Source organism: Molossus molossus, unplaced genomic scaffold (genome assembly GCF_014108415.1).
Source record: "Molossus molossus isolate mMolMol1 unplaced genomic scaffold, mMolMol1.p scaffold_m16_p_10, whole genome shotgun sequence".
Lineage (NCBI taxonomy): Eukaryota > Metazoa > Chordata > Mammalia > Chiroptera > Molossidae > Molossus > Molossus molossus.
This window is the reverse complement of record NW_023425345.1, coordinates 44,591,455-44,652,402: the sequence shown is the minus strand read 5'-3', so window position 1 is coordinate 44,652,402 and position 60,948 is coordinate 44,591,455. Positions and strand designations below refer to the sequence as shown.

The following is a 60,948-nucleotide window of genomic DNA, read 5'->3' as shown; positions in this document are numbered from 1 at the left end:
GGAGAATAATAAATTATTTTGGACATGCAAATGAGTTGTGAGGAGGGTCAAAAAGAAGTAAAGGGGAGGACCTCAGCTTTATGGGCACTTACAGCCTCCTTGGGAGGCAAAATAAGCGTTCCCAACAGTATTACAAGGCAATTGGATATCTGGGTGAAGTGGCTCTAACAGTATTACGCAAACTTAGAGGCTGGGGGAAGTCCCTTCTGAGGATGTTGGAGCTGAAAAATGGCTTTATTATGTGCTAAGTGAAAGGCATTTTGTGTGCGTTAAGCAATTCAATCTTTACAGCCATCCCACGATGAAGATAGTCTCTCCATTTAGAGACGAAGAAACATGCTCAGAGACTTTAGGTTGCTCAACGTAACAAACTACCAATTAGAAGAGCCGTCATTTGAATTTGGGTCAGCTACTTCCAACATCTATTCATTTCGCTACAAGTCTGTGCAATGCAGAGCCCGGGACTCCGGGGTGAGCGTCCCCGCCGAGACCCCGCGGGACCCACGTCCCTCACGCCGGGAGCCGAGCCCGGCGCGCCCAGCCCTCTCGCGCTCAGTGCGCCGGCGCGTCCAGCCGCGACCCGCCCTCCGTCAGGGGTGCGCGCGGCGGTGGCGGCGGCAGAGCGGGCGGGCTCGGGGCCCCGGCGGAGGAGGGACTTGTAGCGCCCGCGGCTGCGCGGTGCTGCTCCCTCTCCTGTAGTTCGCCTGGGCGGGCGCGGCGGCGGCGGTGGGGCCGGCACGATGCGGCGCTACCTGCGCATCGTGGTGCTGTGCCTGGCCTGCGGCTTCTGCTCGCTCCTCTACGCCTTCAGCCAGCTCGCCGTGTCCCTGGAGGAAGGAGCGGGCGGCGGTGGTAGGAAGCCGCAGGCCGGAGTGGCTTCCTGGATCGCGGGCGGCGGACGCGGCGCCGCAAGAGGGGCGGGCAGCGCGGCCACCGCGGCCACCGCAGCGCATCCCGGCGGGGCGGACAGGTACGGCCGTTTCCTGTGTGGCCGGAGCCCGGGCGGGGGCGGGGGGCGAGCGGGCGCGGGGACGCGGGGACGCGGGGCTCGGCCTGCCGGGCTGCTCGCCGCTCTGCCCCGCGCCTCCCGCTTCTGTGCTGTGGTCTCTGACCCCGTCCCTCTTTCCCTCCTTCCCCTCCACCCGGGGGGAGCCCGGCGCTGCTCCCGCCGCAGAGCGCCCCGCGCTTTTGTGTTTGCCTTCTGACCCATGCCTTATTCGCGCTTTGAAGTAGAAGAAATTAATTTTCAACTTTTAATTGGCAGTAGATTTTTTTTTAAAGGATTCTCTGAAAAATCAGAGGTGCCGCACAAAAGCTTTCTTGCTGTCTGACTAGTCGGAATTCCCTCTTGTTTCCATGTTGAGATATTTAAACATTAGACTGGCGCCCTCGTTCAATCTTTTTTTTTTTAACCTCCTCCTGAATGGGACATCTAATTGTAGTGTGTTAACGCTTACATATGTCATTATTCGTTGTTTGGTTAAACCTGGACAGAGCATTTTTGCCGATTGTGAATTTTTCTTTAGGAAACAATCTGTTCAGAAACTTACAGCAAGTTAAGGAAGATTAGCAATACTTAACATGCTCACGTCTTTTGTGAGATGGGATAGAGGGACCCCGCTTTTGAAATTGATGTTTAAAAAGCACCAGAATGACTTAAGTGGATTTACACAAATCACTGCCAGAGTTGGGATCGACTTGCTATGTAAATGGACAAAAGAATGCAACGCGTTATGAATGCTTAACAAAATCCGAGCGTTTCCACTTCCTTGCGATAGATTCTTCTCTTTGGGGGCACCTCTCCGGGAACGACCAGAGTGTTCCCTTTGTGAGAGGCAAGGGATATCGAAAGTATGGGTTTGGAAGCAGGAGTGAGCCCAGTGAGATGTGGGCTGTTTCACATTCTTTTGAGAGTTGATGGTCATTCCCAAAATGAAAGGGGATGTTTGGGCAGAGGAACATGGAAATTGTCATATTTTTACCCTGTGAATTGATTACAGTCAGGCGAATTCCTAGGACATCAGCACTCTGTTCATAAAAGCAGAACTATTTCCTGAGCCAGGTTTGTAAACTCTCAGTTATCTGTCCTAGAAGAGGCCTTGACTTGAAGACCAGGATGAGCTCATGAAAAATACTTAATGAAAAGCAGCAGTTTATGTTACTGTGAAGCATTGTAAATCGTGGGAAAGAAATTAGTTTTGTATTGGCTAGAACTATAAAGAAGCAACATTTTAATCAAAACATTGAATGAAATTGTACTATGGTATTAGCATTTTAGTTTGATAGAGTAACATTCATTTTTAGCGCTTTGTCTCACATACTTTATTTTGTGACATTTTTATAAATTGTATTTGCTTGATCAGTTCATTTGAATAAAACATCTTTATTTGCCATTTAGAAAGTAAGCACCTTCGTTTCATTTATTTATTTTTTGCATTTATCTTTTTAGATAGAGTGGGAGGGAGAGAGGAAGGAAGAGAGAAAGAGAAACATCAACATGAGAGAGACACATCGACTAGTTGCCACCCACACAACCCCATAAGGGGCTGGGGACAAACTGTAACCGAGGTATGTGCCCTTAGTGGGAACCGAACCCGGGACTCTCTGGTCTGAGGGCTGACGCTCTAACCACTGAGCAAAACTGGCCAGGGCAGCACCTTTATTTTAATAAATATTTAATAGAGCCATTACTGAAATCTTAAGTTTGATGTGTCAGAATAGAGTCAACTAAGTCAACACGTAAGACTATACTTTCAGGGATCATTTCTGTGGTTCGTTAAAAGTCAACACATTACAGGTCCTCTGAGCAACATAACTCCTTGTTTTATTTTTTGTTCCTTTGTTGATTTTCGAGAGAGAGAAACATCGATGAGAGAACATGGATTGGCCGCCTCCTGCATGCCCCCCACTGGGAATTGGGCCCACAACCTGGGCATGTGTCCTGACCAGGAATCGAACTGGCGACCTCTTGGTGCATGGGTGGACTGTCCACCAGTGAGCCACACTGGCCGGGCATAACTCCTCATTTTAAATGGGGCAGACATCTAAGTTAAAACTAAAGGTGTAACTTTAAAAAACTAAAGTCTTTGTAAAACTCGTGAAGTACATTTCACTAATGTGCCTGTACAAGAAATTTGGGTGGAGGAACAACATGGGAAAGCTGTATTGTCATGTTTTTACCCTATGATTTGATTAAGGTCAGGAGAATTCCTAAGACATCAGGACTCTTTTAATTTTAGAAGTTATCATTTATAACATCTTTTTAGATTTCTCATAGACTTCAGGCAACATTTTTGGCTACCGTGGGATATGGAGTAGGTATCCTTAACTTCTCTTCCTGTGTTTAAATCATTTGACCAAGGTTTATAGGACATCACCAGGATTAAAAACTGTTTATCCTTTGCTTGCTCTTCAAGTGCTCTTTCTATAAAGCTGCTGTGATAAGAATCTAGTCTGGAGTATGGGCCTTTGAGGCAAACAGCATCTTCCTTTTTTCTGTAGAACCTGATTATCAGTGCATTCTTACTTTTTTTTTTTTTTTTGAGGCCGTCTTACTTAGAAGATTAAGACTATTTTTCTTTTAATGCATGGGATTTAGGATTATACCCAGCAATTTCCATTAGTCAGCTCTTACAGAAAATATTAGTTGCATGGAATTCCATGGCCAGAAAAATTTGGAAAGGTCCTTCCAAGTTTTCAGAGTAAAAACTCTAAAATGATAGGGACAGTTTTTGTGTGAAATCTATTACTAATTAGTTCATTCTGTTTGATTTCATTATTTTGGTATTTAGAAAATGCACAGGTCTTAGAGTCAGAGAAGATTGTGCTCTCATCCTGGCTCTGTTTGCTGTGAAACCTTGACCACCTCTCTGCTTCAGTTTTCTCACCTGAGCAAAACATATTTATAGGCTTATATGGATTCCTGAAAGGAACAACATTAAAGGAAAAATGCCCAGGCATCTCCAGAAACCTCAAGGACTAGGGACACTCATTCTCTTCCACGGTAGACAGGCCTGGTTCATGGAGTGCTCCTTGCAATGTCTCTTCTCTAATCTCAAACAGAAAATTCCAGGGAAAGGCATTCATTGGTCTTGCTTTCATCACATGTCCTTCGTGGAGTAAGTCATTATGGCCTGGAATGAAGACCTCTGCCTGGCTCTGTCATTTGCACATCCCTGTGGTGGAGATAATAACAGGATTGGTGTTGGAGAGGAGTAGTGCCTCAAAGGAGGGGAATGCTGGTATGCAGTGGTTCTTCCTCATAGAGAAATTTTTAAGTTATTCAGCATGAGACAAAATGCCAGTATTAAGGTATTCGATCTAAAACAGTTATTATTGCCAGGACTCAGCAGTTCTACAAAGGAGTTATATATCATTTTGTGACTTTAGCTACTCAGAGTGATTAAATTCTCACATTTCATTGATGAATTTTGACAGTGATTACCAGGCTCTCATCTTGTTGTGGCCACATAGCATATTGGTCATGGGGAATCAACAAACACTAAGCATTTCAGTGATCCTATTTCTGGACTGTCCATGCCCTTTTGTGTACTGATTTTCACACAGGGAAGTCGTCACTTTGTGCTCCTTTTCAGACCTGGTTAGGCCATCAAGTTGTTATTTCTGCTGGATCCTGTGAACACTAGTAGGTTACACTGAGAACATAGAGTGGAAAGAATAAGGGTTTGGAAGACACAGATTTCAGCTTTGCCACTTACTGGCCATACTAACCTTGAACACATTTCCTCATGAGATAAAAGTACCTATGATATTGGGTTGTTTGTGAGAATTGAAATGAAATAGCTTATATAGACTACTAAGTATGGTGCTTGGCATAATAACATTATAGCTAATATGGTGATGATTTTGATCATTTAAATTCTGAGGGACCCCCCCCCCCTTCGCCAATTTTGAACTTTGGGAAAAATTCTGTGCTCAGGCCCCAGTCCAGACCTGCTAAACCTGAATGCCTGGCAGTGAGGTTCAGGTTATTGTTATAAAACCAACGACTGACAACCACTGTTTTAACTGAGAATGGTTTCACCACTATTTTCACCCTACTGTTTTTAGTGGTGAACCAGTGAAGAAGGTTGAATTACTGAAGTCACCTTAATCTCTGCTTTTTAAAAAAATGTTTTTATTGATTTAAATTTTTTTTTCTTCATTGATTTTTAGAGAGAAAGGAAGGGAAGAGGGAGAGAGAGAGAGAGAAACATTGATAAGAGAGAACATCGATTGGCTGCCTCCTGCATGCCCCCAACTGGTGATTGAGCCTACAACCTGGGCATGTGCCCTGACCAGGAATCAAACTAGTGACCTCTTGGTGCATGGGTCACACTAGCCGGGCTGTTTTTATTGATTTTAGAGAGAGAGGAAGGGAGAGGAGGAGAGAGAAACATCGATGTGAGAGAGAAACATTAATCGGCTGCCTCCTGCCTTGACTGGGAATTAAATCCATGACTGGCCAGAGTAATCTCTGCTTAAAAAAATTATTTTTTTTCAATTACAGTTGACATATATTATTATTTTACATTAGTTTCAGGTCTACCACATAATGGTTAGACACTTATATAATTTATGAAGTGATGCCCTGATAAGTCTGTTACTCTCCTGGCACCATACATAGTTATTACAATATTTTGACTATAGTTCTTCGCTTTGTTAATACAGAGGCATCTTATATAAAACCAGTTCTCTGCACCTTGTTATTTCAGTTCAGTGAAGATCATACTTCACATAGATGTAAAGTGCTTAGCACAAACCTGGCTAATAATTAATTAAAATATTGTCTGTGCTTTTGGAGTGGAAAGTGATTAGGTTAATGAGAAAAAGTGTGCTTTTGATTTAGAAATCCTATTTTAAAACAGTAAGATTATTATTATCAGTCATACATGTTGGAAGTACTTCCCCCTATGTTAGATTACATTTTTTTAGTTTGTATTCTAATGTGGAGCTTAAAATTCTTATGTATTCAGATAGGCATTTTTTCCCTTTATTATAGTTTTTACTTTTGTCATTCATAGAAGTTTCTAACCTTAGGGTTTTTTTGCCCCCCGTTTTTTAACATTTAAATCTTTAATCCAGTTTCTTTGTGTGTATATTTGTTTTTGTTTTTGTTTTTTATGGTGGGGTGTGTATATAGTGTGATGCTAACCTATTTTTGAAATGATTATATAATATTAATATAATATGTTTAGTGTCATTTGTCTGCAAGTCCTTTTCCCACTTCCTAAATAGTCATGAGATTAGATATTTAAGAAAAAAGAAGCTAGAAATTAATTGAAGTTGTCTGGAGACAATTTTTAGTTGAAAATGTGTGACCCAGCTCTGATCTTCAAATAATGGTGCTGTGTCAGTGTCATGGGCATGGTCACCTTCTCTGGGGCCGGAAGCACCTTGGTTTCTCTCGCACAGCCACAGTGCAGGTATCCTCATGCAGCTGCACTGTCGGCTGTGGCACTTCCTCAGGCTTCCAAGTTCTGCTGGATATGCCTGAACTTATCCCTGGCGCTGTAAGTTGTGCATGGTTTTCACTAAAGCCTCATGGACATTTTGATATGAAAAATACCTTTTTTCAGTTTAATTTAAAAGTATATAAAAGACCTTATCAGATTTTAAACTTTAAGTTTGAGAACTGATATTATGGTGGGCAGTGTGTTAAATGTTCACTTTAATCTAGAGCATGAAATGTCTCAATTTTTGAAACATTTTTCAAGTACTGAAATTTTAGGGAATATAATTTTGGCCAGTTTTAAAAAAAACTTTTGAAATATAAGTTCACAGGAAGTTGCTGAGATACCCCATGTTCACTCAGTCTCCCTCAGTAGTAAAATCTTACATGAGCATAGTGCAATATCACTATATCCGGAATACATATGTATCAATATAGTACAATATTATAACCCCAGAATTTGACAACATGCAACCCAGAGATCAGTTTTCAGATATTGCCAGTTTTGTAGTGCACTCATTTGTGTAGTGTTATGCAATTTTATGACAGATGTGAATTCATGTAACTACACCACAATCAGGATACAGAACTGCTTTATTACCACAAAAATCCTTTGTGTTACCCCTGCTGTAACACAAAGCCATCTAGAGCTAGAAACTTTAAACCATATGAAAATTGAGGATGAGCCACAGTCAAGTTTTATTTCAGTTTGATCCAGAATGAAAAAACTGCGTTTATGGACTTGTCTGATTTTGGATGTCACTATTTATTAAAGACATATTCACTTAGCTTAGCTTACAATTTTACCTTATTAAAAGTATTTAATAGAGTTCCTACCTCTTTGAATGCTATATATCTAACATTCTATTTCTAATTGTTTTAAGGAATAAAAGCAAAAACAATTAATAACCAGAACTTGGATAACTACCTTTACTTTTCCAGTATTTTTAAACTTTATTATTTTTTCTGGCCTGAAAGTACAAGTGTTATCTGTCTTCAGGTTAGTTGCTTTTCCTGATTTATTGCTTATGGTAACAGTTAACTGTAGGTAATGAGTTTCTATTCTGTATCTTAATGGCTTTCTATATTTTTATTGGTTTTTTAAAGAGAGGAAAGGAGAGAGAGAGAGAGAAAGAGAAACATCGATGTGAAGAGAGAAACACTGATTGGTTGCTTTCTGTATGCATCCCAACTGGGGATTGAACCCACAATCTGGGCATGTGCCCTGACCAGGAATAGAACTGCCTTCCTTTCAGTATATGGGAAGACACTCAACCAGCTGGGCCACACCAGCCAGGGTTGTATCTTAATTTTTAAAATCAAATTTTCAAGAGAATTTAAAATTTGGAGATAAGAAACTTTAAATTATTCTACCTTTTGCCAGCAGCACCTCAGTGTTTTATGATAAAAAAAAAGTAAGTAGCATGTGTATTCACTAGTGCTTATGTTTTATATTTCCATTAAAGGAAGACAGAAAAACATCCTTATGTAAACTGTGTTTTCAGACATTAAGTTATAGTCAAGAAACTTACCTAAAACTTGACTTTTTCTCTGCAGTTTTATCTGCATTAATCACTTTACAATGATTACATGATCTAGCAATTCCTCTTATAGGTATACACTCAAGAGAATTGCAAACATTTGTTCACAAGAAAATTGTGCGTGAATAGTCATAACAGCATTATATATAATAGTCCAAAACTGGAAAACAGCCCAAATATCTATCACCTGATGAATGGATAAACAAAATGTATATATCTGTTCATAAAAATTGAATTTTATTTGGCCACAAAAAGGAGTGAAGTATACTGATAAATGCTACAGTGGATGAACATTAAAAATATTATGCTAAGTGAAAGAAATCAGACTCAAAAGGCCACATATTTATGATTCCATTTATGTGAAATGCTCATAACAGGCGAAATCTATGGAGACAAAGTAGATCCATGGTTGCCTAGGGCTAAGGGATTGAGGATTCCAAGTTGAAGCAGGAAATGGTATTGTTACATAATTTCAAGCAATAATTTTCATAGAAAAATTTAATTAGGGAGTAATTTTCTTTGAGAGTTTATTGTCCATTTCCATTTTCTACCATTGTAAGGTTTGACATGGGGACATGGAATAACCAGATTAGTTATTTCCTTCCTGGAACAAAGGTGTACCGTAGGATTGATTATAAATAAATTGTGGATTTGTTGAAAGAAAGAGGTGATAATGTCTGAATTTGAAAGATGGGGATATCTGTTTGAACAGGTTTGTTGTGAGGCTTAAGTGGATGTGAAAGCACTTGAATCTGAAAATAACTCTGTGTTAATTGTTACCACTACCACTGAGTCTGTCTCTAGTATGAAATGCAAGACAAAAAAACAAAACCATGCCTGGGAAGGGACAAACAAATTTCCTGATCAAGTTGCATGTTTTACTGGTCTACACAGTTTCTTTTCTTACTCTGATTTATCTCATTTATGGAACATCATGAACCAAATAAGCTGTCAATCAAAATAGATTCAGAGTCATGGAAGTAGGAAACAGATTGACAAGCCTCAGAGGGATGGGGAGTGGAAGGGGTGGGAAGAGATAAACCAAAGAATTTATATGCATATATGCACAACTAGTGGACACAGACATTAGGTTGGGGAAAGCAGGAGGGGTGGGAGTGGGGAGGAGGGGAGTCAATGCGGGGGGGAAAAAGAGGGACATCTGGAATACTTTCAATTAAATAAATAAATAAATGAATATATGTAACATTTTATGTTGTGTTTGAAAATGGTGTGCCTTTAAAGGAAAATCAGATTACAATGTCACTTTTTCTTATTGATTTTAAAATTCCGAATTTGTAGTTTATTATATAGAAGTGTGCAGAATTAGGCAGCACTTTAAAGACCAGCAGTGCCTGACCCTGTTCTCAGAGATTGATTTAATAGGTCTGGTGTGGGGCGTTGACATTTGTGAGAGGTATGATCAGAGATCTTTGGGAATCTGAAATTACATAGACCTTTCATTGTAAGAATAGTAACTTATAATTGAATCCATAGAGAGAAAACAAAGCTGTATAGTGAGGGGATGTGAGGTGACCTGGTTTAGTGCCTCACCCTGAGTTCATACTTGCTTAATTTAATACCCAGGCCTCCACTGTAGTGAATATCAAACTGGACTGTTTTGAAAAGGAATAACAATGAAAAACATACTTTTTGTAACATGAGGCATTGTTTTGTTTTTTGCTGCAGCCTGCAATGGAAGAAGAAAGAACACGTTTGAACCTCCATTTTAGCTTGTGCAATATAGCAAAACTGACATAATTTAGATAATGAAACTGAGCCATGAATATAAGTGTGATTCCTTATTTTTTCAATTTGAAACACCATACAGGTAGATTTGACTGAGGATTAATTTGAAAACATTTAAAGTTCATCTCTTGCCTTATATCAGCATTTGTGGCATTTTTATTTTGCTTATGGATAAGCAAATATTTTGGCTGAAATGGATTTTATTCTAAGGGGAAAATGTTTAGTCCATGAAGGGAAATTTTAGATGTACTTTTGTATTTTCTGTATCATCTAAGGAAGGGATCTTAATATATTAGGAGAGTTCCTGACCAGGAAACTGGTTTCCAGTCTGTAGCATATGCTACCCTAAGGTTTTAAAGTTCCATTTAAAATAATGGTATCCGAAGTGATGGCGAAATCAATTTTCAAAAATCCTCAAGTTACATAGCAAAATTGAATTTGCAAAATTGGATTTGCAGTTTTATTGCTGTAAAACAGAATAGTAAGTTATTATGTTATTGAGTAAATTCCTTGTTAGTTTTAAACTGAAATACTCACATAGGACTTTCTGTCTTACTCTGTTAGGTGTAAAGATTTCTCTGTGTGTTACTGGAATCCCTATTGGATGCTGCCCTCTGATGTTTGTGGAATGAACTGCTTTTGGGAAGCGGCTTTTAGGTAGGCAATTAATATTTAATTGGTAGATCAGTCAGTGTAGGTAAGATTAGATAGTCGATATATTTTTTATAGTACATAGGATGTAAAAATGTTTTTTTCTTATAATAATATCATACAAGTAAATGATTGATTTTCTGATTTTTCTATTTTTTTCCCCACTTTGGAGTTATCACTGATTTTTAGAATGTACTGCATATAAAATGCCTTTTTTTTTTAGATGTTATTATGATAAATAAACCATTGTCCTTAGGAAATTTATTATCTAATTTTAGGTACCTGGTGATAGAGTGATAAATAAACAGGTGGTTTAAGGTAGACATCCACTGACATTTACAGACGTGTACACATATATATGTGACATTTATTTAATTTAAAGCTAATATACTGTGAGAAACATTTTGTAGGTGGGTAGGGACAACTGGGCAAGGATTATGTTGATTATTAGCAGAGGGATTAAATATTGGGAAATGGGAGGATAAAGGTAAGGGTTTAATGAAGAAGCAAATTATATGGCATTGTTTATTGACCACTTAAGTTACTGAATAGTTTGGCTTTGTTCACGTCTCTGGATAAGGAAGGCAGTGGATTGGCTGATCTCTCAGGTCCCCTTCGTACTCTAACTTTCAATGAAAGAAACAAGTATTGATAGGAATAGGACATCAGCCTCTATCCCTGAGATAGTGGCAAGGGAGAGTGAGGCAGTAGCCTGAAATGCCCTTCCCAAAAGTAAAATTTGTTTGAGAGTCACCTACTTTTACTGTGTCTTGTGATTCATTTAAATTTTAATTTTACTCATTCAATTTCCCAGGCACAGTGCTATGTGCTAAGAACCAGACTGTGAGTCTGGTTAATATGGCCCCATCCTTTGGAGCTTACATTCTGACTGGAGCTTCACACTAGCAAACCTGAAATTGCAATAGAGAGTGATGTATTGTAGCTCTAATGATGGGAGAAACAGATGAGTCATCAGGTGGGATCATCTTAAAGGCATCAGGGAAGGCTTCCTACAGGGACCATCTGCATGATGAACAGGCTCGAGGACAGGAGGTGAAGTTATCTAGGTGGGAACAACTAATATATAATATGTATTAGTAGTATATATTTTAAAATTCTTTTATTCTCAATACATTATGCATTTTATTAACTAATGTAAGAAAATTGTTGAAATGAGATATTTTAATTTTATCTTGTTGCTATGGAAAAGATGGAGTGATTGAAATTCTAATAGGGATCAATCAAATAAGATTATTCAGACTTTTAAAAATGATCTTATCCTTTTAAAAGGTAATCTTACTCTTAAGCTTGTTCATAATTTTGGAGAATTGGGGCTCCATATTTTTCTTTTTTTTTAAGTCCTCACCCGAGGATATTTTTCCATTTATCGTCAGATAGCGTGGTAGGGAGAAAGAGAGAGAGAGAGAAAAAAAAACACATTGATGTGAAAGAGACACATCGATTGGTTGCCTCCCACATGATCCCGACCAGGGCCGGGGAACCAAACCGCAACCGAGGTATGTACCCTTGACTGGAATTGAACCCTTGACTCTTTGGTCTGCGGGTCGACGCTCTAACTGCTGAGCCAAACTGGCCAGGGCAGGGCTCCATATTTTTCATTCTTAGAAAAGTTTGCTGATGAATTGACAAAGGCCACCTTGCTGTCTTCAGCCTTGTGTCATAAATCTCACTGTGGAATCTGGGTAAGTTTGAAAACTTTTATGTACTCCAATTTATACCACCCAGATCCTTTTGTAAATTATGGCATGAATAATAATCTTCCCTCCTCCTCAACTGCAAGAGTAGCCCATGGAAGTCGACTTAGTCTGAATCCCGGAGCCTCTGCTTATTATTCCTTTTGTTTTGGCTCCTCCAGTTTATTATTTTCTTAATGCTCCCGTTTCTTAATTAGAACTTAGGATCCCTCACATTTATTCACTCTTTTCAAATGTGCAGCCAAGCCAAAATGCCATGTGATTGCCATGTCATTTTCTCCCTTCATTTCAGTATTTTCTGTAAGTAATACCTCATTTTTCCCTGACTCTAAGAGCATGTCTTATCTGCCCCACCTCCTTACTTCAAAGGAGTAAAGCTGTTTTGAAATTCCCTTTACTGTCTCCTTAGTCTCACGTTTTGCCTGACAACAGTGGACACTGAGCTGGCCTGTCCCAGCTTTCCCAGTTTGAATTCTTTATATTTTATTTTGATCAAAGTTTATCTGGGGGGATTATTTTCTCCCAATTAATTTATTATACAATGAATATAAAATAATATAAAAAAAATTACCTCAACACCATCAACAGTGCTTTCACTGTTGATGAGCAAATATATCCTTTTAGTTATTGTTTCTACATCTACTACTGAGTCATCTGTTTGACCAGTTGCTTCCCAGCAGCCTGTCAGAACACTCACACCTCTTCTGTTTCTTCTGTCCTTGAAACAAAACCAAACATACAATTTTTACAACGGCTTGCCTTAAACCCTTTTTTCTTCAAGCATTCTTGTTTACTCTTTCCCTTCACCAGCAAACTTCTTATAAGAGTATCTACTGGTTCTACTTCCGTAAACAAACCCACCAACCCTTCACACCTCAGTCCACTAGGAGCATCTCCTACCAACTGACTAAAACCACTCTCATTGAAGTCACCCTTGGCCTCTGTATTGTTCTTTTGGGCCTAATCATACTTTTCTTGTCCGCTTGACACTGGTTACCACTTCCCCTTTCTTTCTTTCAACTTTACCAGTCTCTGGAGACCAGTGTCCTCAGCTCTTTGATCTCTCTGCTCCTGGATACTTTTCTCTATTCCTTCCTCTATTCCTGCTCTTTTCCCTCCCCACTGAAGATACTCTGTTTAACTGGTATCTCTAGTTCAGATCTCTTTTCTGAGCTCCAGAACTGTATTTCCAGCTGCACATTGGTCATTTTACCTGGCTGATTCAGATGCCTGACACTCTTGTTCAAACCTGAATTCATGCTCTAGCTCCCCACACTTTATGTCATCTGTAGTTTGTCTCTTGGTTTATGACTGACTGACCACATGTCAGTCCATAGTGACTCTACTCCCTGTCTCCTTTCACAGTTGCTCCTGAAGGCCTCTTCCTTCCTGTTGCCTGAATTACTGTGACCATCACTTCTTATCCAGCTAGTGTGATCCTTCCCTGCCCACTGCCCCTGCCTTCTCTGTATCCTCTGTATTTTTGTACCTATTGCATCTATTGTGGTTCTGAATCTACTTCTAGACTGTTGACTTTACAGATGGATACCACGTGGTGTTCCTCATGTAAGCCCCATGCCTAGCAAGGTGCTTGGCAACCAGTAAATAACAAACGATTTTTCCCAGCACTGTCAGACTGGCATACATGTATGTCTAGTAACCTTCCTGAGCAGTCCCTTTTTTTTCTGTTTAAATAGTTACCATGATTTCTGATGACATCTTTTAAATTATTTCTTTTCACAATAGGCTATAAATTGTGTGAAGTAAGGATTGTGACTTTCCTGCTTATCCCCAGTGTCTAGCATATGAAAAGAGTTCATATATTCATTAAAAAGAATGACTTATATCATTAAATTGTGTTCTAAAAATTATGTGGATTTAAGCCTGCACCAGCATTGTGTGATCTACTAGTGGCACCATAACCATAGCATCATTGGGAGTTAAAATTTTACTACATATTAAAGTAAAATGATGGCTTATTACTGATTTATATTTTGTTGAGTATTTGTTAAACATATTTCCATATTTATTTAGCTTCCTAATATTTTCTGTATTGATGTTTTAGCCATTGAGTTTTTAATCCTTATTTTATGAACTCTTAGAATTATATATTCTGCTTTTGCCATGGATTACAAATATTTTCTTAATTTGTTTCATCTTTAATTTTAGTTATATTTTCATTGTGCAGTCTCTTAATTTTAGTATTATTATAAATATTGTTTTTTTTGTTTTGTTTTGTTTTTTTTTTCATTTTTTGTTAGAGTGGGAGGGAGAGAGAGAGGGAGAGAGAGAGAAACATCGACGTGAAAGGCACACATCGAGTGGCCGCTACCCGCATGACTAACCAGAGCCGGGGACAAACTGCAACCGAGGTACGTGCCCTTAGCGGAAACCGAACCCAGTTCTCTCTGGACCGCAGGCCGCCTCTCCAACCGCTGAGTCAAACCGGCCAGGGCTAAATATTGTTTTAATATACTACATTTTCTATGACTTGAGCTTTTAAAATATTTAATCTTTCTCTTTACAGTGGGAATTGATTTTTAGTGTATGGAGCCTGTGGTTACAGGTGAATTTAATGTTACCTGTGTTCTCTTGAGTGGTCACATGCTCATTTTAAGAAATATATTTTTACAGGTTATTTTAAATTATATTTTAGCAGTTAATTCTTACATTTAATGTAGAATTTTTAGATTTTCTTTTTTATGCTTGCATAATGTCCCAAAGAGTTTTTTAGGTATTGTATTTTTGTTTCCAGTTGATTTATATACAGCTTTTTAAAGTACCTTTGCCTAGTTTGATAATTCAGCACAACTTTTTTTTGTAGTGAAAAGAACATTTTTTAAGCTATATATTAAGGAAATTATCTGGTTTTGAAGATAGTTTTACGTTTTGTTAACTGAAAGTTTTTTTTTAATATATTTTTTTCTTTATTGATTTTTAGAGAGAGGAAGGGAGAGGGAGCGAGAGATAGAAACATTGATGAGAGAGAACATCGATTGGCTGCCTCCAGCATGCCCCCTGACTGGGGATTTGGCCCACAACCCTGGTATGTGTCCCGACCGGGAATTGAACTGGTGACCTTCTGATGCATTTTTAGACACTCAATCCACTGAGCCACACCAGCCGGGCACATTGTTTTTCTTTATAGCAGAACATTAGTTTAATAAAAGCCTAGGAGAACACATTGGGGGCTTTTCATGCTGTCTAAATGAAAAAAAAAAGGGAAGAAAAATTACATTTGTCTGTTGAACAACATGGGGTGAACTGTGCAGCTCCACTTTTATATAGATTTTTTTTCAGTAAATACATTGCTATACTATAAATGTATTTTCTCTTATGATTTTCTTTCTTTAGCTTAGTTTATTGTAATAATACAGTATGTAATATACATACAAAATATATGTTAGTCAACTGTTACCAGTAAGGCTTCTGGTCAACTAGTTAGGTTTTGGGGGAGTTAAAAGTTATATGCAGATTTTTTTTTTTTTTAAAATCTTTATTGTTGGATGTAAAATGTATTACAGATGTTCCACATTTTCCCCCATTGACCCCCTCCTCCCCACTTCCGCCCCCCTCCCACCTTTTCCCACACTATTGTCTGTGTCCATTGGTTATGCATATAAGTTCTTTGGTTTATTTCTTCCCACCCCCCCAACCCCTTTCCCTTTGAGGTTTGTCAGTCTAGCAATGAATTTGTGCTTCTTAATCCCTTCACCTTTTTCACCCATTCCCCCAACCCCCTTCCCAACTGGCAACCAACAAAATGTTCTCTGTATCTATGAGAATGTTTCTGTTCTTCCTGTTCATTTTGTTTGTAGATTCCATTGTTGATAGATATGTATTCATTGCCATTTTGTTTGTTCATACATTTTATCTTTTTCTTCAAAAAGACCCTTCATCATTTCATATAATAACGGTTTGGTGGTGATGAACTCCTTTAACTTTTTCTTGTCTGGGAAAGTTTTTGTATGTCCATCGATTCTAAATGACAGCTTTGCAGGATAGAGTAATTTTGGTTGTAGGTTCTTGGTTTTCATCATTCTGAATATTTCTTGCCACTCCCTTCTGGCCTGCAAAGTTTCTTTTGAGAAATCAGCTGACAGCCTAATGGGTACTCCCTTGTAGGTAACTAGCTGCCTTTCTCTTGCTGCTTTTAAGATTCTCTCTTTGTCTTGAACCTTTTGCATTGTGATGATGATGTGTCTTGGTGTGTGCCTCTTGGGGTTCATCTTGTTTGCGACTGTCTATGCTTCCTGGACTTGTATGTCTGTTTCCTTCACCAAGTTAGGCAAGTTTTCTGCCATTATTGTTTCAAACAGGTTTTCGATTTCTTGTTCTCTCTCTTCTCCTTCGGGCACCCCCAAGATGCGAATGTTGGCACGCTTGAAGTTGTCCCAGAGGCTCCTTACACTCTCCTCATTTTTTTGGATTCTTTTTTCTTTTTGCTGTTCTGATTGGGGATTTTTTGCTTCCTTATATTCCAAATCGATGGTTTGCTCTTTGGATTTACATACTCTATTATTGAAGCTGTGTAAATTATTCTTTATTTCAGTTAATGCCTCCTTTAATTCTAACTGTGTATCCATGATTTCTAACTGGTCCTTGTTTATGCTCTTGAGGCCCTCCCTAAGTTCACTGAGGTTCTCACTAAGTTCATTGAGCATCCTTATAAGCACTATTTTGAACTCAGTATCTGTTAGGTTGCTTATCTCCCTTTCGCTTAGTTCTTTTCTTGGGGTTTTGTTCTGTTCTTTCATTTGGGACCTGTTTCTTTGTATCCTCATTTTGGCTGCCTCCCTGTGTTTGTTTCTGTGTATTACTTAATGAGAGGTATGGGGCTCGCTGAGACCCGATGCTGCTCGTTTGAAAGAATTTAGGAAAAACCTGAAGCAGGATCGAAGACCTGCCAATCCTATGGTTAAGCAAGTGGCAACAGCTTGGGTGGGCTTGAAAGTTGTGTGGGGCGGGGCCCGGCCTCAGGGAGTCAGCAGGGCGGGGCTACCAGTGTGAGCCAGGTTGCTGGAGTCCCTGGTATGGCCGCTGTCTGCCGCCCCCCGGGAAGGGCTCACCAAAGGAACAAAGGCCTCTTATAGCACGTTTGTCCTGGAGAAAGCCCCCTCTCCAGCCCTCGCTCCAGTGCCAAATAGCTCAGTTCTTACCTGTATGTCTCTGGTGCCCCTCGAGCTGCCTCCCCTCCGAGCTTAGAGGGAGAGAGTCCGATAAGTCCGTGCGCGGGCCCTTTAAGGAGCTGCCTGGGGCTCCAGCCAGGTCAGCTTCCCTGAGCCTCAGTTCCCGCTGGTTTTTCCAGCCAGAAGTTATGAGGACTTCTCTTCCTGGCACTGGAACCCTGAGCGGGGCACCTGGTGTGGGACAGGGACCCCTCAGTCCTCAGGAAGGACCTTCCCAGCTGCGGGAGCCTCCTGATTTTTATCCGCCACACGTGGGTGTGGGACCAGCCCGTCGCGCTGCGCCGCTGCCACCCCTCGCACCTCGCCCCTCCTACCAGTCTGGATGTAGCTGCTTTTTTTTTTTAATTCCGTAGTTATACGACTTCCATTCAGCTTGATTTCAGGCGGTTTTGAATGATGGTTGTTCTGAAGTTTAGTTGTAACTTTGATGTGGTTGTGGGAGCACGCGATACCGCGTTTACCTACCCGCCATCTTGACCGGAAGTCGATTAATCTAAATTTTAAAAGCAAAGTATGTATCTAATATTACGTCTTAATGAAGATCACCACTGCTTCTGGAATAGTAAAAATAATTCTTGCAAGAACACCATTTTAGTCCTGGTTGGGGTGGCTTAGTTGGCTGGGGCTTTGTCCCATACACGGAAAGGTTGCGAGTTTGATTCCTGGTCAGTGCACATACCCAGTTGCGGGTTTGATCCCCCGTCAGCAGTCAGTCAGTATTTCTCTCACACATGGATATTTTTCCTTCCCTCTCTAAAATCAATAAGCATATCCTTGGATGAGGATTAAAAAATAATAAAAAAACAAAACACCATTTTATATGTAACTTCTCCATTTAACACCATTTAAATAATATTTAACTTAATGAATTATATGGGAGAGGTTGTTTTTTCCTTAAAAATATATTTTTAAAGAACATCATCTATAGAATAATTGGCCATTAGCCTAAACAAAAGACTAGTTACCACGGCACTGAGAAGTTCTAAGTTTCAGTCTCCTGTGAAAGGGATCTGGGAAGGAAATGATCCCTGTGTTGTCTAGGAGATGATAATTTGGCTTAAGAGCTTTTCTGTTCCTCTGTAGAATGAAGGTTGAGAGTCAGTTACCAGTAACTGTGTATGTGAGGTATCCCAGTGTCAGAGAAATGAACCAGTTTTCAGGCCTAAGAAACCCAGGCATACCAGAAAAGAAACGCAGCAGTTTTTGTTTTTTTTAATTCTCACCTGAGGATATTTTTCCATTGCTTTTTAGAGAGAGTGGGAGAAAGAAACATCAATGTGAGAGAGACACATTGGTTGGTTGCCTCCCACATGACCCTGACCAGGGCCAGGGATTGAACCTGCAACCCAGGTACAAGCCCTTGACCAGGAATCAAACCCACAACCTTTTGGTCCACAAGCTGATGCTCTAACTGCTGAATCAAACCATCTAGGGCAAAAGCAGCAGTTTTCATTGCTGTGTTAAAGATCTCCAGGCCCTTAGCAAAACAAGCTTGTTAGTAGAAAGGAATAGATCACAATAAAAGCAGGATTCAGACTATTTTACTACTGTGAAAAATTCCAAAATGTTCAATGTCACAACATTAAGATGTGTGCATTTGATATTCAAGTATGTTTTATATAGTCAGTTGTTTGTATTTAATATCATTTAGTATGATTTTCTGTTTTCTGATATCTTGGTCAGCTGAGCGACTATCCATGAGCAAAATCAAGCTTTTCCTCAGAATACAGTTCTGGGACCACTCTAACATGGGGACATATTGAAACCAGACACAAAATGGGTCCTAGGTCACCTGTCACTACTTGAGCCAAATTAAGCACACGTGGTTGAATCATATATGAGTGTTTATTCCAATAAGGCTGGCAGTATGGAGAGAGCAGCAGGTCATCCTGGAAATTCTGCTCTAACATCTATTAGCCTGCTGGTTATATAGCAATAAGGAAGAAGGGCTGCACGCAAGGGGGAAGGAGGGCATGATAAGGGCTGCAGGGTACGTGGTCCGAGTGTTTCCTTTCAGGATCGTGAAGTCTGATAAAAAGGTAGTTAATTTTCTGTGATATTAAAGATAGTTCTGTCCATTCCTGGGACCAGAGAATGGTCAACATTCCCAAGGCAAACTCCTGGAGGGGGCCAGGGTCCAGGCACAGCAACCAAGTCAAAGTGTGTCCTGTCTTTGGTCTGTTCTCAAAATGTATTATTTTTTTTTTCTTTTCTTAGTAATGGACCCATCTGGGCTCCAAGGTGTCTCTTATCTTTTTACAGCTCTGTTTTTCTTTTTGCAACACATCTTCCAGTTTCCCAGGGTCGGTAAGAAAACCTCTTATCTGTAGTTAGTAAGGTGAATAATCATTAAACAGGTTCTGTTCTTACTTCATGCCCTTCCCCTATCAGTATGAATTCTTCAGGATTCTAAAGTCCTATGCTAAGGAATATAACTACAGTAATTTTAGCTTGTAAATGTAAGAGAAATGGTTAATTACCAATCCTCGCTGTAGCAAATCTCAGTTATGTATACATATAACTAGTAATGTTAAATGCTCTAATGTCTAATTCTTTTTTTAAAAAAATATTTTTTCTTTATTGGTTCTAGAGAGAGAGAGGAAGGCGGTGTGGGGGGGGGGACCTCGATAAGAGAGAACATCGAGCCCAAATGGTGTGGCTCAGTGGTTGAACGTTGACCCATTTACCAAGAGTTCACTGGTTCTATTTCTGGTCAGCGCACATGCCCAGGTTGTGGGCCAAATCCCCAGTGGGGGGCATGCAGGGGGCAGCCAATTAGTGTTCTTTCTCATTGATGTTTCTATCTCTGTCTCCCTCTTCCTTCCTCTTTCTCTAAAATCAATAAAGAAAAAACAAATTAAAGCAAAAACATAAAGAGAGAACATCGATTGGCTGCCTCCTGCATTCCCCCAACTGGGGACTGGGCCCACAACCCGGGCATGTGCCCTGACCAGGAATCAAACTGGTGACCTCCTTGGTGCATGGGTCGATGCTCAACCAGTGAGCCACACCGGTGGGGCTGTAATTTCTAACTCTTATACATTTTACAGGCAATATCTCTGTAAGCAAAAATTGAGTTAAAGTCAAATTTGTACATTTTTAGTTTGGAATGTTTGTACTTTAATACTTGAATGTGTTACTTGTTTTGTTTTCTGTTGTCTTCCATTCTTTTTTTCTTTTTTTTAAATACGTTTTTACTGATTTTTTTTTTTTTTTTAGAGAGAGAAACATCAAGCAGGTGCCTCCTGCACGCTCCCTACTGGGGATCGAGCCTGCAATGCAGGCATGAGTCCTGACTGGAATCGAACCGGGACCTCTTAGTCCATGGGGCAATGCTCAATCCACTGAGCCCCACCGTCTGGGCTGTCTTTCATTCTTCTATTACTTTAGCTTTCAGTTTCAAAAGATTGTTTTACATCATAATTACAGATGGGATCTTTATATTATAAATATTTAATAATGGTATAGTTACATGTAATTAGTTCCATTCTTTAGGTACTGGTAGATTATTTCCAGTTCAGTGCTAAGGTGCAGGAGGTTTGAAGTAGGCCTGGCACGGTTTACTGCTGCTCCATGTTCTAAGCAGGGTCTACATAAGCCTATGCCAATAACTTGGGTTTAGGGAATCTTTTCTTCCAAGATATAATACTACTGTTTGACTTGCATACTTTAGACCACCTCAGAAATTTTTACTACTCACTGATTACTTGGTAAATGGGATTGAATGTATGTCAGTGAGAAAAGTTACGTGAAGGAAGGTTTTCTTATAATCAGCATGGTGAAGATTGGATATAATACTAATTTTTTTTTTTAAATTTTCTTTGATTCTAGAGAGAGAAGAAGGGAGAGGGAGAGAGAGATAGAAACAGCGATTGGCCGCCTCCTGCATGCCCCCCACTGGGGATTGGGCCCACAATCTGGGCAAGTGCCCTGCCTGGAAATCGAACTGGTGACCTCTGGTACATGGGTTGACGCTCAGCCAGTGAGCCACACTGGCCGGGCTAATATTGAAATATTTATGGGTGAATTTATGTCTGTGTTTGCCTTAAAATGATTCATTGGTTAGTGAAAGGAGATGTGGGCAGAGGTTTTAGATGAAATAATAATTTTGAATGAATAATTGTTACAGCTGGGAGATGGGTACATTGGGGATCTTTTGTTGTATTCTCTCTACTGTTATGTGTGTTTGAGATTAAAAAATATATAATAATAATAAAGCTTTAAAAATTGAATGGAAGATCTTCAAATTGGTGATGCTCCTTTTCTCGGTTGGGGTTTCCTTGAGAGAATTAAGCAGTAATGCCCTAAGGCATCCAATTTAAGTAATGAATTAACTTCTCTCATGTCCATCTATTTTTTTTTATCCTCACCCGAGGACATTTTTTGATATTTTGTTCAGATAGAGTGAGAGGGAGAGAGAGAGAGAGAAACATCGACGTGAGAGCGACACATCGAGTGGTTGCCACCCACACGACCCAACCAGGGCTGGGGACAAACTGCAACCAAGGTATGTGCCCTTAGCGGGAACCGAACCCGGGTCTCTCCGGACCACAGGCCAACGCTCTAACCGCTGAGCCAAACCGGCCAGGGCTCTCATGTCCATCTAGAATGGTGTTATATACCACTCTTGGGAGATTTGACAAAGTAGTTTTTTATTTTACTTTATGTTTTATGGTTCCTAGTGAGTAACGTTAGCCAAGAAAGGCCGATTGAGGGTATAGAAATATATGATTGATTCAGCATTGTATTGTTTTGTAATTTGATGTTTCTTTGCTTTTTAGTTTTATTTAATTATTTATTTTTTGTTAATCCTCACTCGAAGATATTTTTTACATTAATTTTTAGAGAGAGTGAAAGCGAGAGGGGTGGGTCAGGGAGAGACAGAAATATTGATGTGAAAGAGACACATTGATTGGTTGCCTCCCACATGACCCCAATTGGGGCTGGGGATCGAATCTGCAACCCAGGTATGTGCACCTGACCGGGAATCGAACCCTAGACCCTTTGGCCTGCGGGTGCCGACACTCTGGCCGCAGAGCCAAACCAGCCGAGCTTCTTTGTTTTAAATAGAATTTTCCAACTTCAGTTTTTGAACATGGTCAAAATGCCATGTTGTTAACATGTTAACCCTATACTAAAACTGAAAATGTGGTTTTCTTTTCTCTTAGGTATAGTCTGAAAATACAGCCCGTTGAGAGAATGCACCTAGCTGTAGTTGCCTGTGGTGAAAGACTGGAAGAAACTATAACCATGTTGAAGTCAGCGATCATTTTCAGCATCACACCGCTTCAGTTCCATATTTTTGCTGAAGATCAACTACATGATAGTTTTAAAAGCATAGTAAGTATCTGAGACTTAAGTCTGTAGAGTTGACTATTTAATGGTATACTATGATAGAACGTTGTTTTACTCCTTCAATGAACAAAAATATGTATTCTGTAACTCTGGCTTGCCAGAGAGGGAAATGTTCCCTGCTCCCACTTCCATCTAAGATTCCAGATCTAGGGTGTAAGAGGAAGGTTTGTTTTTGAAAAGGAGTGGGCTACTTAAAGTCCTTTGCCAATCAAGGAAGTTTAATTTACTGAGTATAGTTCCAGGGTGTTTGCCTGAGAAGTCCTGTGATTTAATTTCATTCTTATCCTTGGCTTGGGGAGTGCCTCAGTCATTGTTGCACAAAGGTTTAATTCTGTTTTGAGGAGAGGAAACTCTTGATTGACAGTAGGGAGGGAAGTGGCTTCTTGCTCTGATAAAAATTTTCTTTATTTTGGTTTTGTATTAGTTATAATCAATTTGGCTATAATACCAAAAAAAACCCAAAAAACCCCAAAGTAACAGTGGCTTAAACAAGATGGAGCCCTGGCTGGTGTGACTGAGTGATTAGAGTGTTGTCCTGCGCGCTGAGGGTTGTGGGGTTGATTCTCTGGCAAGGGAGTGTACCTGAGTAGCAGGTTTGATCTCAGGCCCCAGTTGGGGTACCGGCAGGAGGCAGCCACTTGTGTCCCATTCACATTTTGTTTCTCGCCCCACACCCCCTCTTCCTTTTTCTCTAAAATCAATACAAACATAAAAAATAGTAGAATAGCCCTGGCCACTTTGGCTCAGCAGTTAGAGCGTCAGCCTGCAGACCAAAGAGTCATGGGTTTGATTCCAGTTAAGGGGCCTGTACTTTGGTTGCAGTTCGGTCCTTGGCCCTGGTTTGGGTCATGTGGGAGGCACCCAGCTGGTATGTCTCTCTTACATTGATGTTTCTCTCTCTCTTCCCCCCTCCCCCTTCCACTCTGTCTGAAGCTAAATGGAAAAATATCCTTGGGTGAGGATTAAAAAACAAAAAAGTAAAATAAACTTATTGCTTCATTTTATTTATTTTTTAAAATATGTTTTTATTGATTTTTTAGAGAGAAAGGAAGGGAGAGAGAGGTAGAAACAGCTGTGTGAGAAAGAAACATCCATCAGCTGCCTCCTGCATACCCTCTACTGGGGATCAAACCCACTACCCAGGCAGGTGCCCTGGGACCTCTCAGTCCATGGGATGATGTTCAGTCCACTGAGCCACACTGGCCGGGCTATTGCTTCATTTTAGATGTAGCTTTTTCATTGTGTTCAGATCTGAGTTATTGCTTGTGTAACACATACTATATTTAAAATTTAGGTTTTTTTAAATTATTGTAGTCAGATCTTGAGAATATTTGGTTTTGCTTTTGATGAAAACTATCAAATATTTTGTGGAACATGTTTTTACTGCAGAAAAGAAGACTAAATGTTAGAATGTTAAATAAAAAAGACCAAGTTTTCATTTTGAAGTTGGTATTGAAAGGATCCATATAGGTTGCTCAGGGAAAATAAAATGCTAGCATTTTAAACTAATTAAGAGAGACATCAAAGTAGAGTGTTGGAAGTAAAGATATTTCTGTAAAACTATGTTGGAAGGCATTATTTTAAGAAGTTACTTGAGCCCGGCCAGTGTGGCTCAGTGGATTGAGCATCGTGCCATGAATTGAGAGGTCCCAGTTTGATTCCTGGTTAGGGCCAATGCCTGGACTTTGGGCTCAATCCCTGGTGATGGGGCATGCGGGAGGCAGCTGATTGATGTTTCTCTCTTATGTTGATGTTTTTATCTTTCTCCTTCCTGTCTCTCTAAAAAAAAAAAAAAACCAAGAAAACAATAAAAACATATTTTAAAAAAATTACTTGAGCCCTGGCCAGGTGGCTCAGTTGGTTGAGCTTTGTTCTGTACAGCAAAAAGTTTGCAAGTTCGATTCCTGGTCAGGGCACATACCTAGGTTGTGGGTTCAATTTCTGGTCAGGACGTGTACATGAAGCAACCGATTAATGTTTCTCTCTCACATAGATTTTTTTTCTCTCTTTCCCTTCCTCTCTCTCTCTCAAATCAATTAAATAAACAAGTCCTCTGGTGAGCATTTAAAAAAAATATTACTAGAACACAATCATCATTCAAAAAGAGAACATCTTCAGCCTGTTACATAAACTACTTAGTTTCCCCTCCCCTCCTCATAAATTTTGAATGATCTGTAGGAAATTTGAATCAACAATTTTGTTGAAGCAACAATGATAGGTAATACTTAAACTAAATTTGTAACAGTTCAGTGTCTTGAAATGCATTCAGGATGATAAAGAGTAAGTGTGTTCATTATAGATTTTTTAATCTGTTTTGCTTTTTGTAATGATTTTTTAGAAGTTGGCATTGTATATGTATTTATCAGAATATTTTATTATCAGAAATATCTATGCATATTAAAAGCACATAAGTAGACAAATATTTTCTAATTAGTTTCATATAGGTCTGTCTTTGAATGTAAACATTTTTTTTTTCTTTTTTATTGATTTTTAGAGAGAGAGGAAAGTAAAGGGAGAGAGAGATAGGAACATCGATGAGAGAGAACATTGATTGGCCGCCTCCTGCATGCTCCCTACTGGGGTCTGGGCCCACAACCTGGGCATGTGCCCTGACCAGGAATCGAACTGGTGACCTCTTGGTGCATGGGTGGGTGATCAACTATTGAGTCACACTGGCCGGGCTGAATGTAAGCATTTTCTATTATACATACTGTGGTAATAAAATTAGTGCTTAGTTTTTCTGAGTTTAATTGTGTAGGGATTGATAAGATTTATTTATCAGGTAAAGTTGAGGGAGATGAGCAACTTGTAAGGCTCTTTCAACTTTGATTTTGTGATTGATTTATTATAACTTTTATTTATTGTGCCCCTTATCTTTGTGGTGGAGTCTTTGTAGCATATCACTATGATTTTAAGATTTTGAATGAAAACAAAAATGGTGAGAAAGAAGACTCTGACTTTGTCTCAACTGTGTACAACATAAAATGTGTAATACCTTAATTTTTAGCTTTTTAAAAAATAATCAGTTGGTGTGTGAAAATTGAAAGTGAAACAAAATTAAACTGAGTTCTTATTTTTTTAATATTTTTTAGCTCAACAGCTGGTCATTTCTACAAACATTTAATTATTCATTATACCCAATAACTTTTCCAAGTGAGAATGCAGCAGAGTGGAAAAAGCTCTTTAAACCATGTGCTTCCCAGAGATTGTTCTTGCCAGTAAGTTTTTTCCCCAGTGTTGTTTTTTATTTGCTTTTACACACATGAGTTAATGAAGACTTGCATTTAAATAATTTAAAAAAACACACACACACACATATGACTTTCCCTTTGAACAAAAACATAAGAAAAAAAAGTCCCATAGAGCAAATAAAAGCTATATAATAAATACCTCTGTTAAAATGAAAAGTGTAAGTAATTTCTATGAAAATACTATTTCTTACATTTAATTTATTTGGTTCTATAAACTGTTATATCTCTAAGAAGAAATCGAGGTCATCAGATTTTCACGGAGCTCAGGCTGCTCCAGCAGAAGTACAGTGGTAGGATCTGTTTCAGGTTGCAGACTTTATTTATAATTTGGGAAATGAAGTAGATTGAATCATTAAGGAACCACTTTTGTCTTATACCAAGTCACTTTACCTTCTCTAACTCATATTTTAACACACACAGAAATTAAGGTATGTGAACTCAAAGGGACATGGAAACCATTTATTCAGTGGGGCTGTTCTTTGGTGATAAAGCCTGAGTATTATTATTATTTTTTAATCTAAAAATATTCAGAAGCAAGGTTACCTCTTTCATTTTGAATTGGTTTCACCCACAGTTCTAAAATCACAGTAGTTAAATTAGGACCACTATAATGTTTAAAATAGTTATGGCAGTAGAAATACTGAATTTAAGAGGCTCACAAGTTTCTGGAGAGTATATGAGTTATGGGGAAGAAACTTCAGTTAATTGTTACGAAGTGGATTAAGGCAATTCTTAGCATATTAAGAATATAGTTTATGGAATTTAGGATGTCAATAAGCTTTTAAGTTAAGTTATAATTTTGATAGCTAAGTCTGCCTAGCCAGTGTCTTTGTTGCTATGCATAAAAAATTTGAATCCTAGGATCTCTCTCATTTTCACTTCCACTGTAAGAAGCACACAAATAAGGAATTAACATAGGAAAAAAAGCCTAAGAAGTTTTAGATACTTCATGTAGGTTTTATAAATTAAAAACTTTTTAATGTTGAATTATTGCAGTGCCACATTCATAAAATTAATAATTTGAGTGCCTGTTTTTTTTGCCTAACATCTGTAATAAAGTGCTAGGTAGATAGGAATGAATGGAACAGACAGGTTTCTTGTTTTCATACAGATTATTGTCTGATGTAGAAGACAGATATTAAACAAGCAAAATATGATATTAAATAAACACAAATATGTTACTAAAAAATCGTAAGTGATGAAGGCAGCACTGCCATTTATATTCCGTTCTGCATTAAGTTTCATTATTTTTTTTATTTAAAAAATTTTTAATTACATTTAACATACACTGTTATATTAGTTTCAGGTGTACAACCCCATGATTAGATATTTATATAACTTATGAAGTGGTCGCCCAATAAATCTAGTACCCATCTGACACCATAAGTAGTTACTACAATAGTATTAACTATTCACTATGCTGAACTTTATATCCCTTGACTATTCCCTAACTGCCAATTTGTACTTCTGAATCACTTCACCTTTTTTTAGCCATCCCCTAATCCCTCTATCATCTGGCAGGCAACAAAATTTTATCTGTATCTATGAGTCTGTTTCTGTTCTGCTTATTTTATTTTTTAGATTTCACATGTAAGTGAAATCATCTGCATTTGTGTTTATCTAATATATTTCACTTAGCATAATACCCTCTAGATCAGTGCTTCTCAACCTTCCTAATGCCGTGACTGTTTAATACAGTTCCTCATGTTGTGGTGGTGCCCAACCATAAAATTATTTTTGTGGCTACTTCATAACTGTAATTTTGCTACTGTTATATCTTAGGCGACCCCTGTGAAAGGGTCGTTCGACCCACAAAGGGGTCACAACTCACAGGTTGAGAACTGCTGCTCTAGATTTCATCCAATGTAGCACTACTTTATCCATTCATCTATTGATGGATACTTGCAAATTTAATTTTGGATGTTGTGATATAAAATTAGCCACACCATTTGATGTAATCTGTTAAATTCCTGAATGGAATTTGAAATACTAAAAATACTTGAAACCTGTCAAATTGTCCTCATACTCTGTTACTTCTGCATCTTTTAAATTAGAATTTAGTAAGTTGATGTTTTATTTTTCTAAGTGATAAACTTTTTTTATTGAGTTTCTCATCTATTAAAATGGATGAGTCCTGGCCAGTGTGGCTCAATTGATGAGCACTGTCCCGTGCACTGAAAGATCGTGAGGTTCGATTCCCCGTCAGAGCACTTACCCAGGTTGCAGGTGTAATCCCCGATTGGGGTGTGTACGAGGGACAACCAATCGATGTTTCTCTCTCACATTGATATTTCTCTCTCTCCAACCCTCTTCCTCTCTCTCCAACCCTCTTCCTCTCTCTCTCTAAAATCATTACAAACATTTAAATAAATAATAAAAAAAATAGATGTATGAAAAGAACTAATGTAAGCTCTGCCAACTTCTCCCAAAAAGAACCATGGAAAAACACTGATGTGGTTATTATTTAACCTTAAACCTTATGTGTGATCTCCAGCTGGCAGTGGCTCCAACGGTGAACTTGGAGCTTTGTGCAGTGTCTTCCTAGTGTGCAACAATCCAGTAATCTGTAAATGCACATTGTATCATGGTACAGAAGCAGAATGTTTATATAAAAACTATTGTCCTCACCCTGGCCAGTTTGGCTCAGCGGTTGGAGTATTGGCCAGCATACTGGAGAGTCCCGGGTTCGGTTCCCGCTAAGGGCATGTACCTTGGTTGCAGTTTGTCCCTGGCCCCGGTTGGGGTCGTGTGGGTGGCAGTCACTCGATGTGTCTCTCTCACATCAATGTTTCTCTTTCTCTCTTCCTCCCTCTCTCCCTCTTGCTCTATCTGAAGATAAATGCAAAAAAAAAAAAAAAAAAAATGTCCTCAGGTAAGGATAAAAATAAATAAAAAACAAAAAAACTTTTGTCCTCATTCTCCTCCCAAAAGAGAGTTAGATATACAGACACATATAACTATAATCTTAATTGGGGGTTTTATTCAGGTGCTGCAGTCAATCATCAGATTTTTTTCAAACTGGTGGAGGGAAGTGGGTGATTTCAGCCCCCTAGCTGCTCATTAAGGTAATTGGTCAACCTTAGCTGTAGGAGGAGGTAGCATCTTGGAAAAGGAGTAGAATGAATATCAAGCTCTTATTCTCATTATATTCTTAACTAAAAAGGTTTAGCTTAACCTAATTATTGAGTATTACTAATACACTGGGATAGGCAATACATTTAAATTTGCAGGAGTCAGATTCTAAAGTTCATGAGTAAGGCAGAAATAAAAAAAAAAATTACCCTTGAAAATCCCTGTAGAAGACATGTTGGAGATTTTAATATTGCTCAGACAGTAACAGCATAGCTAATCTTTCTTCCAAGACAAGTCTTGTCTTTATTAGTGAAACAAGTTCAGATCTTTTGTATTATTTTATTTCTGTACTTATCTCAAGAAATTAAGATTTGAGATAGAAATTCACCTAAGTTAATGTTTTTTAATTAAGATTTTATCCCTAATTTTGGAGCATATTGCTTTTATTTTATTTATTCTTATTGTTAGTTTTTGTTCTGATTTGTTTTTGTAGCTGTTTGTCTTTAAAAGTTAATCTAAAGATTAGCATAGTATCTACATATATACTGTTGTAAAAAAATGTCAGATTGAGGAAGAATTACTCTATTTTAAAAAGTTAATGTAAATTAGCTTATCTCTTAGGTATTTTTTTTATAATGAAAGCCTCTTTTATATTTTATAGTAAGTAAATAGAATTAAAGTTCATGATTCAAATGTCTCTCCTTATAGTTAATCCTGAAAGAAGTTGACTCACTATTGTATGTCGACACTGATATCCTTTTTTTGCGGCCTGTTGATGACATTTGGTCTTTGCTAAAGAAATTTAATTCCACACAAATTGCTGCAATGGCACCAGAACATGAAGAGCCTCGAATAGGATGGTATAATCGCTTTGCTAGACATCCCTACTATGGAAAAACTGGAGTAAACTCTGGAGTTATGCTGATGAACATGACTAGAATGAGAAGGAAATATTTCAAGGTAAGTTGCTGATTCAAGTAGTAGGTTAACGTCTCTTTATTTTCCCTCCAAATTATTTAGTTTCTGATTTAATTTTGCTTTATTAAAAACTAAATTGAACTACTCAGTGTTTTCCCATTTATCTAAAATATTTGTAGAAATGAGTGTTCTTAGTATTCTGTTTATTAGAGCATTGCAGTAGCTCAAACAAGATGCAATACAGTGAAGTGAACTGACGCACTGTAGCAAACATCTTCCTAGATTTTTATTCCAGGCAGGAGCTGTTATTTTATAGTTGTGCCTCTGCAGAATACTTGAATATAAAGTATGAGCCATCTTGGGGGAACACAGGATTGCAGTTAATAGATTAAGACTGTGGAGCCTGCTGGCTTGGTTCAAACTCTAGGACCTTTGGTAAGTTTTGAACATCTGTGGGGTTTAGTTTTCTCATCTGTGAAATGAGGATGACAAGGTAGACAGTACCTATGTCACAGGCTTTTGTGAGGATGAAATTAGTTAGAAAGTGACTAACACATAGTAAATGTACAGAGCATGCCACACAGTAAGCACTTAAATGTCAGCTAAAAACAGTAACTTCTGAAACACCCATATAGACTAACTGTTTATCCCTTTACATCTAGTTAGGATTGAAGTAAACATTAGAGATAGTAAGTCTTTTTTTTTTTTTATCCTCACCAGAGGACATTTTTCCATTTTTTGTTCAGATAGAGTGGGGGAGAGAGAAACATTGACGTGAAAGGGACACGTCGAGTGGTTGCCACCTGCATGACCCATTCAGGGCTGGGGACGAACTGCAACCGAGGTACATGCCCTTAGTGGGAACTGAACCCGGGCCTCTCTGGACCACAGGCCGATGCTCTAACCACTGAGCCAAACTGGCCAGGGTAAGAGATAGTAAGTCTTATATGATATTACTATATATGTATGTTTGTATATATATATTTGTGAGATAATTCTTCTAGCTTCTGGTGAAACAGAATTTACATCATTTCTTACTCCTTTCTACATGTCTGATTTAAATCTTGCCTCATTTAGAGTTGCTCCTCTTATTTTTGGTATAGAAAGCAGAAATGCTTGTAGCCATCATTACCTATATCCTGACATTTCAATCTTAGTACAGACAATTTATCTTCTATATATCTAGTAAATCTAAGGTTTTTAAAAAAGAAAACTTTACCATTTTCTGAACCTTTCTGCAATCTTGATTTCATTTTACCTTTGTCTCCTACAATTGAATGTATTAATGAGGCTGGTGTGACCTGTGTTCTTGCTTAACAGTAAATATCTTTTTCTTGTTACCCAATTTGTTAATCTATCTTGAATCTTAAAATTTTACGTACTATTAATTTTACTAGGTAAAGTGTAAAACTGAGTTTTCTTCCTTTTCTATGCACAGTAATATTATACCAGAAGATGGTGCTGTAAGATTATCTGCTAAGGAATAACGTGCCTTCTCAGTAACCCTTCATTTGAAATTCACAGAATCATGAGAAATTTAGTGTTGCAAAGAACCTTAGAGATAATGTAGTGTAACACCATTGTTTGATTTTTTAAAAATTTCAAAATACAGTTATATAGTTCAAATCTGTGATTATTTTACTTACATTTTACTTACTTAAATGTCATTCTTAAATATTTTAACAGTGCTCCCCCCCTCCCTTTTTGGTCTGTGGCATATTCCAAATTAGCTAGAGATGTAGACATGGATGTTGAAATAGTTTTTAAACTTTCAAACTTTAGCTTTCTTCTGTGCATTAATGACCGTTTAATGAAGAAAAATATGAGAGGCATGATTGTACTTTAATTCAGTAGGTACAGCCCTGGCCAGTTTGGCTCAGTGGTTAGAGTGTCGGCCCGTGGACCAAAGAGTCTTAGGTTTGATTCTGGTCTAGGGCGTGTACCTCTGTTGTGGTTCGGGAAGCAATTTCTCCCCCCTCCCACTCTATCTGATGACAAAGAGAAAAATATCCTTGGGTGAGGATTAAAAAAAAAAAAGTAATTCAGTAGGTGTAATTTGCTACTATCTTTATGTTCCAGACAACCTTATTCTTTTTTTTTTTACCCTCACCCAAGGACATTTTCCCATTTTTTGTTCAGATAGAGTGGGAGGGAGAGAGAAAGAAACATCGATGTGAAAGGGACACATCGAGTCAGACAACCCTATTCTTGCTCAGTGGGAACAATTGCTTTTTTCCCCCCAATATTATTACATTTACAATTGCTGAGATACTTCTACAAAATTTATTGAGTTTTAAGTCCTTTTTCATAATCTTTTTTTGTTTTCCTGATTGCTTTCCAGGCTATATACCTGTAGCAAATGTTGCCTTGTTTTTTCCCTAATTCTGCAATTTCTGGGACAGATATTAAATTTTAGAGCTCTAGTAATATAACTGAATTACTTGTAATGACAAACTGTTTCATACAGATCTCTGAATGCTGTCAGAGAATAGCTTATCACGTGCAAAGCTATAAGACTACCCACTTAGGATAATGATTTCTCTATCTAAAATCAATAAAAGGGGGAAAAAAAGAATAAATTCTGTGTTTCATGTACTCACAACTGTAAACCTACTTTTGCCAACCTCTGTGTTTTTAATTTAAAAAAATGTTTTATTGATTTTTAGAGAGGGAAAGGGAGAGGGAATAGAAGCATCGATGAGAGAGAAACATCAATCGGCTGCCTCCTGCATGCCCCCTACTGGGGATCGAACCTGCAACCTGGCCATGTGCCCTGACTGAGAATTGAACCTGTGACCTCTTGGTGCATGGGTCAGTGCTCACCCACTGAGCCACACCGGCCAGGTAACTACTGAGTTCTTTTCAATGACAAAACTAAATTATGCTTATAAAACTTTAAACAATTCATTGTATGTAGAGTCAAAAAACAAGTCCCCCCTTTACACACACTGTCCCCAGTTTAATTTCTTTGCCCAAATGACATAAACTTTGCTATGGACCATTTTCTTCAGATCTGTTAAAAAATGTAATTTGAAACTGATACACATGCTGAAAAATATCTCATATGTTTTAATTTGTATTTTTCTGACTCTGCTACTAGTGTGGATAAAAATCTTTTTACATAATTTTTAGCCGTTTCTTTTTCACTTTGTGAATGGCTGTTTCTCCATATCTTTGGACTGTTTTTTAATTGATTATTTTTCTAATTCTGTTGATTTGAACTCCTTTATATATAATGCTTTTATATTAAACTCATTTCTTACTGTTTTTTCATTGTTTGTCTTGAATATTCTAGGTTATGTCAGCAAATAATATTAGTGTTCGTGCTTCTTGTCCAGTATTTTTCTAGTGGGATTTTCCTTTAAGTTATAAAGGTTTTGTTCCCCTCTATGATCTTTATTTTTTTCCTGAAGACTACACTGGATCTTGTAATATATCTTTCATTGAATTTTTTTTTGAATAGATATATTTGTGTGTGTGTGTGTGTGTGTGTGTGTGTGTGTGTGTGTGTATCTGGCTGTATTTGAATTGATTGAACCCAGTGAAGACTTGAACATGGCTTGGTACAGCGGGTCCGCCAGTCCTGTTTATTAAATATGTTGTTGGTCTTTGTCCTCGTGCAATTCATATTTTCCTTTTCAGATCCTAAAAACATCTTGTTAACCTGCTTTGTGACTTATTTCAGAGTAATTGTTTCAGTAAAGTATTTTCTTATTTCCTTAAGTAAAGCTAGTTTCAGTCATTTCCGAGATTTTTTGAGAGGGACTTTTGATTATTGTATAATTACCATGATTACTGCTTTCTGCCAAACTTCACACAAAGGTAATATAATTATAGAAGATCATATTTAGTTTATGTATGTGTATTTTTTCAGGAATTCTAGCTTTTATTTCTCTTTCTTTAAGGATAGATTGTTTATAACTCCACTGAGTTTATATATATCCTAGAATAGCTTACAACGATGTTTTTTAAACTTTTGAGAGATCAATTTTTTAAAAAAAATTTATAGTCTGTCATGAGCCAGCACTTGTCTTAAAATGATGTAAATAATTTACTAAAAATATTAAATTAAGTAGACATAAAATTATTATTAAATTGCTATAAAAGTTTCTAAATCTTTAAATTTCTGTACTCGGTCTAGTAAAGGGCACAAAAATGTCACTGATCGGCACGCTGTAAATTGCACTTGGAGGAACACTGGTTTAAGTCTGGAGAGTTTAAGAAAGTCAAATAGGTATAAGATGCTTACTATTCACTGCATCCCTTCACACCCCATATTCATATGATCTGAAGCCCTCTTGACTTTGGGTTTTAAAATAATGAACTATGCCCTGGCCGGTTTTGCTCAGTGGTTAGAGCATCAGCCCACGGACCGGAGAGTCCCAGGTTCAGTTCCCGCTAAAGGCACGGACCTTGGTTGTGGTTTGTCCCTGGCCCTGGTTGGGGTCGTGTGAGTGGCAGCCACTCAATGTGTCTCTCTCACATCAATGTTTCTCTCTCTCTTCCTTCCTCTTACCCTCCTGCTCTGTCTCAAGATAAAATGCAAAAATGTCCCTGGGTGAGGATAAAAAAAATAAAAAAGATAAAATAATGAGCTATGAGGCTGAAAAAAACTGATGAAATTGATAATATCAATTTTGAATGCTCTCTTCGAAATGCCAATTATAAAAGATTAGCAAATCAGTCTAAGAATAATAGTGATCGTGACAACAGTAGTAATAGCTAACTACATATGTACCATGTGTCAGGTACTGTTCCAAATACTTTTTAATTATATAGTAACAGGTTTAATCCTCAACAACTGTATGACATAAACATAGGTACTAAAATGCTCTGCATTTTAAGATGAGGCCACAGTCATAGGACTTAGACTATTGCCTACTTTCTTTTTTCATTTCTTTCCTAACTTTATTAGTATTATCACTTCTACATGCAGTTTCAGATAGCTTCTTTTGTTATTTCCACACCCTCCAGCTGGACAGCCTTACTCACATAAGGTTTACATTAGATTAGCATCACTGGGTTTTGTAACAAAAGAAGTTTATATTTCTTGTTCTGTAATGATTGCTAAGGGAAGAATGGGGAATTGTCATCATGCTACCATTTTGAACCTGGAAGCCTTAGGATCTTTTTACTGTGTTTACCTACAGAATGATATGACAACTGTACGATTGCGATGGGGAGATATGCTTATGCCATTGCTCAAAAAATACAAACTGAATATCACATGGGGTGATCAAGATCTGTTGAATATCATATTTTTTCATAATCCAGGTAATCATTTAATTTCTTTAATTCTTTGCCTTTGTAAAAATATATACTATTTAGTCAAAATGAAGAAATGCATTTATTTGATTTTGGCTTATATTAATGATTAATCACTATTTATGTTAAAGACAGAATAAAACTTTTCTTGAGTATGGATTTAGTAGGAAGACATCTAAATGCCAAGCATATTTTTTACTATTTTAAATTTTACTCTGTAAGGGCTATATTTTTAAACCAGAAGTTTTGCAAATTGTAATTCTGTGGAATTAGGATTATTTGCTTAATTATTTTGTCTTTCCTCACATAGAAAGCCTTTTTGTTTTTTCGTGTCAATGGAATTATCGACCGGATCATTGTATATATGGAAGCAATTGCCAAGAAGCAGAAGAAGAAGGAATCTTTATTCTTCATGGGAACAGAGGTGTTTACCATGATGATAAGCAACCAGCATTTAGAGCTATTTATGAAGCACTGAGAAATGTAAGTTGTTTTTTTTTTTAAGTTTTTTTATGTGGAAATACTTGTAAGTTTACAGAGAATTTGCAAGAATTGTACAAAGAATTTCCATATCCTTTACTGTAGGATATGGATATGTTGTTAACATTTTACCTCATTTGCTTTTTCATTGGTTCTCTTTGTATACATATTTTTTTTCCTGAACCATTTGAATGAAAATTGAATTCATCATGTGCTTTTACCCCTAAAGACTTACGTGTGTTTTCACTAAGAACAAGGGCATTTTCTTAGTACCCACAAGACAGATGTCAAACTCAGAAAATTTAATACTGATACAACATTTTAATCTACCATATGTGGCTTGACTCTTCTTTGATCTAGAAAGCTTCTCAGACCTTTTTCATCTATTATGGCATTGACATATTGGTGGGGAATAGAGCCCCTTAACCCCTTATATTATTTGAATGTTCTTCATATTGGCTTGTCTGATGCTTCCTTATGATTAGGTTCAGGGTATGCCCTCCTGGTCAGAATACTATATAAGTGAAGCTGTGTCCTTCTCAGGGTAGCACATTCATAGTCACCTTTGTCTGCCTGCCTGTCATTGGTGATGTTGATTTTAATCATTCAGTTAAAATGTTGTTCAGTTTATCCACGGTATAATTATTTTTCCTCTTGTAAGCAGTTTATGGGGAGACTCCTTAAAATCATATAAATAGCCTAACATCAAAATGTCCATACTAAATGTAGTATCCATTGTTGGATCTTCTCAAACCAGTCTTTACTGTGGTAACTGTCCAGCTCTGGCACTCCTTCCACGAACAGCTTTGGCCCTCTGCACTCCCTGTCCCATGTATTGATCTATGCGTAATTAGTATGAAATCAGATTGTATTTTTCTGATGACTTGTAATGCGTTTTTTTTTCCCTTTTATTTAGGTTGTTCCAAATTTGGCCCTTGAGAGCCCCTTTTGGCTACCTCTTGTGCCCTTTTGATATATTCCTGTCATTATTTTGAGTATCTCATTATTTATCCCAAAAAATTATTCCAGATCCTCTTGATGTGATTTCCCTGCTGTAGCCCTGAAGTGAGCTGTCTGTCAAAGGAGCTCTGGTTCCTTTGATGGGCTCTGGGTGCTAGTTATGCTTATTGCTGCAAGAGTGTCTTCACTTCTTAGCCTTTTCAGTAACAGAGCTAGGAAATAAACACACACACACACTTATAATCATGAGCCCACACCAGTGCTTTCAGTTCATTCCCTCCTTTGCCTTTTCCTCCTCTGTGTTACTCTGTCCTATCTTCTACAGTTAGAATCCTGGCTCCTAACAGAAAACATCTCTTCATTTGCTTAATCCTATAATATATCTAAAATAATTTGAAAAATGCCATATTCATACTATTATCTCTGCATCCCTCTTCACAAAAAACAAACAAACAAACCCCAGCCTATTAAGGAGAGTTCAGGATTGTTTCCAGTCCTTTATCTTCCCCTCCCCTGCCCTCGGAAATTACTTGGATTAGTTATTTTATCCTCCCTTTCAGTGAGGTTATTCTATTCATTTCAATTACAGTTGAGTTCATTTGTTTCAGTGTGCTTTTAGTTTTAAGCTTTTCCCCCCATCCTTGTTGATTAACTTTAATTTGATATGTGGAATATTAATATACTTCAAAAAGTCAAACTATATAAGGGTTTAATCAGGACCATCTCTTTCACTCTCACCCCCACCCCATAGGTTACCACTTTCATTGCTTTCTGGTTTGTCCTTCCTGTATACATGAGTAAACATTGTACATGTTATAATTCCCCCATTTTTAAAAAATTAATTAATTTATTTTTTTAATTTTATTTTTGTTACAGATGTTTCTCCTTTTTTACCCCATTGACACTCTCGTCCCCATCCCCCCAACCCGGTCCCCAGCTTTGTTGTCCATGTCCATTGGTTATGCATACATGCATATAAGTTCTGTGGTTTATCTCTTCCCTCCCCCACCACCTTCTCTTCCGAGGTTCGTCAGTCTGTTCCTACTTTCACGTCTCTGGGTCTACCCTATTCCTCAGACTGTTATGTTTATTTTATTCCACAAATAAGTGAGATCATGTGGTATTTGTCTTTTTCTGCTTGGCTTGTCTCGCTTAGGATAGTAGTTTCCAGGTCCCTCCATGTCGTCTCAAAGGATAAGAGATCTTTCTTTCTTACAGCTGCATAGTACTCCATTGTGTATATGTACCACTGCTTTTTTATCCATTCGTGTACTGATGGACACTTGGGCTGTTTCCAGATCTTAGCTATTGTAAATAGTGCTGCTATGAATATGGGGGTACATATATTCTTTCTGATTGGTGTTTCAGGCTTCTTAGGGTATATTCCTAGAAGTGGGATCACTGGGTCAAATGGCAGTTCAATTTTTAATTTTTTGAGGTAACACCATATTGTTTTCCATAGTGGCTGCACCAGTCTGCATTCCCACCAGCAGTGTACTAGAGTCCCCTTTTCTCCACACCCTCACCAACACTTGTTGTTTGATGATTTGTTGATAGTGGCCATTCTGACAGGTATGAGGTGATACCGCATTGTTTTAATTTGCATCTCTCTGATGAGTAGTGATGTTGAGCATTTCTTCATATGTCTGTTGGCCATTTGTATGTCCTGTTTGGAAAGGTGTCTATTCAGCTCCTCTGCCCATTTTTTACTTGGATTCTTTTTCTTCCTTTTGTTGAGTTGTATGAGCACTCTATATATTTTGGAAATTCACCCCTTATCTGATGTATCATTGTCAGTGATGCTCTCCCATACAGTGGGTTGCCTTTTCATTTTGATGGTTGTTTCTTTTGCTGTATAGAAGCTTTTGAGTTTGATGTAGTCCCATGTGTTCATTTTTTCCTTTGTTTCTGTTGCCTTAGGTGATGTATCACTGAAAATTCTGCTGCGTATGATGTCTGGAATTTTGTTGCCTATATTTTTGTCTAGAATTTTTATGGATTCACGGGTCACATTTAAGTCTTTTATTCATTTTGAGTTAATTTTTGTGTGTGGTGTAAGTTGATGATCTAATTTCATTTTTTTTTACATGTAGCTGTCCAATTTTGCCCACACCATTTATTAAAGAGGCTGTCTTTACTCCATTATATGGTCTTGCCTTTTTTGTCAAATATTAATTGAGCATAATGTCTCGGGTCCATTTGTGGGTCATCTGTTCTGTTCCACTGGTCTATATGCCTGTTCTTGTGCCAGTACCAGGCTGTTTTGATTACGGTAGTTTTGTAGTATAATCTGTTATCTGGTATTGTGATCCCACCTACTTTGTCTTTCTTTTCCAAGATGGCTGTGGCTATTCGGGGTCTTTTTTGGTTTCATAGGAACTTTTGAAGTATTTATTCTAGTTCTGTGAAATATATCATTTGTATTTTGATGGGGATTGCATTGAATTTATAGATTACTTTGGGTAATATGGACATTTTAATGATGTTAATTCTTCCAGTCCATGAACAAGGTATGTGCTTCCAATTTTTTATATCTTCCTCTATTTCTTTTTTCAATGTTCTGTAGTTTTCTTCAAATAGGTCCAGTGGTTAAGTTTATTCCTGAGTATCTTAATTTTTTTTTTGCCATGATGGTACATGGGATTGTTTTTTCAGTTTCTCTTTCTGTGAGTTCATCATTGGTGTAGGAATGCCGTTGATTTCTTGACATTAATTTTGTATCCTGCTACTTTTCCAAATTCATTTATTAAGTCTAGTAGATTTTTGATGGAGTCTTTAGGGTTTTCTATGTATAATATCATGTCATCTGCAAATAATGACAGTGTCACTTCCTTTTTTCCAATTTGGATCCCTTTTATTTTTTCTTTCTGTCTGATTGCTGTGGCGAAGACTTCCAGTACTATGTTAAATAAGAGTGGCGAAAGTGGGTATTCCTGTCTTGTTCCTGTTCTTAAGGGAAATGCTTTTAGTTTCTGCCCATTGAGTATGATGTTGGCTATAGAGCTTTCATGTGTGTCCTTTATTATGTCGAGATATGATCCCTCTATTCCCACATTGCTGAGCATTTTTATCAGAAATGGATGCTAGATTTTGTCAAATGCTTTTTCAGCATCTATTGATTTGATCATATGGTTTTTATTCTTTGTTTTATTTATGTGGTGCATCACATTTATTGATTTGCGATTATTGTACCAGCCTTGCATCCCTGGGATGAATCCCACTTGGTCATGGTGAATAATTTTTTTGATGTATTACGGAATTTGATTTCCTAGTATTTTGTTCAGGATTCTAGCATCTGTGTTCATCAGGGATATTGGCATGTAGTTTTCTTTCTTTGTAGTGTCTTTTTCTGGTTTTGGAATTAGAATTATGCTGGCCTCATAAAATGAGTTTGGAAGTCTTCCTTCTTGAATTTTTTGAAATAGTTTGAGGAGAATGGGTGTTAGTTCTTTTTTGAATTTTTGGTAAAACTCCCCCATGAAGCCATCCAGGCCTGGGGTTTTGTTTACTGGGAGAGTCTTGATTATCTCTTCAATTTCCTTAGTTGTTACTGGTCTGTTCAAGTTTTCTATCTCTTCCCAGTCCAGTTTTGGGAGACTGTGTGTTTCTAGAAATTTGTCCATTTCTCTTAGGTTGTCGAATTTGTTGCCATATAAGTGTTCATAGTAGTTGTTAATGATCTTTTGTATACCTGTGGTGTCAGTTGTTACTTCTCCTCTTTCATTTAGAGTCTGTATTTCCTTGTTAATTTTTTGTCTAGTTATATCCGGTGATGTCAGCAGGGTGTTGAAGTCCCCTGCTATGATTGTATTGCTGTTGATTTCTCCTTTGAAGTTCTCCAAAAGATTTTTTTTTTTAATCCTCACCCGAGGACATTTTTCCATTTTTTGTTCAGATAGAGTGGGAGGGAGAGAGAGAGAGAGAGAGAGAGAAACATCAACGTGAAAGGGACACATTGAATAGTTGCTACCCGCACAACCCAACCAGGGCCGGGAACAAACTGCGACTGAGGCATGTGCTCTTAGTGGGAACTGAACCCACGCCTCTTGGGACTGCAGGCCAACGCTCTAACCGCTGAGCCAAACTGGCCAGGGCCAAAAGATTTTTAATATATGTTGGTGCTCCTATATTGGGTGCATATATGTTTACCAAGGTTATATCTTCCTGTTGGATAGATCCTTCCAATATTATGTAGTGGCCTTCTTTGTCTCTAGTTACGGCCTTCATTCTGAAATATATTTAATCAGATATGAGTATTGCTACCCCAGTTTTATTTTCCATTTTGTTTGCTTGGAAGATTTTGTTCCATCCCTTCACTTTCAACCTATGTGAGTCTTTTGTTGTGATGTGAGTCTCTTGTAAACAACATATAGATGAGTCATGCTTTCTTATCCAATCAGCTACTCTGTGTTTTTATCGGAGCATTCAGTCCATTTACATTTAAGGTGATTATTGATATGTACTTATTTATTGCCATTTTTGTTTAGTTTGGTTATATTTTTCTTCCTATTTCTTCTACTAATTACAGCAGTCCTTTTAACATTTCTTGCAGTGCTGGTTTGATGCTAATATATTCTCTTAGTCTTTTTTTGTCTGGAAAGCTCTTTATTTGACCTTCTATTTTGAATGATAGCCTTGCTGGGTAGAGTAGTCTTGGATTCAGATCCTTGTTTTTCTTGACCTTGGTTACTTCATGCCATTCCCTTCTGGCCTGTAGTGTTTCTGTTGAGAAGTCAGCTGAGAGCCTTATGGGGGTTCCTTTGTAGGTAACCTGTTGCTTATCTCTTGCTGCTTTTAGGATTCTCTCCTTGTCTTTAATTTGTGGCATTTTAATTACTATGTGTCTTAGAGTGGGTCTTTTTGGGTTCTTCTTACTTGGGGCTCTCTGTACTTTTTGAACTTGAATGCCTTCTTCCTTCACCAAATTAGGGAAGTTCTCTATCACTATTTCTTCGAATATGTTCTCTAATCCTTGCTCATTTTCTTCTTCTTTGGGGACTCCTATGATGCGAATATTAATACGTTTCCAGTTGTCCCATAGTTCTCTTAAGCTGTCTTCCTGTTTTTTAATTGTTTTTTCCTTTTGGTTTTCTGATTGGTTGATTTTTTTCTACCCTGTCTTTTAATTCACTGACCTGGTTCTCCGCTTCCTCTACTCTATTGTTTGGACCTTCCAATGTGTTCTTCATTTCTGATATATCATTCTTGATTTCTTCTTGGTGGTTTTTAATTTTCAGTTGGTTGATTTTCAACATTTCTATGTCTTTACTCATGGTACTCTTGTCCTTACACATGCTGTTGAGCTTCCTCAAGATCATGGCTCTGAATTTTAGCTCTGTTAACTTGTTTAACTGCTCCACATTTATCTCATCTTCGGTAGAGGTCTCTTGTTCTTTCATTTGGCTTTTCTTTCTTTGTTTCACCATTTTGGCTATCACAGTGGGCTTTGGAGCGTGCCAATTTTTCCCTGTGGGTGTTGGTGTTCTGCTGTTTGTGGCTCCCTCTCCTGGGTTTGAATGAGCGAGGGAGGAGCCTTTTTTTTTTTTTTTTTCCAAATCTTTATTGTTGGATGTAAAATGTATTACAGATGTTCCACATTTTTCCCCCATTGACCCCCTCCTCCCCACTCCCGCCCCCCTCCCACCTTTTCCCACACTATTGTCTGTGTCCATTGGTTATGCATATAAGTTCTTTGGTTTATTTCTTCCCACCCCCCCAACCCCTTTCCCTTTGAGGTTTGTCAGTCTAGCAATGAGTTTGTGCTTCTTAATCCCTTCACCTTTTTCACCCATTCCCCCAACCCCCTTCCCAACTGGCAACCAATAAAATGTTCTCTGTATCTATGAGAATGTTTCTGTTCTTCCTGTTCATTTTGTTTGTAGATTCCATTGTTGATAGATATGTATTCATTGCCATTTTGTTTGTTCATACATTTTATCTTTTTCTTCAAAAAGACCCTTCATCATTTCATATAATAACGGTTTGGTGGTGATGAACTCCTTTAACTTTTTCTTGTCTGGGAAAGTTTTTGTATGTCCATCGATTCTAAATGACAGCTTTGCAGGATAGAGTAATTTTGGTTGTAGGTTCTTGGTTTTCATCACTCTGAATATTTCTTGCCACTCCCTTCTGGCCTGCAAAGTTTCTTTTGAGAAATCAGCTGACAGCCTAATGGGTACTCCCTTGTAGGTAACTAGCTGCCTTTCTCTTGCTGCTTTTAAGATTCTCTCTTTGTCTTGAACCTTTTGCATTGTGATGATGATGTGTCTTGGTGTGGGCCTCTTGGGGTTCATCTTGTTTGGGACTCTCTGTGCTTCCTGGACTTGTATGTCTGTTTCCTTCACCAAGTTAGGCAAGTTTTCTGCCATTATTGTTTCAAACAGGTTTTCGATTTCTTGTTCTCTCTCTTCTCCTTCGGGCACCCCCAAGATGCGAATGTTGGCACGCTTGAAGTTATCCCAGAGGCTCCTTACTCTGTCCTCATTTTTTTGGATTCTTTTTTCTTTTTGCTTTTCTGATTGGGGATTTTTTGCTTCCTTATATTCCAAATCGATGGTTTGCTCCTTGGATCTACATACTCTATTATTGAAGCTGTGTAAATTATTCTTTATTTCAGTTAATGCCTCCTTTAATTCTAACTGTGTATCCATGATTTCTAACTGGTACTTTTTTATGCTCTTGAGGCCCTCCCTAAGTTCACTGAGGTTCTCACTAAGTTCATTGAGCATCCTTATAAGCAGTATTTTGAACTCAGTATCTGTTAGGTTGCTTATCTCCCTTTCGCTTAGTTCTTTTCTTGGGGTTTTATTCTGTTCTTTCATTTGGGACCTGTTTCTTTGTATCCTCATTTTGGCTGCCTCCCTGTGTTTGTTTCTGTGTATTACTTAATGAGAGGTATGGGGCTCGCTGAGACCCGGTGCTGCTCCTTTGAAAGAATTTAGGAAAAACCTGAAGCAGGATCCAAGACCCGCCAACCCTATGGTTAAGCAAGTGGCAACAGCTTGAAAGTTGTGTGGGGCGGGGCGGGGCCTCAGGGAGTGAGCAGGGCGGGGCTACCAGTGTGAGCCAGGTTGCTGGAGTCCCAGATATGGCTTCTGTCTGCCGCCCCCGGGAAGGGCTCACCAAAGGAACAAAGGCCTCTGACAGCACGTTTGTCCCCGAGGAAGCCCCCTCTCCAGCTCTCCCTCCACTGCCAAACAGCTCAGTTCTTCCCTGTGTGTCTCTGGTGCCCCTCGAGCTGCCTCCCCTCTGAGCTTAGAGGGAGAGAGTCCGATAAGTCCATGCGCGGGCCCTTTAAGGAGCTGCCTTGGGGCTCCAGCCACTTCAGCTTCCCTGAGCCTCAGTTCCCACTGGTTTTTCCAGCCAGAAGTTATGAGGACTTATCTTCCTGGCACTGGAACCCTGAACGGGACACCTGGTGTGGGACGGGGACCCATCAGTCCTCAGGAAGGACCTTCCCAGCCGCGGGATCCTCCTGATTTTTATCCACCGCGCTTGGGTGTGGGACCAGCCCGTCTCGCCGCTGCGCGCTCCGCCGCCGCCCCGGGAGGAGCCATTTTAAACACCACTGTTAAGTCTTACTTTCCTGGTTAGAATTGCTAGCCCAGGAATGGTTCAGTTATCCTCTAGCTTTTTGCCTGGAGGCTATCAGTAGCGGTTACTTGAAGAGCCTTGGCTTCTCAGTTGAATGAAAAACTCCCTCAGGTGTTCAGTGTAAGGGGATTTCCCAAGGGTGGGGCAGATGCTGGTTGTTAATGAGCCTCAATTTGCATCTCAATAGCCCACCTGGGTGGGGTTGATCTCTGAGGGAGGGGTGGCCACCTCTCCCCTGAGCCCTGGGAAGGAGTAGGATGGCCACTGTCCTGTGTGGCTGCAACTCAGCAAAATGACATGATATTGTACATAGGAAACCCTAAAGACGCCATCAAAAATCACAGCCAAAGCTGTGAACACCCTCCAAATCCCAAGTGTCCCCACACAGTTCTAGTCCAGTCCGCCCTCCCCCTGCCGGAGCCCAAGATGAGTGGCTGTGGCTATTTTAGTGTCTGTCCTGGCTCTGGACTGTGGAGCCACTTGGGAGTTTAACCTGAGGACGCTGCTCAAAGCTAAGACCACTGCTGTTTGTGGGCTCCCAGTCCCCATCTCTTGCTTCTGCAGTCCTACCAGGATTGAGTCAGTGTCCCTGGTTATATGATCCTCGCAGGCTGCTTTTCTGTTGCTTTTTCACAACGATTTGTCTTTATTTTAGTTGTAATTCCAGTTTGGTGCTGGGAGACAGTCTGTGTAGCTTCCATTCACTCTGCCGCCATTTTGGAATTCCTCTCTAATTCTCCTTTTCTTAAACAAAAGGTAGCATACTGTTTATATTTTTTTGCTCTTCGCCTAGGTTGTCCAATTTGTTGGCGTATAACTGTTCGTGGTATTTTTTAACAATCCTTTGTATTTTTGTGGTGTCAGCTGTTACTTCCCCTCTTTTTTCTGATTTTCTTTATTTGGATCCTCTCTGTTTGCTTCTTGGTGAGTCTGACCAGAGGTTCATTAATCTTGTTTATCTTTGCAAAGAAGCAGCTTTTTTCGCCACTCTTATTTAATGTAATACTGGAAGTCCTAGCCACAGCAATTAGACAAGAAGAAAAAATAAAAGGGATCTAAATCAGAAAGGAGGAAGTGAAACTCATTATTCGCAGATGACATGATATTGTACATAGGAAACCCTAAAGACGCCATCAAAAATCTACTCGATTTAATAAATGAATTTGGCAAAGTAGCAGGATACAAAATTAACATCCAGAAATTAATGGCATTCTTATACACCAGTAATGAACACTCAGGGAAACTAAAAAATCCAATCCCATTTACCATTGCAACAACAACCAAAAAAATACCTAGGGATATACTTAACCAAGGAGGTAAAAGGCCTGTTCTTAGAGAACTACAGGACATTTAAAAAAAGAAATAGAAGAAGATATAAAAACGTGGAAACATATACCATGTTTGTGGATTGGAAAATCAGCATCATTAAAATGTCCATACTACCTAAAACAATCTACAGATTCAATGCAATCCCTATTAAAGTACCAATAGTATATTTCACAGATCTAGAACAAATACTTCAAAAATTTATATGGAACCACAAGAGACCCTGAATAACCACAACAATCTTGAAAAAGAAGGACAAAGTGGGAGGATCACAATACCAGATATCAAGTTTTACTACAAAGCCATCGTAATCAAAATAGCCTGGTACTGGCACAAGAATAGGCATATAGATAAATGGAACAGAACAGAAAACCCAAATATTGACTCAAGACCATTTGCACAATTAATATTTAGCAAAGGAGGCAAGAGCATACAATGGAGACAAGACAGTCTCTTCAATAAATGGTGTTAGGAAAATTGGACAGATAAAAATGAAACTAGACCACCAACTTACACCATACACAAGAATAAACTCAAAGCGGATAAAAGACTTAAGTTTAACCTGTGAAACCATAAAAATCCTAGAAAAAATGTAGGCAGAAAAATCACAGACATCATACCTAGTTGAATTTTCACTGATACATTGCCTAGGGCGGGAGAAACAAAGGAAAAAATTAATAAATGGGACTATATCAAACTAAAAAGCTTCTACACAGCAAAAGAAACCAGCATATAAATGAAAAGGGAACCCATTCTCTGGGAAAACATATTTGCCAACCATACATCAGATAAGTGGTTAATATCCAGAATATAGAGAGCACTCATACAACTCAACAAAAGGAAGACAAACAATCCCATTAAAAAATGGGCAGAGGACCTGAATAAACACTTCTCTAAACAAGGCATAAAGATGACCAGGAAACATGAAAAAGTGCTCAACATGTCTAATCATCAGGGAGAGGCAAATTAAAATGACTATGAGTTATCACATCACACCTGCAAGAATGGCCACCATCAACAAATTCTCAAACAAGAAGTGCTGGTGAGGATGTGGAGAAAAGGATACTCTAGCACCCTGCTGGTGAGAATGCAGACTGGTGCAGCCACTGTGGAAAACAATATGGTGTTTCCTCACAAAATTAAAAATGGAACTGTCATTTGACCCAGTGATCCCACTTGTTGGAATATATCATAAGAAGCCTGAAACACCAGTCAGGAAGAATATATGCATTCCTATGTTCATAGCAGTGCTATTTACAATTGCTAAGATCGGGAAACAGCCCAAGTGTCCATTAGTAGATGAGTGGATAAAAAGCTGTGGTACATGTACACAATGGAATGCTATGGAACTGGAAGAGAGATCTCTAACTCTTTGAGACGACATAGAGGGACCTGGAGAATATTATGCTAAGTGAAATTAAGCCTGTCAGAGAAAGACAAATACCACATGACCTCATGTACTTGTGGAATATCATGAACAAAATAAGCTGATGATCAAAAGAGATCCAGAGACATGGAAGTAGGGAACAGACTGACAAACCTCAGAGGGATGGGATGTGGGAGGGCTGGGAAGAGATAAACCCAAGAACTTACATGCATATATACACAACCAATTGACACAGACTTTAGGTTGGGGAAAGCAGGAGGGGGGTGGAAGCGGAAAGGAGGGGATCAGTGAGGTGAAAAGGGGACATCTGAAATACTTTCAACAATAAAAAAATAAAAAAATAGTCCTGGCTGGTTTGGCTCAATGGTTAGAGGGTTGGCCCATGGACCAATGAGCCTCAGGTTCGGTTTCGGTCAAGGGAACATACCTCGGTTGTGGTTTGGTCTCTGGCCCTAGTCGGGGTCTTATGGGAGGCAACCAATCAGCGTGTCTCTCACATCGATTTCTCTCTTTCCCTTCCTCCCTCCCTCCCTCCCTCCCTCCCGCCCTCCCTCCCTCCCTTCCTGCCACTCTATCTGAAGATAAATGAAAAAATACCCTCAGATGAGGATTAAAAAAAAACAAAACAAAACAAAAATTAATATTTTAAGATGATTTCAGGCACTGAATTATTGATTTTTGTGTGTGTTTATTTTGGATCTGTGGTAAATCCATTTTTCAATTTAATGAAGTTAATCAGCCTTTTATGGTGCCTTTGGTTAGTGTTTTTATCTTCTCTTATCTATAATTCAGTGAAAGTGTTTTTAAAAGGTATTCAGACAAAGGTATTTATGCAAGTTTTAGACAGACACTTAGTCATAGCCATCGAATACAGTGAACAATATGAATTATAAAGGATGTGGATCGTTTTTAAATTGTAAATGCATGGCTATGTCTGCCAGCAAGTCAGTTTTTACAGTCCATACATATTTGTTAAATATTAGTTGTTGAGTGAATAAAAATATTAATATTAAAAATTGCAAATTCAAAATGGGAACAAAACATTTTATTGCTCTGTAAGGTATTTTCTGCTTAATGTATTTCATTCTGAATTATTATATTTCTTGGTATTTCTATGTTAACTTAGATTTACTTCACACTCTGCTTATATTTTGCATAGCTATCTCTGCAAGGGGATGTTGAGTGCATACCTCCTACCCTGCCTTCTTAGTTATGGGTGTACCCAGCATTTGCTGCATTGAACTGCCATTCTGCCATATTTTAAAAACATATTTTGTTCTTTGAAAATGCCTTGAATGATCTATTTATTCACTGCCTTGCATTTGAGTCTTATATACAAAGCATGACCTTCCTAAAAGTTTGTGTACTGGGTGTTGTGTCAGTGGTGAGGGGGAGGGTGTGATAAACTGTGACAGAGAGGCTCCAGGAAGAGCTGACCCTGGAACTGAGTTGTGAGGGTGAGTACCAGGCAGGGAAGGGCCGGTGAAGATGAGTCGGCACAGCAGGCAGTATGGAAAGAGCCTGCAGCCAGGGTAGGGCACATGTGGCCTCTGGGAAAGGGAACAGCTAGATGCAGGTTATATATGGCACACTGTGCGGGCACACTGCATTGTGTGAATGGCAGAATGCAGTGACATCGGGCTATGTTTATGTTGGTGGAAATTTTGGTAATTTATTATATTCTCCCTTAAAGGTCAAATTACTTGTGTTAAATGGTGGGCTAAAGGAACTCTAATTCATGAGATACTATTTTTATTTCAGGAAAATAGTCATCAAAAGACTATTTTTGATGAAAAAAAATTTTAAGCATAAACACTGAGATTTAAATCCCATGAAAATGAATGAACTGAGTCTGAAGCACTTCATATTCCTAGGAATTTTTGCATTCCTGCCACTGTGTGCCTCTGTCTCATTCTTTTTCAGTTCAGCCTTAACACTATCATCAGTGATTTGGGGCTTTTATTAGTTTCTCTCCAAGTTTTTGGTCGTCATCTCATAGCAGTCAGTATCTTTGGGTATTCTCTGCCCTTGAACTTGTAAGAACTCTTGCCTTGGCTTCGAATGCCCTGCCTCCATTATCCTTTCTGGGAAGAACTTTCCCTGACACCCCAGTGATTTACCATTACTTTCTCCCTCTAAAATGTGAGATTATAGTTCTACTTAATTCATTGAAAATATTTGTTGAGCATATGCTTTTGGTGACTTTATTTATTTATTTTTAATCAATTTTTATTGATTTTAGAGGGAGGGAAAGGGTGAGGGAGAGAGAGAGGGAGTGAAACATCAGTTGGTTGCCTCCTGTACACAACCTGACCAGGGACCAGGAATTGAGCGGGTGACCTTTCTGTGCATGAAATGATGCTCAACCAACTGAGTCACACCAGCCAAGGTGTTTTTTGTGAGACTTTAAATGGAGGTTGTCAATATTAAATTGATTGAAGAAGTTATTTGGAACTAATTACGTATTTATATATATATTTGTCTTTTTATTTTCTTCCTTTAGTGTTCTTTTGAAGATGACCACATCCGTTCCTTATTAAAACCTTTAGAACTGGAATTGCAAAAGACAGTGCATACATATTGTGGGAAAATTTACAAAATATTTATCAAACGGCTGGCAAAAAGCATACAAAACCGTTATGATAGACCAACAAAGGAAAGGTGATTCTTGGAGACCACTGTCAAATGAATTAAACCCACAAAATATTGGAGTATTTGTGTGAAGGAATTGTCTTGGATGAAGTGTTCAGGAAGGAATTACTCATCTTCAGAATAATTTTTTTTCCTGAAAAAGTTAAATAAGCAAAATATTCATTTAATGAAGAATAAATGTTTTAGACCCCAAGAAGAAGACATTTTTCATCTCTGATGTTTTGTAATGTTATTTGCTATCATTCCAGTATTGATGAAACTATTGAATTGTTATAGCCTACAGACTTTGGTTGACTCTTATTCTCAAGTAAGAATAGTAGGGTGTATGGATGGAGATGATGTACCTCATACACAGTGGGAACACTCAGACTGTGAGTATAGCAATAATTCTATGTCAGCACTAACCTCACTTTAAATGTGTGAGAAAAGCAGTGTTTACAGGAGCAGAAAAGATTCTGTTTCTAAAAAAATGTGATGTAACCATGACAATCTATGTGTGCCTTCATATATTTCATCTCTGTTTTAAAATCTTTGTGACAATCAAGTTGGAAATTATTTTTAGAGTACAAGTAAACTGCACGTTTAAAATTGAGCTGTATAAGAAAGAGTGAAAATTGTGGAGGTTTAGTCTATGTATATGCTTGTGAAATGTAGTATTTTCATTTGTCTATGTTAAACACTCTTGCCAAACTCAGATCTAAGATCGTTAAACAATATTTTGGAAATTTTTTTATTACTTTAAGTGAAAAATTTCAGCTTTACTGGGCATTCTGGAAGCAAAAAAAGAACTGATGATAATAAAATGAAAACCTAAATAGTATATACCTATATGATGGTGGAAAATGTGATGGACCAAAATGCATAAGCTATATACTTCTGTGAACAGTAATTTTAGTTACAATGGAGCAGGAAGAAGTGGTCATTTAACTTTTTTTTTCTACCTCAAAATAGTTTTACAAGATATTTTTGAAGAAGCAAATATATAGAACCTTACTTTAAACAACTTTCATTGATGGTCTGGATTAAGAACACCATTACCTCTGACTACAGAAAAGTAGTTTTGATTAGGTCGATGTGAATAGCTTCCCTTATTGAACATCATTTAAGACAAATTTAAGACAATTATTTTGTATCTTTTTCTTTTTAATTTTTATTTTATTTTCTTTCTTTTTAGAGAGAGGAAGGGAGAGGGAGAGAGAGAGATAGAAACATCGATGAGAGAGAACATCGATTGGCTGCCTCCTGCATGCCCCATTAATGGGGATCAGGCCCACAAACTGTGCATGTGCCCTGACTGGGAATCGAATCAGCGACCTCTTGGTGCATGGATTGACGCTCAACCACTGAGCCACACCGGCTGGGCAAGACAATTATTTTTTTTTAAATGTTGAAAATACAAAAAAATATTACTTCTTTTAGAGTTCTTGACCGCTGTCTAAATTTGGAGGGTGTATAGAAGGTTGTGGTTAACGGTCCCCAAATAAGACCATTGCCTTCCTGGCTCTATTAGACTCTCAGGGGAAGCTTGTTGAGAAGGGGTTCCCGGGCTTCATCTTTGAAAACTCTGGTCCACTGTGTCTGGGATAGGGTCCGCAAACATTTTTTTAAATGAAGAGATTAAAAAAATTACACAAAAGTAGAGAAAAGAATACAGTGGTGCTGATTGTTCAGATCAAGCACTTACTTTTATCTTACCATATTTGTGTCATTTATCTCTTTCTTCTTTGCTAAAGTATCTTAAAGAAAATCCCAGACAGCATGTTATTTCATCACCCTGAACACTTTGGTACCTACAGTGACATTGTACCTCCTCCATATTAAATGAATCTCTAGTCCTTAAAGCAGGTTCCCCTGATTGTCTCCAGTGTTAGGATCAGGGTACAAAAATAAGTCACATTATAATTCTATTTTTAAGAAGCACCTCAGGTGATTTTGATGTCAGCTAGTTTGGGAACCACTGGAAATCATTTAGCCAACTTGAAGGTTGAAATTAGGATATCACAATTCTGGGCACAGTTGGTGGATTATAATTGTGATTCTGAAATATTAGAGGAAGTACTTGGGTTATTGACAAGATATGAATTTATATTATAAGCAAGTTCCTTAGGTTTAATTTCCTCAGTGAACAGAATCTCAGCCCCATGGGCTCTGATATGATTGATTGAGACTTGTAGAGTATGGTCATAGTTTAATCCAACTGACTGTGTACTGTGGTCTCACACATGTTGTGGCTTAGTTGCACTGTCACACTCCACATTGTTGGTCAGTTGGAAAATTCTTCATCTGGTTTTTTCAGATCTGGCCTAATTAGGCATTTTACCATAAATAGGGATATGGTGAAAACTTTCTACTTAGGGACTATTTTTACCTAAAATTTAGGATATTACAGAAAGTCCATAAATATATTAAAATGAGTTTCCTGAATTTATTGTTAGCTTAGGTAACTTTTTCCTTGAGAATGCTCAAGAAATCCAGCTCTCAGCATTAATGAGGTTAACTTATGGAACAATTTAGAGAATATTATATTTCTTTTCACAAAACAGTATATCTATGCAGTTTATATAAATTACATTGTATATTTTTTGAGTCTATATGTTAGAACAATTCTGACCTCAGAACTATCTCTGGGCTACAGTATTACCAAAGTGGAATGACTAAAATGTAGTCACACTTCATTTGCGTGAAGTAGTCATCTTAAAAGAACATGAAAAACTTAGAAATCTATGTTGTGATTTATATTTTAAGAAAATACCTACTTTTTTATGCCCCTATGAAGAGTGGTTTAGAATGTGTTAGGTGACCCGGTTTATCTTTGGGTGGTTTAGAACCTGAAGCACTGTTACTGCTTGCTGTTGCTGTCTCATCTGACCTCAGTCAGGGGTCACTGGTGTAATGGAAAGAGTCAGACTGTGAATGCTCTTCCTGGTGAAGGGACCCCAGGCATATCGTTTAACCTTCTCTGTGCCTTGGGTGTGTAAGTAATCAATATGCCCTTCTAACCTCATGAGACCCAGCAGCCATGACTTAGGAAGTTATGATGCTTAAAGAGGTAATGGATTTGAAAACATTCTGCGTGGCTATGTCATGCACATCAACATTACTGTGGAAGTTCTGTTTTGCCCTGTTATCTCCTCAGGCTGAATGTTTTCTGACATGTATTAATTTGCTTATTGGTAAGGAAGAGTTTTAAGGAAGGGAAAGCAGAGAAAAGAATGATATAAGTGAATGATCAAAAAATGAAGGAAAAGAGAGGAAGTGAGAAAGCGAGGAAAGAGAAGGGAATAAGAGTGAGTGGCAAAAGGCGAGTAAGAAAAGATGGAATGGAAGTGGAGAATCGATGGGGATGGAGAGAAATGGGGTGGAGACAGTCACTCACTGAGTTGTAGCTCCACCCTGTGCCCCGTGCCGTCTGCCTTCCTCTGGTTCAGAGTGAGGCTCTCCAAGGTGGAAGGGGACTGGCTGTCATGGGAGGGGCAGATGGCTCTCTTTGTTTGATTTGTTGATACTAGCTTTGTTTCCTGGTCACTGTACTCACTTATTTAGTGCTAATGGTTCAACTTTTTTTTCCCCTCTGGATCCCAGTTTATGAGGTAGGACCTAGGGAAATGTGATGACAAGTATCTCCCCTTAACATTGTCCTCTTAGTCATCCCGAATGTTGGATAATGCAAGACCAAGCACAGAGTCACAGGAGAGGTTAGGGTGAGGGCATGGCTTCATTAGGTCTGAAGGAGCCAGGAAGTCCCTGCATCATTTTTCGAAGATGGTGCTGATAGGAAGCCAGGTTTGGGAATCACTGCCCTACCTTGAATGGAAGCTTAAACAATCAGTCACATCTATTGACTCCTCAATAGGCATACTTTCAGTTGAGCCGCTGTGAATGGATTCAAGAGAGCAGGAGACAGCAGAAATACATTAAAGGGAAAAACCTTAAAAGATAGTATTCAGTATCTTTTCCAGAAGTTTATATTGTAAGTAATAAATGCCTTAATAGTAGTCAGAACCTCTTTGAGGTGTTTTTAGAAAGACCACTGATTTGTTTATTTAAAATAACTTTTTTGGTTCCTTACAGTAAATGAAGAAAAGTAGGGAGCAATATGTCAGGTGTGGGTCCGGTTATCCATTTATTAAATGTAATTTCAGGTGTCTTAAAACAATTGCCTTTTAGTACTTAATAAAAGTAGATTAAATGATTTGTACTGTGACAGTTAACTCTTTATATACTGCCAAAGCAACCCATCTTTGTCTATTAAATTCTGGACAGACTGTTTTGATGATTGTTTCTTAATTCATTGACCATGATACTAGATTTTAAAAACTAAGTTATAAAATTAGATAAATTTAAGACAAGTCTAAAAGATGGTACAAGAATGTTCTTTTTTAAAACTAAAAAGGAATATGATGTTGTCAACTCTTAAGCAATAAAGAATCATAAGAAGAACATGGAATAGCATGTTGGACTAGGCAGTTTAAAGTTGATTACAAATCAATGTCAAACTTACTTTTTGTTGTTGTTGTTAATCCTCACCCGAGGATCTTTTTCCTTTGATTTTTAGATAGAATGGGGGTGAGGGGGGAGAAAGAGAAAGAAGCATTATTATGAGGGAGACACATGAGTGGTTGTCTCCTGCACTACCCTGACCTAGCCCGGGGATTGAACCTGCAGCCCAGGTACGTGCCCTAGATGGAGAATCGAACCTGTGACCCTTCGATCCGTGGGCTCTTGCTCTAACCACTACGCAAACCGGCCAGGACTGTCAAACTTATTTTTAAATGGAAAATATGTATTGTCACCATATCTATCAATAATTTCCAATGTGTAATGGGATTTATTTCTCTAGAATTATCTGTAAACTCAGTTTTCAAACAGAGAGCCTTTGAAACGATAGGAAGAAAAATGAAAATTTCTCTCACTAATACTGTGAGTGCTATTTAGAGGATCTGTGGTCAGACATTTTGATGTCAAACTTAACTGATGTGGAGCCTTGATTATGTTTAGTATATGCACAATCTGAATATGTGAGAATATTCTCACACATAACACCGTACCAACTCATTGTAAAAACTGAACAGAATGCAACAGTGTGTGTTACGTAAAAAGTAAATTGACTTTGACTATGATGGAAAATAGCTGTTTTCAACTTTGTATAAAATCTCTTCAGGGAATATTGGAATGTTGTACAAAAATAATTCATGGCTTGTAGTATAGCTATAGAATACATCACTTATTCAAAATTTAGCAGAACATGCATGCTTCATATTCATTATTTGAGAGCTGGACCAATGGTTTTTGATGGGTGCTATAACAGAAGATCTATGAAGGAGATGGTTTGCACCTGTTCCTGAAATCAAAACCTGGGAAAGGTTGCAGATGTTTCCATTTTTTACAAGCATTTTGCATACATATATTGATAATTTGAGTAGAATGGTTGTAAAGCCACTGAAGGCATCTGGTATACTGTGACATGCAGAGATTGCTACCCTTCAACTGCTTATCCTAGAATGTTATTTTTTTAGGATGATTTGGATGTCTTCCTTCAAGTATTTTATGTATCTTGACATTTATTAAAGGGGAATATGAGATTATAGATTTCAACTGTTCCTGAGAATAATCGAAAGTTACTTTGTTTCGTTTGGGGTGAGTTCAGCTCATCTTTTTTTCTTGAGAAACTGTGTTGCTATTACTGAATAAACATCTCAATAAATGTTTAATTTCTTCAAATGATGTGTCTGAATTATTTTAGCAATCATAAACAATTTTGGAACGTTTAGGGTTCGGATGCTTCATAACTAGGCGTCTAAAAACTATATCCTAAGGAACAGCTTTTTCTCAAGTGCTTCATACTGTGGAGTAACTTACTACAGTCATGAATTCAGTATGGTAAACCTCAAAAATAAAATGATAAGACAATTGAATGAGATTTTAAAAGAGATTTGGGCCTAAGAAACAAATTGAGCATCAGAAGGATGCCATTAAAAATCTGGTAAAAAACAGAAAAGATAGTTGAAAATTAAATTGTTGATGTAGGGGAAGGTTTAGCACAATAAGTCAAGTCCCACTCACCAGAGGCAGAATAATCCTAACATATTTGTAAACGCTTACCATGAGAATGGATGAAGAATGTCCCAGGCAGGGTTACTATGCCTTGAAAGAATTAGCCTTCAGAACTCTCAGGTTAACCCTGCAGGACCTAAGCAAAGTGTACGAGGAAAAAGGAAAACAAAGGAATGGGGGGAAAGCATAGAAGAAAAAGCTCCCAAAGAAATAAAATAATATTAGAAAAGGAAAATCAAGATCCAGTTTAAAATGGGACAAAAGTAATATTTTTAAGCAACTTTGTATAGTAGTCTATCAAAATACATAATAATTGTTATATGTCAAGCATGGGAGTTTACATACAGCAAAATCTCCCAGAAATATATTGTTAAAGCCACCATCATTGTGCCAGTCTTTAATAAACTTCTTTTCTGAATTTGCACATCAAGACAAAAAATAAACATGTATTCTGAGTATTTAAATAATGCAATAAATTAAAAAATGGGCAGAGTACCTAAATAGACACCTCACCAAACAGGACATACAAATGGCCAAGAGACTTATGGAAAAATGCTCAACGTCACTAATCATCAGAGAAATGCAAATTAAAACAACTATGAGGTATCACTTCACACCTGTCAGAATGGCCACCATCAACAAATCATCAAACAACAAGTGTTGGCGAGGGTGTGGAGAAAAGGGGACTCTGGTACACTGCTGGTGGGAATGCAGACTGGTGCAGCCACTATGGAAAACAATAGGGTGTTACCTAAAAAAAAAATTAAAAATTGAACTGCCATTTGACCCAGTGATCCCACTTCTAGGAATATACCCTAAGAAGCCTGAAACACCAATCAGAAAGAATATATGTACCCCCATATTCATAGCAGCACTATTTACAATAGCTAAGATCTGGAAACAGCCCAAGTGTCCATTAGATGAGTGGATAAAAAGCTGTGGTACATATACACAATGGAATACTATGCAGCTGTAAGAAAGAAAGTTCTCTTATCCTTTGAGATGACATGGAGGGATCTGGAGAGTATTATGCTAAGCGAAACAAGCCAAACAGAGAAAGACAACTATCACATGATCTCACTTATTTGTGGAATATAATGAACTAAACAAACTGATGAACAAAATTGACCCAGAGACATAGAGGTAGGGTACAGACTGACGAACCTCAGAAGAGGGGGTATTGGGGGGGGGGAGATAAACCACAGAATTTATATGCATGTATGCATAACCAATGGACATAGCCAACGAAGCTGGGAATGGGGTGAAGGGAATGGGGAGAAGGGTGTCAATGGGGGAAAAAGGAGAAACGTACCAAAAACAAAATGAAAATAATTTTAAATAATGCAATAAACACCATGTTATATATCCATATTTATAGAATTTAGTAAGCTGCAAAGAAAACCTTCATAAACTTGTGTAATAGGTAAGATTATCTGGGATGAGAATTGACTACAAGTGACAAAAATCCAAAATAATGGTGACTTGAAGAGAGCAGCTCATTTCTCTCTCACATATACATGGGTTGTCAAGTCTAATTTGGAGGTTCCTCTAGGCTCAGGGATCCAGTCTCCCTCTTGCCCGTTCCTTTGTCATTTCTAGTAAATGGCTTCTACAAGTGGTACGAGAATGTTACTCTGTTTCCATTTAGCATGTTTGCTTTCCAGCTAGAAGGGAGAAAGAAATGGAAGGAAAAGGGTCTGCTCCCGGCTTTCCGTACAGCTTTTGGGGAGTATCACAGTTACATTCCTTTGGCTCAGAATCTAGTCATATGGACCATCTCGCTGCAGTGGAGGTTGAGATATTTTTACATATTCTTCATATGGGCCCAGATAAAGTTTCTCATGTCTATTGCTGCTGAAGAAGAAGAAATGAATTGATATTAAGGGAAAACAATCACTGAGACAACTTGCATATCTGAAAATGTTTTTATTCTATATGTTCCCTGTTGGAAAATTTGGCTGCATATAGAACTCTAATTTGGGCAATTTGCCTTTCAAGTTTGCAAAACATTGGTCTACTGTATTTTAATTTTCTATATTGTCTGTATTAGGGTTCTCCAGGGAAACAATATATTTATAATAAGGAATTTGCTTACGCAGTTATGAAGGCTGAGTAGTCCCATTATCAGTCGTCCGCAAGCTGCACCCAGGAAAGCTGCTGGTATAATTCACTCCAAGTCCAAAGGCCTGAGAACCAGGGGAACTGATGGTGTAAATCCAGTCTGAAGTGAAATAAGTGTCTCAAAGCGATACTTGTGTTCCTATGTTCTTTGCAGCATTATTCAAAATAGTCAAGACATGGAAACAATCTAGGTGTCTGTGGATGAAAGAGTAGGTAAAGGAGGTGTCATGTGCATAATGGAATATTGTTGAGTCTTATAAAAAGAAGGAAATCCTGCCATTTGAGACAACACGGAAAAATTGCAAGACGAGAAACTGCATGATCTCATTTATATGTGGAATCTAAAAAACTTTAACTTATAGAAGCATAGAGTAGAATGGTGGTTACCAGAGGCTGGAGGAAATGAGATGGTTGGAGAGTACAACATTTTAGTTTTAAGTAAAGTCACCCTGGCTGGGTAGCTCAGTTGGTTAGAGCATCGTCTGGTTAGACCAAGGTTGCAGATTTGATCCCTGGTCAGGGCACATATAAGAATCAACCAAAGAATGCATAAATAAGTGGAACAGCAAATGGATGTTTCTCTCTCACTCTCTCAAGTCAATAAAAATAAAGAAGAGTAAATTCTGTGCATCTAATGTATAGCATGATGACTGTAGTTAGTAATACTATATTGTATACTTGAAATTTGCTAAGAGAGTAGATCTTAAGTGTTCTTACCAGACTCACATACGAAATGGTAACAGATAATTGACATGTTAGCTTGACTGTAGTAATTTCATAATGTATATGTGTATCAAAATATGTACACCATAAATATATACACATTTTATTTGTCAATTGTACCCCAATAAAGCTGGGGGCAAAAAAACCCCAGTCCATGTGCAGAACATGAGATGTTCTAGCTCAAGCAGTAAGGCAGGGGAAAAGTCAAGTTCCTCCTCCTTCCACCTTTTGTTTCATTCAGGACTTCAGTGACTTAGATGATGCCCAGTGACATTGGGGAGGGCAATCTGAGTCCAATTCAAATGCTAACCTATTGCACAGACGTGGAACACCAAGGCCAAGAGAGGGTAACTTGTAGCTTCTGAAGAAGAATCTAGAGCGTTGTGAATCCAAACACCTGTCTTCTTAATCAGCACATTAAGAGGTCCATAGTCACATTATTTGGAAAGTGCTATTTTAGACAAAATTACATTGATTTCTTCAATGTAAGAATTGTCAGAGCTTTTAGTATGTAAATACCATTAGGCATGTTCAAGAATGGAAGAGAGTATGCAGCATTTCCTAAAACTGTATGCCCACAGAACCTTTTCCGCCACCTCCTGTCTGAATATTTTCTCACGCAGTGCTCTTCGTAAACATTGGCTGGAAGGTATGTTCATAAACATATGGGCCATGAAGAGGGTGGAAGTCAGAGCTATGGTTAAAAAGGAAGTTTGGAGACTTTATAGGAGAATGGCCAAAGAAGTTGGGGTTTTTATGAATTTGTTCTGGCCTGGGTGCTCTGAGCAGCCTCCGCCTCCCGCCGCCTCCGCGGCTTTGCAGCAGCTGTTGTCTCCACCCTGCTGCTCCGGCCACTGCAGCTGCAGCCTCCGGCAAGTTTCAAACCCGGGTTAAAATGCTGACCGAGAATCTAAAAGAAATTTTGGGAGAAGGAAGAGCTACAGCAGCCAACGTGAATGCTAAGGAGAAATAGAGAGCACTGAGTAGGACTAGGAACACAAAGGGGAGGAGAGCTGGAGAGGAAAAGGACGGAGATGCGTGTGACAAGCTAAGAGGGGTGCAGATGGGCAGGGCGTGGAGAGGACAAAGCTGGTGACAAACTCCCAGAGGCAGAAAACGGGGGGCGGGGGGATGATCAAACAGCACTGATCGGAAATGGAATGGGTTCTTAGAAGGGCATACATGCCAGGGGCTCGGGAGGAGGGGCTGGGGAGTTGTTGTTTAAAAGGTATGGAGTTTCAGTTTTGAAAGATGAAAGAGTCCTGGAGATTGTTGCGAACAATGTGAATGTACCTGACACTCCTATACACTTAAAAATGGTTACAGTGTTAAATTTTATATTACGTGTATTTTACCACACCCACATAAAGACCTTAAGGGATCAGCTTTCAGTTTCCCATTCCAGAATCCAATTCAAGGAGAGGGTCCCTCTGGCTCGGGGCTGGACACCCTGTTAGACAACGCGATGCTTCTCAGTAAAATGCCGTAAACCAGCTTAGGTGGAAATTGCCACCAGGGGGGAAAGGACAGAATTTCAAAGGTCAAGCTTTGCTCTAAAAAATTACTTTTGAAGGGACAATTTTATTTGTATTTTAATTTACATTGTACTAACTTACAACTTAGTTTTTTAGTTAAATTATTACGAGGACATCAGTTCACTGACCACTCTTGTCCGCGAGGGTGGTTGGAGACCCGCGGAATCTCTCCAGCCCTAAAAAAATAAAAATAAAAAAATTGTTACGAGGACAGTTGATGAGCAAAACATCTTTGAAGTATTCTCAGTCCTATTCAGATGTTACTTGTGATGTAACCATATTTATTCCATTTTCAAAAAATAATAAAAACTTATTTTATATAAAGAAAAAAACAAAAAATAATTTTATTCAGAGCACTTTGATAGCCTTTTTACTCCCAAGTCCAAAACATTTAAAATGTATCCTGTCTGTTCCTCTCCCACCTCCCCAATTCGCGCTGCCCTAATGCGGTTTCCTAGTGTGCACACAGACACAATTGTAATTGCAGAGCTAGGGAGTTAAGTGTATATTTTCGCGGATGGCCCCATGCGTGTTAGACCAGTACAAAGAGTGACTGAATAACAATATCAGGATAACAGAAAAACCCCACTCAACATTCTGTTAAAAAATAAAAAAAAGTTAGCCCTGGCTGGTTTGACTCAGCGGTTGGAGCATCGACCGGTGGACTAAAGAGTCATGGGTTCGATTCTCAAGGGCACATACCTCGGTTGCAGTTTGGTCCCCAGCTTTTGTCAGGGTCATGCGGGAGGCAACTAGTTGATCTGTCCCTCTCACGCTGATGTTTCTCTCTTCCTCTCTCCTCCTTCCCACTCTATCTGAAGATAAGTAGAAAAAAATATCTTCAGGTGAGGATTAAAAAAACAACAATTGTTGTGAGATGCAAATGGAAACTGACAAGGTCTGAATTTTGCATCTTTGAATAACATATGGAAATATTTCTCTGCTTTATAACTCATATAGAAG

The 60,948-nt window shown here is 38.3% G+C and overlaps 1 protein-coding gene across 2 annotated transcripts; it reads left to right on the top strand.

The window, feature by feature from the left end:
• The first annotated feature begins 554 nt into the window (after nt 1–554).
• Nucleotides 555–50,623, top strand: GXYLT1 (glucoside xylosyltransferase 1). 2 transcript variants are annotated; one of them, XM_036250666.1, is made up of 8 exons: nt 555–970; nt 10,303–10,395; nt 22,462–22,633; nt 25,741–25,866; nt 29,680–29,931; nt 35,040–35,163; nt 35,465–35,637; nt 49,404–50,623. In XM_036250666.1, exons 1-8 carry the CDS (start codon nt 741–743, stop codon nt 49,563–49,565), a joined length of 1,332 nt encoding a protein of 443 aa, XP_036106559.1. In that variant the 5' UTR covers nt 555–740; the 3' UTR covers nt 49,566–50,623. The 2 variants fall into 2 exon arrangements, with proteins under 2 accessions (XP_036106559.1, XP_036106560.1); XM_036250667.1 differs by lacking the exon at nt 10,303–10,395 and having other exon boundaries at nt 738–970; nt 49,404–49,638.
• The last annotated feature ends 10,325 nt before the right edge of the window (nt 50,624–60,948 follow it).

Bases quoted from the DNA above. Each gene is read 5' to 3' on its own strand.
- GXYLT1 (XM_036250666.1), top strand. From the start codon at position 741: ATGCGGCGCTACCTGCGCATCGTGGTGCTGTGCCTGGCCTGCGGCTTC. The intron at 22,634-25,740 runs GTAAGTATCTGA...AATATTTTTTAG, and splicing joins ATGATAGTTTTAAAAGCATA to CTCAACAGCTGGTCATTTCT. The intron at 29,932-35,039 runs GTAAGTTGCTGA...GTTTACCTACAG, and splicing joins TGAGAAGGAAATATTTCAAG to AATGATATGACAACTGTACG.